The sequence below is a fragment of the Setaria italica genome, chromosome IX (assembly GCF_000263155.2).
Source record: "Setaria italica strain Yugu1 chromosome IX, Setaria_italica_v2.0, whole genome shotgun sequence".
Classification (NCBI taxonomy): domain Eukaryota; kingdom Viridiplantae; phylum Streptophyta; class Magnoliopsida; order Poales; family Poaceae; genus Setaria; species Setaria italica.
In genome coordinates this window covers 1761928-1831408 of record NC_028458.1, presented here as the reverse complement: position 1 = coordinate 1831408, position 69481 = coordinate 1761928, and the positions used below count along the sequence as shown (strand labels likewise).

General features: G+C 47.5%; 7 protein-coding genes across 8 annotated transcripts; 1 reads left to right on the top strand and 6 right to left on the bottom strand.

Moving 5' to 3' along the window:
• Nucleotides 1–4630: 4630 nt before the first annotated feature.
• Nucleotides 4631–8472, bottom strand: LOC101772435. Its single transcript, XM_004986094.1, has 5 exons — nt 8371–8472; nt 7403–7602; nt 7219–7294; nt 6097–6159; nt 4631–4798 (listed from the first exon to the last, which is right to left on the bottom strand). The coding sequence occupies exons 1-5, from the start codon at nt 8470–8472 to the stop codon at nt 4631–4633; spliced, it is 609 nt and encodes a 202-aa protein (XP_004986151.1).
• Nucleotides 8473–10119: 1647 nt separating this feature from the next.
• LOC101763491 (protein phosphatase 2C 35) lies at nt 10120–13578 on the bottom strand. Of its 2 annotated transcripts, none has more exons than XM_004981192.3 (4): nt 12033–13570; nt 11813–11926; nt 10646–10910; nt 10120–10518 (listed from the first exon to the last, which is right to left on the bottom strand). In XM_004981192.3, exons 1-4 carry the CDS (start codon nt 13437–13439, stop codon nt 10403–10405), a joined length of 1902 nt encoding a protein of 633 aa, XP_004981249.1. In that variant the 5' UTR covers nt 13440–13570; the 3' UTR covers nt 10120–10402. The 2 variants fall into 2 exon arrangements, 1 of the variants encoding a protein (XP_004981249.1); XR_002675992.1 differs by lacking the exon at nt 10120–10518 and adding an exon at nt 11640–11734 and having other exon boundaries at nt 10778–10910; nt 12033–13578.
• Nucleotides 13579–38000: 24422 nt separating this feature from the next.
• On the bottom strand, nt 38001–40310 carry LOC101763086 (60S ribosome subunit biogenesis protein NIP7 homolog). The gene is made up of 2 exons (XM_004981191.2): nt 39665–40310; nt 38001–38331 (listed from the first exon to the last, which is right to left on the bottom strand). Exon 1 carries the CDS (start codon nt 40230–40232, stop codon nt 39666–39668), a length of 567 nt encoding a protein of 188 aa, XP_004981248.1. The 5' UTR covers nt 40233–40310; the 3' UTR covers nt 38001–38331; nt 39665.
• Nucleotides 40311–42250: 1940 nt separating this feature from the next.
• Nucleotides 42251–46510, bottom strand: LOC101762421 (pentatricopeptide repeat-containing protein At4g21065). The gene is given in 4 exon segments (XM_004981189.4): nt 42251–42768; nt 43052–43606; nt 44427–46319; nt 46321–46510. Coding segments are annotated over 2 exon segments (1866 nt in total). The 5' UTR covers nt 46422–46510; the 3' UTR covers nt 42251–42768; nt 43052–43606; nt 44427–44554.
• Nucleotides 46511–46686: 176 nt separating this feature from the next.
• LOC101761730 (dolichyl-phosphate beta-glucosyltransferase) lies at nt 46687–49144 on the bottom strand. Its single transcript, XM_004981188.3, has 11 exons — nt 48978–49144; nt 48811–48881; nt 48655–48712; nt 48446–48552; nt 48258–48303; nt 47979–48113; nt 47814–47903; nt 47611–47739; nt 47437–47520; nt 47255–47319; nt 46687–47127 (listed from the first exon to the last, which is right to left on the bottom strand). Exons 1-11 carry the CDS (start codon nt 49059–49061, stop codon nt 46941–46943), a joined length of 1056 nt encoding a protein of 351 aa, XP_004981245.1. The 5' UTR covers nt 49062–49144; the 3' UTR covers nt 46687–46940.
• A 3531-nt stretch (nt 49145–52675) lies between these two features.
• LOC101761344 (receptor-like cytoplasmic kinase 176) lies at nt 52676–59168 on the top strand. The gene is made up of 6 exons (XM_004981186.2): nt 52676–53130; nt 56928–57253; nt 57396–57531; nt 57645–57787; nt 57871–57994; nt 58492–59168. Exons 1-6 carry the CDS (start codon nt 53073–53075, stop codon nt 58953–58955), a joined length of 1251 nt encoding a protein of 416 aa, XP_004981243.1. The 5' UTR covers nt 52676–53072; the 3' UTR covers nt 58956–59168.
• Nucleotides 59169–59893: 725 nt separating this feature from the next.
• Nucleotides 59894–63311, bottom strand: LOC101760941 (expansin-A7). The gene is made up of 3 exons (XM_004981185.3): nt 63022–63311; nt 62580–62904; nt 59894–60724 (listed from the first exon to the last, which is right to left on the bottom strand). The coding sequence occupies exons 1-3, from the start codon at nt 63173–63175 to the stop codon at nt 60415–60417; spliced, it is 789 nt and encodes a 262-aa protein (XP_004981242.1). The 5' UTR covers nt 63176–63311; the 3' UTR covers nt 59894–60414.
• Between the last annotated feature and the right edge of the window lie 6170 nt (nt 63312–69481).

Below are 69481 nucleotides of genomic sequence, written 5' to 3'. Positions count from 1 at the left end.
CCACCGCCGGGAGGGACCCACGGGCACTGGCGTGGGCCTTTCATTACTCAACTTCTCAAGTGTGTTGATATAGTATCAGCCGTCGGAACTTGACAAGCAGCAGCCAAGCACCAGCAGAACACAGCAACATGCCAACATGGCAACATGAACATGAGAGAGAGATGGCAGAGAGAGAGTGTAGAGAGAGTAGAGAAAGAGAGAGTGGGAGATGACAGCCCTGTAGGAGGACAGCAGGTGGTCGGGGGTATCAGATTCCTGTCAGATCGACTGTACTGCAAATCACACGCATAGAGGGGATCACAAAAAATGGCAGCTTTAGCTTTATACACGTACACACCAGCTGCAGGCCCTTCGCCTTTTTCTCCTTGCACCGGGGGTCCTACTCTCTAGTATACGCTAGCTGCTGGTGGCTCCCTTGCCTTCCCTTTCCCTCCTCTGTGTGTGTGTGTCTCGTATTCTCAATTTCTCATGCATGGCTCAGCTCATCTACCTTTTACCCAGCCATATGGGGTGGCTGATGATGAGGCGCGCGGTAACTTTCTTGCTCATCTGGATCCTCATTCTCTTTTCCCTGGCAAAAGTTTACGACGGTAAAAGCAACAACAGTAGTTTTCATAGTTACAGTTGTATATATAATGTGTGCGCCTCTCTTTCTCTGTGTGAGAAAGGGTGATAAAGAGAGAGATCAAGACAGAGATTCTGCGGTTGGCCTCACGTTGCGTCACATGAAAACAATCATGGATTATTGCGTGGACCAGGAGGCCGTGGCCTCTGATCACCCATGCATGCATGCACGATACATGCAATATTACCTTGAGATCGATCGAGCGAGCAACATTCCCTTGTGTATAGTATAGTATAGTATACATCTAGATAATGTACTATACTAGTATATGTGTTTTGATCTGGACAAGACGCCAAGGGATGTATGTTCCAAATCGTATGTTAATATCCATGTATGCAGAGATCCCAATGCAATGCTTGCCCAAGAATCTGATGCTCTTTTGGACTCATTATGTAACGTTTTGCGACGATCGAGTGAGATCGACCCATCGCTGGGAGCACGAGATTGGCAATTGTTTCTGCACCTGCGTACCACCAAAGTCCATCAGGCCTCACGAGATTACCCGTGCATTACCTTCTTGCCCTGACCCCCTATAGGCTAGAGCTTCAGCCTTCAGATTGCTCTTGGCGTGGTGCACTGTCGACGAGTCGACGATCGATCTATCGATCACGCGTACCGTACCAAGCAATGATAAAAATACAATAATGCGAGCTTGCAACAGTTGGTGCATGACAAGATTGGAAGATTTCCAAGCATCACATATCACAACTCACAAGCATGTAGCTGCCAGTTGCTTGCTGCCTGCACAGTAGCATGCTTGCAACGCAACGCACGGCATCTGTCGTCCGTCAGGCCAGAGATCGATCGATCGATCGATCTTGTGCTGTTGTGCACACATATCTACTCTACTGTGTGCCTTGTTTTAACTTGGTGTACGTGTGCATCACGAACCTGCACTGCACGTAGTGTGTTGGCCTACCCAGCAGGTGCATGCGAAGCGACACGAGAGGGATTGCCGGCCGGCCCCACCATATGCGTAGGATCGTGCTGTTGTTGACCAGTAGGGGATCCATACACTGTTGCTTATATATCTACTGCATGGGCCATGCACGTACTGATCGAGCACAGTAACCTGATTGGACGTACCAGTCTCTGTACTGTGCGTGCACTGGTGTCTGGTGATGCGCGCTCTCTCTCTAGAGCGAGAGCGGGAGAGAGAGTCAGATAGTAATATTTGTTTCATGTGCTCCAAATTTACTATTCATTTTTTAATTCTCTAGATACATAGTTTTTGTTATTTACTTAAATATATATTATGTTTAGATACGTAAGTAAAAGTTATGTATATAGAAAAGTCAAAATAAATACTAATTTGGGATGAAGGGACGAATAGTAATTTGGAACAATGTACTCCTTCCATTCCAGATTACTATTCGTTTTAGTTTTTCTACATACATAGTTTTTCTATGTATCTAGACATAATATATATAGCTACGTATCTAGACATAATATATATCTAAATGCATAATAAAAGTTACGTATCTAGAAAACTTAGTAATTTGGGACGGAGGGAGTAATACCGTAGTTAAAGAAATGGAGCAACGCCTTTACCGTATTTGATTAAATTCGACAAAGTTGACGATAGTGTAAAAATCAGCCGTGTCAGGCTGGTCAAGCTCACGCTGATTACGTGGACACACATGTATCACTGTTGCATGCATGGACGACAAATGCACGAGCTATTATATTGCCCGCATGCACCTGTACGTGGTCGTATCCCCAGTGCATGCGTATCGAAATCTGTCCGTGGCGCTACGCATGCATGCGGTCAAAGAGACTGGACGGACGTGCCATTACCACTGTCCCGAGCGAGGACGAAAAGAGAGAGCTGCAGCCTGCAGGCAAGGCAAACACGGTGGCTGGTGCTGGTGCACAGGACTGGTGTGGAAGAACCCTGTCGTCCTCATCTGCCGGGCCCGTGCGTGCGTACGTTGGCCACGTCCCCATCAGTCCATCACCCCAACCGCTCGACGTGCTCATGCATGGACACAAGCAACTGCGTGCACGCACGCAGGCCCCGGCCGGCCTGCACGTACGTGCGCGACGGGGACACAACAGAGCTCAGCTCGGACGGAAGAGTTCGTCTCGTCTCGGTCGCCACGTCAGATCAGAAGGCCAGCACAGGTGGCAGCATGGATCGAGCGCCAAGCAAGCACAAGCACGCATGTGTTTTCGTGTCCATGGTGGCTGACGAAGTACCTGCAGGCAAGGCACGGCCCGCGGCGTGGTCGATCGTTTGTCCGGGCTCTCCGGGACTCTTGCTGCCCAGCGACTAGCTACAAGAGCAAGGATTCTTATTCCCAGCAAGCAGCATCAGGCTATGGCCATCCGTCGCGGCCGGTCAGGTCAGGGCAACACGACACGGCATGTCTGTCGTGCATCAACGAGGGTGCTGCCTGATGATGATGTGCATGCGTCCATCATCTATCAGTCCATGCATGCATGCATGTGTGCACACACGTACGTGCATGGGGGCGCAGGAAGTCCGAGAGCCCCTGACCCCGCGACGCCGTTACGCGCAGCTGCTGTGTCCATGCGGGCCGGCCGGTCCAAGCATGCAGAATCGCAGGGCGCCGACGCGACGGGAGGAGGGGAGTACGCCCCGTGCGGCCGGCCGGGTTTGCTTTGCTCGCACTGTTTTTCCATTCGTCTGTCTGTTTCAGCTTGCATGCTGCAGTCGTTGGTGAGTTGCTGCTTGCGCCTGCAGCAAACAGAACTCATCAATGTCCGGGGATCTGGTTTGAGAATAGGTGATCCAGCATCTTCTAACCTTTTTAATTTTTTGTTTGATTTGACAAATATAATGGGTTGGTGGGACTCCACCGTGTCAATTCGAGAACTCGAATCAGATGTGTTAGTTATATTCAACTCTCTGTGAAAATCTAAATATGTTAGTCATACTTTAAAAGATGAATGATGCTTACACTTCCAAAATTTGCGAATAAGCATATACTTGTCCTTACCCAATTCTAAGACAAACTCTATACTCAAACACACACATGATCTCTACTCAAGCAATTAATATTACTGACACTTGCTAGTACCCTCTAAAATTTGAATATCTGGCAATTTTGCGATGAAAAAAACTAATTAGTTTGTCTTGAATTTAAAAGAAAATTACTAAACGCCATGTATATTTTAGAAAGGGATGAAGTATTTAGTAACCTAGACAAAACCATATGAGTAGTGATGAGATAAAAAGGGAAAGGAGAAGGAAACCCCGTTTTGCATGATCAGAATTCATCCGTGGTTTGTGAAGAAATTAAACCAAGATGCCGCGCACATATGCAAGATACGAGACGGATCTACGGGAATGTACGTATGGGAGGCACTAGGACGCAGCTTTATGCGTTGTTGGCTGTGTGTGGGTGCACGTCGTGGTGCGGTGTGGGATAAGGTCCGCTTTGCTGCCGTCCTGTCCCGGCCCTGCTGTCCCCGGCCGCGATTTGACCGTGGAATCTCTCGGCCGCGCGCGGCACACACACATCGCGCTCCCATCACATGCCTCATGTCATGGGCCGCGCGCTTTGTCGTCGTCGACCCCCCCCAGGAGGCGTCAAGGAGAAGCCTCCGCCGCGCTGCCTTTGGACGCCAGATTCGGATCGCCCCCTGTCTGCCGGCCGGCCAGCCAGCCTCGATCCCCGCCCGCCCCCAGGCGCCCACTGCCCAGTGCCCACGCACCCCCGCACAGACAACGGGAGATCCGTCGACGCAGCTAGCTACACCCCATGTCCGCGTCACCTTTAGTTTGCCCCTCTTTCCGGTGGTGTCATCATGCATATCATCGCCGTCCCGGTCGTGGGGTCGCCGGCCGGGCGATCTAGGCCGCCGGAACGTGCATGTGTGTGGCCCGTCGTCGCGGCGCCCATCATCGTCTATGGATGATCAGCAGGTGGCCTACTGGCCGTGTCGTGCCCGATCGGGACGGCGCGGCGCGCTCCAACATGCGAACAACATGGCTACCAAAGCCACGCCACGTCGCTACCTAGCTAGCGTAGGTTGGTGCTACGCCAGCGAGCGTGACGTCGCGGCCGCCGCCGCCGCGGCGCTGCAGTCGCCGTCGACTTGATCGTCGTAGCCCCATGCAGTGCCCATCACGCCGTTGCGTGTGCCGTGCCGTGCCGTGTCGCGCCATCCAACCCCGCCGCGCGCGCGCGCAATCATTGCCGTCATCTGCAGGGTGGGCAAATAAAAGCAACAGCAACGTGCACTAAACACGCGCCGGCCGGCGTACGTGCATGCACACGTCTACAGCAACGTACGTGCACTACACACGCCTCTGCCTAGTCGCCGGCCGTCCGGCGGCGTACGTGCGTGCGTGCCACGCGCACATGTCCCGTGCCCGCGCCGCTGCTTGCTCCCAGTTTTCTCCGATCCAGGTCGTTACCCGGCCGGTGAGAGCTCGGCCGGGCCGGGGCCGGCTGGTAGGGGAGGCCCCGGCCGCCGCGTGTACCGCGCGGTGTCCAAGCGACGGCCAGCCGGTGCGTGGCGCCGTGCGCGCCTGGGGATAACCTATCCGCGCGGCGCGGCCGCGTACGCTGGAGCCCAGAGAGAGCGAGTCGTTCACGGGCAGGTGTCGCGCGCGCGTACGACGCCGACGGAATGGAAAGCTGCCGTCGTCTGGCCTGAAGCGACGTGCGCGCGGCGCGGTTACGCTGGCCGGGTCACCTGGTCCGGCGGATCGGAGGATGCCTGGTTGATTGGACGGCGGCGCCCTCGGGCGCGGCCAAGCGCGCCGCGACGACGGTGCCGCGGCAGAGGCTCTGGTCGGTTTGCAGCGGGCAGGCGGGGGGACGACGCGACGCAGGACAGAATGGACGTGGCCAGTGTACCGTGTGGGGCTTGCAGCATGGCTCGATCACCAGCAGGGCAGCAGCTGCTGCTGGCGTGGGGAAACCACCAAATACATGTAAGGCGAGCCGGTTCGTTTGGAACTATTTAGGGAAAGCTGGAATCTCTCACGTAGTGCCATCACACCGTGCCACAAAAACAAAAAGTGGCGAGCCTCGCTGGGCGAACAAGAGGCGTGGTTCAGTACTTCAGTGCGAGCGTACCATGCATGCACAAGAGATTGACTGAAACGACTGAAATTGATCTGCGAAAGAATGCTTGATCCGGACACTGCACACACTGTGCTTTCTGAGACTTGCATTGACGCTGCGAATTATAGTTTTCTTTTAATCTCAGAATATTCGGAATCATTTGATGCCGCACGGCAGTGGAAACGTGTAGTATATCTCTGCAAAAGTAGGAACCCCAAGACGCAAAATTTGATCCAACACTGCAAATTTCAGTGTGTATATTCAAGTGATTCGTGAAGCTAGGAAACAACAGAAAACCACACAGAACCTTAAAAGAGGGAATCAACGACCACCAATTATATACTTAATTTCAGCCAAATGAGTATCCATATGGTAAGCTCAGTTTCCTTCACTAGATATACGCCCTGCAAAAATTCTATCTGAACTCACTAGTCTAATTCTCGACACAACTGCAGCACTTCTCAGCAAGTCGCGCCGCTGCACCTTGCAGATCTGCAGACAAGATCAAAAGTAATTAGCTGCACTATTAAGGTTACAAACACGATCCAGTCAAAATCGCAAGACGGTTGCCTATTATCAACACAACAAGAACACTGCATCGAGCAAGATGCTGAATCAAAGTGACTGCAATACTAGTTCAGTTTTTTTAAGTTGCTAACAAGTTTATGAAACTCAATCAAGAGTAGAACTACTGCTGCCAGGACTGGAATAATTCAGCTGTACATCGGTTCCAAAGTAGCTCTAACTTTCAGCTCATCCATATCCTCCAGTATGCAAGCATCTCTCCGGATAATTGTGACAGCCCCCATCAACATCTAGCGCAACAGTGGTTCTTGTGATGGATTGCCAGATCGAGTAGATAACGACAGGAATTGCGTGGATATATTACGTGATGTCATGAACCAATACGTACACAACTCATGACCTAAGCTTCCATTTGCGGTGAAACGTATGACAACAGTTGAGGGTAGCTGGTTAGGGGACCTTTTTTATACTTTAATTATTTGTTCCCAGACTCACTTTTCTTTGTACACAATGATGCATTCAACTGAACGGAAGGTTCAATTACATGTGATCTACTCTGTTATGGTATGGGCTTGGAGTTAGATGCTTGGCTTTGTTCTGCTAATTAGCAGCTAAAATGCAAAATATTCTCAATCTGATGTAACCACAATTAATATGATTGCATTTGGCCCAGGGCAATGATTTTAAGTCATGCAAAGCAGCAACACTTAAACTAAATCAACGAGTGGGAAAGAAATTATAGTACTACAATAGTCTGTGTACTCATGGTATTACCAAACATGAAACTGACCATAAAGCCTTGAAAAAGATTACTTGCAAAAGCTTCTATGGCACAAGTTAAAACAAAACTAGCTAAGTAATCAACTTAAACTGTTGAGCTTCCTGCTAATAACTAATAGGTCACGATTATAGTTCTGCAAAAGAACTATGTTCAGAGCATAATTTCTCCCACACAAATGAGCATTCATCTAAAAGTAAAACGGATAAACGGCGGGCGCATAACTCAATTCAAAGACGGCCCTTAACCTTGTAGCTAAAGGATCCTGTCAAAAGGTGGCTTGCTTTCAACATGGAGCAACTATTAGATGATTGGTTTGGGTCACTACACGATTTGATACACAAAAACTTTGATCTCCATCAACAAAAGCAACTCCTTCGAATTTCGGTAATATTCTCTGTAAGTATACAGGAATGGAAAGTAGAAGCGTACCTCATCCTCCTAAGAACATCGAGCATCCCCTCACGCTTCTTCTTAGATCTCCTGTGCGTCCCGAGCTTTCTTTTTGCCAACTTAAGAGCACGCTTGTCCCTACAATTCCTCAGAAGCCCAATGATGTGTTTCTCATATGGTGCCAATCCAGCAACTTCCCTAATCACGTGCCTTACAAACCAGGTCCTCCTGCCAGATTTCTGAAATAAAAATAAGTAACGTGTTCAAAAAGCTTTTAAAGCACAACATATAGATAGTCTCACTACAAACGAGCATCCCACCAGCATACACTGAAATGAAGGAAGAGGAGACAAGTTGATTACACCAAATTTACATCTATCCTTTCATCTTTTATCTAGTTAATTAATCATAATGGCTAAGTTAACTAGGTAAGTGACTGGTGCAATAGTTTTTTTTCCTGGACCATGACTGGTGCAATAGTTTCACATCGAAAGCTAAGTATGAAGATTGCATATGCAAGAATTGCATGTACACAAAATAGACTCCGAGGAGATTCATCTTTAATGCCTTCAAGGAAGGAACCTCAAGAACAAGTGCCAACCAATTTCCGAGTACATGAACAGACTTCTCAAAATGACATATTCAAAGCTAAGTTCGTGTAAGGCTTAGGTACGGTGCACGCGATGCGCGACATAAGTCATAGATCATGTTCCCACTTGTCAGTACCCAGTAACAGAGCTCCTGAATTCGATTTGCTACATTTACTAGAGCAATTACAGGTCATAGCATACGCTTCAGAAACCGTTCTCCGGGAACAGCAATGTAATACATACACCATTAACTGTCAGGTTAAATAGAACCATATGTCTGAATTTGCTCAATTCGATCCAACGAGTAGAAGCTACAGGGTAACGATCGCACAATGCAACATACAACTATGATGACACGGGAGCGAAACACCAATCTACACAGAAAAACAGATGAATTGATCGAGCATTGCATCATACTCCTTTGCTGGCGGAAGGGCGAGGCGGGAGCTCACGCTTGGTGATAACGTGGCCCTCGTTCACCCCCACGAACAGCACCGTCTTCGCCGGCGGTGGCGGCATCTTAACCCCAACGGCACAACAACCAAACAATAATTCCCATCGCGTAGCGAAAGATACGCTGCTGCGATGGTAGCACGGTGCGATTCGCCTTCACGGGGGTAGCTTTGAGCTCTCGGGGTGGAATGGCGGCACGGCGGCGGTCGGCAGCGGCGGCGGTGGATAAATAATAAATCTTTTCTTTGGTTTAGGAAAAGGTAGACGCCGGGTAGAAGGGTTTTGGGCCCATGGGCTATGCTCAGGTGTGCAGTTGCTTGGGCTACACTGTTAGCATTCAGCCCATATCCTTACTTGGCCCATTGCCTATGGCGTGATCTCCTTTCTTCTGGACGAGCCCATCGTGAAAGCATGATTCTGCAGCCAGTAGTAATAGTTCGGTTCTCTTTTTGCCCAAGCCCTGCTGATTTGGTGAAAGCTATTGCCTATTGGTTTTCTCTGATTTGCACAAAGATTCTTGAATCACATGTGTGTTGTTTCTTTTATACGAGAGAAAATACTCACTCTCATCACAAATACTTGATGTTTTGACTGAAATCTGATCTTAAACTTTGACCATAAGTATTTTTAAAAATATTTAGTTTCAAAATATATAAATCATATGTTTATTTTTGTTTTAAAAAATGCTTTCATAATCTCTTAGTTATTAGAACTATATCATAATAAGAAAAAAATTAGTGATTTCAAAACTAAAACTCGGAGGGGGATGGGTATTACTAGTAGTGAAACAATAATTATGAGCAATTAATAAAACTCTCTCTTCCTTGGAAAAAAGAGGGAGATGTTCCTCGCTTCAACTCTCTGTACCTTAAAAGCAACAGTATAAAAGGGTTTGCTTGGAAACCAATTCACAACCAAGCGACCGGAATGACGCTCAACGTCAGTGCGCGTGGTGGGAGAAATATAACGGGGAAATGACCCGGCACGATGGGCTTTCTTTTCGCACTAGCAACCACTCGCCCGAAAAAGAATGCATTTCTTACAGGAAATCGCCTGCTCCTGCTTTCCCTTGCTTCAGAATAGTGTTATCTATCGCAGGAAACAAACATTTCAAGATAGCTGTGTCTGACTCTCACTACTTGGCACTTGGCAGAAAATAATGTATAGACTAGCAAAGCTATACTCTCTTTTTATCTAAGAAATGCACTATTTATTTACCAACTAGAAACATAAAAGTGTATGCCTCTTGAAATTATGCAGCAAGTGGTGGTAGACTCGAAGGCAACTACAATTATTGGTGAAAGCAGCAGCAATCAAGCCCATCAGATCTTTGAAATTCAGAAAGTGCTGAAACCAAGAGATAAAGCTAGCTCCATAAGGCCTGATTGATTGTGAGTAGGGCATGCTAGATCAGAGGTCAACTTAGGGTCATTCATGGCATGAAGCCATCGATAACCCATGGTTTATCACACAAGATAAGGCCGGCTACCTGGCACCTGGCAGTGCTTGCTGAATTGTTCAACATGGGTTAGCTCTGGAAAGGGCTACCAGTTAAGAGGTCAACACCCTCAAATGATTTCTGACCAAAGAACCCTTCTTCGCATTTTGGCATAAAATTCTAATATTTCAGAATCGCAGAAGTCCAACTCTGAATCAGTCTCCCATACACATGTAATGTTAAGTATGAACACAGAAGGTGCCAAAAAAGGGGGGTCAAAGAAACTTGACCAATTGGTCATGATTTTAGTTATTAATAATTGAACAAATCCTCTTTTACACGAACATCTCATACGGCAACGGCGTCGTCGTGCTCCAGTGGATTTCATCGTCATTCAGCTGGATGCACCGAGATCCCAAGCCCAACCCAGTGCTTCGTTGGTATTGTACAGTGACAGCTGGGGAGGAGTGGAGTAGCCGCAAGAACTGCTCAAAGGTCTGCAAGAACCTCTCTCTTTCTCTATACGTTTCTTTCCCTAATCTAGTATGGCTGACCTATTTACACACATGATCTCCAGATCCTACCCTCCAAAGATATTACGATGACAGATACATCGTCATGGTATCGCCGACGATCGCCCTGCGGTATTTCTATCAATTCGTGGAAGTCCATGCCTGCAACCACAAGCCATGTGAAAAACAAGATCAGTGACCGATCTGAGCTAACTCAGCTTGACCTTCCAGAAGTTCAAAGGTTACTGCACAACGACTACCAAACAAACACGATATGACTTCAGCATACCTGCTTTGTTTGCTGCTCGGAAAAGAACTTCCTCCACCAGATGCTGGGCAGGGTCACCTTCAGGGGTTGTTGCGATGAACATTTCTACCTGAGCAACAGCCTCCTCGTTGGTGAAATATTGGTAAAGGCCGTCTGAAGATAGTATCAAGAATCTGTCCCTTGTGCTGAGTTTATGGTGGAAGAGCGAAGGATTGCACGTGATGTACGGGGACGACCCAACGTAATCTATTCTGAACATCTCCAGCAGTGCATCATTCCACTTGGGCTGTAAAAACATAGCAAAAATTGTGAGTGCAGGAAGGAAAATAAGCATATGGTACCAGCTACAGGGAAGTCAAAACTAACTTGAGCATTAATAGATGCTAAAAGTCAAAATTAAGACATGTTGACTCAATTACTCATCAAATTAGAAAAAAATGGGTTGCTTAACTTCATGGTTATCGTTGCAATATTTTCCCTATAAGTTATATCTCACGTCAGTTGCAAGAAAAAGACCTTCCCCTAGCATGGAGTCGTGATTGATTTGCAAATTGTTCTAATAAAACAGTATTACTAGAACCGACAGTATTTTGGCTTGATAGGAGAAACGTGCCTGCCTTCAAAGCCACTCCACTCGCTAGCTTGCTGGCCACATTTCAGTACTGCACAAGCACATTCTTTGCACTTGGACAGAAGCAAAAGAAACTTCGTTTTCTCTGGGAGCAGCTTCTCCTACACTATTCAGACTAGCTATACACATGGTGACTGTGAAACTGAAGTAATTTATTCAGTACATGCGACCATATGCTTTTAAGTCAAGGTCAAGACAGTCTGTATCAGTGTAAGATGGTCATAATTTCTACTCAAAGGAAATTAGAATTGAGAGTGATTTGATCATTTTTCAAACTTGGACCAATTATACCAAATGCTGCTTTCCTTTTTTGACTTTGATTAATCAAGATCTTGATAATTATTTGCTGACCCAGTATTGCAGCAAAAGTGTCTTACTATGCACCTGATATAATGAGATTAGACTTTATGCTCCCTTGACCATAGAAATTTCCCGCACCAATTTCAGATCTTCTTTCTTAGGGGGGGAAACACTTGTAACTATGCCAATTGCATAATCAAAATCATCAACCAAATCCATTCTTTGCAAAACTGACATATAATCAAGCAAAGGCTAACCTGTTTCAAGAAACCAGCTCCGAACGCTCTTGTCACCTTAAGCGAGCCCTTCACACGGTCCTTGGAGATTGCGGACGGGTCATCAGGATGCTCGTTACGTATTCTGCAAACTTCCTGCGAACAAGAACACCATATATTAGTAACTGTCAGATCTGATCATCGCAGAACAGTCAGTGAATGAGTCAATTAAGCTGATCAAACTGTGAACCAATTCAATTACCTCTCGCACCGTAGTGCTATGTTCGGATGTAAGCTGCACAGCTGACAGGAGAGGGGAGTCCCCAACCAATCCGTCGAATGAACCCTCACTGATCTGCTCGAGATCAACACTGTCCATTGTTCCCAGGACAGCCCGGCTGTCGCCTACATTCATGAGGTACATGTCCTCTCCTTTCATAAGCATCGCTAGAACGCAAGAGCCCATGAGCGCAAGCTCCGGGAACTCGCCGACCATCTTGTCGGCGACGTCCAGGTAGGCCTCTTCAGTCTTGCGAAGCGCGCGTGCAAGCGCCTTGAGCACGGCGAGGTGGTCGTTCTCGCCGTTGCTCCGAGGTGGCCGATGCGTTGGTGGCTTCAGGGTGGAGCAGTCGCGCTCCCACTCGCACTTCCACCGCCGCTGGTCATCGTCGCCGCCGCGCGGGGGTCTTGATCGGCGGGTGCGGCGGCGATGGGCAGGCTGGTCCTGGTGATCTGAGGCCGTGGTGCTGGTCGGTTGGTCGGGATGCTGGTCGTTCTGCTCCTCTTGCTCGCACTGATGCCAGAGCAGGCCGCGGAGCTCGCGGTGCACGGCGGCGTAGAGGTGGGAGACGAGGAAATCCGTTGCGTCGGGACCGTTGAAGCCGTCGTAGATACCGACGAACACCCAGCCCCGCTCCTCGGACACGACGATGTGCACGCGGTCCTCACCGGCCTTCCCCTGCGCCCACTGCAGCCCGGCGGAATCGGCGCCACAGGCGGCCACGGCGGCGGCGGCGTCCGGCGAGCCGAGATCCATCGAATCCTGAAACTTATCCGCCCGCGCGAGGAGCGCGCGCGTGAAATTCCGCAGGCGGCGGCCGCCGTGGGAGAGGCTCCGGCGGAGCGCGGGCACGGCGCCTCCCATGCGGCCGGAGGTGGCGGCGCCCGGGAGGGGACCGGACATGAGCGCGGCGTCAAGGGGCCCGGAGAGGAACCCCCTCTCGATGGGCCCGGATAGGAAGCCGCCCCCTGCGGGCGCGCAGATCGGCCCCGACGGGAACCTCGGGACCGGCTGCAGCGGCACGGCGGCGAAGGACTCGGAGCTCTCGAACCCGGACGAGGCGGCGGCGGCCGACGACGCCGCGGAGTCGTCCGGCAGGAGGAGGAGCACGGAGGTGGAGAGCGGCGTGGAGACGTTGGCGCTGAGCGCGGCCCCCGAGATGGCCCGGAACGTGGTGGCCTCCTCGGCCGCGGCGGCGGCCTTGGCGTCGGCGACGAGGTCGTCCGCGGAGAAGGGCACGAGCACCTTATCCGGGCGGACGTAGCAGAAGGAGTGGCCGAGGCCCTCGTCGTAGGCCGGGTCGGAGGGGAGCCCGGCGGGGGCCACGTGGCGGCGACGGCCGGCTGCGCCGCCGCCGGCGCAGCAGAAGCAGGCGAGCGAGTTGCCCATGGCGGGACGCCGGGAGCGGAGGCGGGGGAGGGGGGAAGGGGGAGGGTGGGAGGCCGGGGAAGGGTTGGGTGGTTATAATGGAGGGAGCATTAGCTAGCTAGAGCGGGGAGAGGAGGCGAGGAGAGTTGACTTGCGGGAGAGATGGGGAGGGGGAGAGTGGGTGGGGTTGAAATGCCCGAATAATTTAAGCTGGTTTCCACCTCTAGGCGTTGACTCGTGTGGGCGTCCGAGCCCGCCAGGCAGCTGCTGGGCCTGGGTGGGGGGTGGGCCCCCTCCCCCCGCGCGCCTCGGTGCGGAAACCTGATGCAACCTTCTGCGTCCGCGTCCGTGTGGCCGCCTGTGTGTGAGCCTGCTGAGTCGCGCGCCTTGTCTTCTTGCCCCCGGTGGTGGTGGGCCCTGGCTTTCGTGTCTAAGTACACTGGACACGGATCAGTTGAAAAGAGGGCGTTTACGACTCGTCAGGTCAACCACCGCTGTTTTCCAGTGTATCTGCGGCCGCTGAGTGCACAGTTTGCGACCAAAATGAACTCACCCAATCTCCTGTCCCGGTCGTTTAAGCACAAAAATAAAACATGCCGTGCTCTGCAAACTGTGTAAGGCATGGTGTGATGATCTTTGAATCATAAAACCAAAGGATGGGGGAGCACGATAGTGAACGAATATGGATCCCAAGCCAAGAGTCAAAGCAGCCCGCGTGTCAAGGCCTCGTACAGGAGGAGGAGGATGGACGCAACGCAACGCTCGCTGTCCAGCGTTGTTCCAGTACGTCCTCCTCGACGCGCTATGGAGACCGCGCTGGGCCGGCGGCCGAGACGGCAGCTTGGAAACGGCGCTCCTCCTCCTCGCTCGGCCGCAGCCAGCCGTGGACGTCGCGCGACGACGCGGACCGCGTGACCCAACCCGAGCCAAGCCAAGCCGCGCGCCGTCCCCAGCGCCGAAACCGCACGGAACGGAACAAGCGTGCGAGCGCGGGCAGGAGTGGGCAAGCCGGCCACGTCCTCTCCTCATCGGGGCTCTGCCGTGCCGAGCGGCCAAGGCCACGCCGTCCCGGTGACCCAATCGGGAGGAGTGGTTGGGGGAGCCCCTTGTTCACGTGGGGGGGCACGGCTCGCGTCCTCTGCTCTGCGGCGCGGTACGCGCTCTGTGTGGCTCGGAAGCGGCTGGCCTTCTCCGCGGCGCAACCAACCAGGCACGCAGAGTCAGCGGGGGCGGGTAGATTTTTTCCGTCACCGGATGGCTAGGCTACAAACTGAAACTGGTGGAGGAGGCCGCCGTCCCGTCTCGTCGTCTCGGCTCTGGAAAAGCGAGAGGCCCACAAGGTGACGACAAGGTCCGGTGTTTGAGTTGGTCGCCGGTCGCGCCGCATGTGCGGCTGCCGTTGCATCGGAGCTTCGGGCCTCGCGGATCACCACCCGGAGAGAGACCCGTCCCTTGCTGACTTTTTCCGGCCGGCATCTGAGCTTCATGACTAGGCAGTAGCTCCTCACTTTTGCGTGTGCTCGCTCCATCTACGCGACGCGCCTTTCTTTCCAGTTTTGGGTGTGCGGAATTCAGCTCTCGGTGTGTGCGAATTCAGCTTTGGCTACTAGCAGAAGCAGCGTAGTAGCATCTAGGAGTAGATTGTTGTGCACTTCACATGGCCATACGACACGCCATGCAGCTACCTCTAATCAGATTCGGCTGCTTTCGTTTAGGGTCCTACGGCAACACAACTTTCCAAAGGGAGGCATCCGATCCAAGTCAGTCGTCTTGGCGGATGCGATTATTGTACGCACACATGCCAAACGCTGGTCCTTCACTTCACTTTCGCGATACGGGCAAGGAAGAGAAGGCGTCGTCGACGCTAGCCAGCTACCGGAGGAAACCCTGAACTGAAGGTCTTATCGTTATCATCGCCATCGACCCCTTGGAGAAAAACGCCGTACTGTACCGGGGTATTCTTGTACGTATCTCTACAGACCTGATCACAAAACCAACGCTACGAGAATCGTCCGGCAGAAGAGACTTCCGAACATCACAACAAAGAACAGTGCCGCGGCTTCCCCGAGTCAGAGGGAAACGCTCAAGAACAAAAAGGCTCAAGATGACGCCTCCGTCGAGAGTCTGATGATCGTGTGGTGCACCCGGCTCGCGCTTGTGGAGAGGCCTCGAGGCCCCAACACATGGCCGGAGCAGCGGCTGTGGCTCGTGCTCGTCGTCAGCGAGCGCCGTACTACGTGTGGTTCTCAAGCTGGGGCCGGCGGCCAAACTGTCGCATTAATCGCCTCGTCGCCGGCCGGTCGTCAGCAGTGATTCACTCGCTTTTACCCCAGCGGTACACATCGCTGCGAGACCGCCGGCAGTAGTAGTTGTTGTTGTCGTACTTCTCTCGTGTATCGATCTTACGTTGTCGATCAATTTGAGGATTGTACGTGCTCGTCATGTTTCACGATATCATTATCCACTTAAAGAACACTGGTAGAGTTTGACACCGCTATGGTCAGAACTTTGACACCAGACTCGCCACTAGAATACTCATCCAAACAAGTTCACGAGAAAGATGGCCGATTTCCATCTCTCTACCAGACGTGTGTGCAGACAAGAACCACGACAAATCCAGTGGTGCAGCAAGCCCGACGGCGAGATCCGCCGAATCTTGGTCGTGTGGGGTGGCACGTCCGGAGGTCCCACGGTTTGAATTATGTGATTAGCAAATTTGTTACTGTAGTTAGTTGCAAGCCGTACGGGAAGAGCACGATGACTTATCTGTGTTCCCTACGTTATAACTCACTCATTAGTGAAGATCGTTAATTGATGCTTGTGGTTTTTTTTATTAGTAAAGATCGTCGGTTGGCGTCCGTAATTTTTTCATGTAAGGGTTTTCCACCTAAAAATCATATCTCGTGTTTGATCGTGTTTTCGCATTATTTAGGTACGTCACGAGATTCGATCGAAAAAATTAGGGTTTCGGTCCCTGTTTTACGCCGCCGCCGGAACTAATCTGCTACGGCGATTCCACATGCTCCGAGCAGGTCTCGTTGTTATCGCCGGCGCGTTGCTTCCTCGGTTTCCGAGGCAAAATCGACGGAATTCGTTTTCCGTCTCCTGATCGAAGCCACACCGGGCTTTCACCGTTCCTGCCGTCGTCGCCACGTCGCCGCCGAGTTCGAGTCGGACCGGCACTTGCATCGGCCGATCCTACACAAGTTCCGTTGCTACCCTGCAATTCTTGTCGTGAGGCAAGAGAGAAGGACCCTGCTGTGCTGCTGGCGATTCCCGAGGCGACAGAGCGAGCAGATTGAGATCAAGCCGGCCGTCTCTGTTCCCTGCTGCTGCAAGGTGCTGTGTCGAACTGTGTGGTGTTTGATATGAGGTGCTAAATTTCAGAGGATCATATCAAATGTCCGGACGCTAATTAGAAAGATTAAATATGAGCTAATTATAAAACTAACTGTAGAACCCCTATACTAATTCGCGAGACGAATCTATTAAACCTAATTAATCCATCATTAGCAAATGGTTACTGTAGCACCACATTGTCAAATCATGAACTAATTAGGTTTAATAGATTCATCTCGCGAATTAGACTCCATCTGTGCAATTAGTTTATAATCTTCTAATTAGTATCGAATATTCGATGGACAAGTAAACTTTTAGGGATGTTTCCAAACACGCCGAAAAGGAGTTCCTGTTGTTGCACATGGATCGAGGGAGGACCAGCACCTCCGCCAATTTTCTTACACGGCAACCAGGTGTTAAAGTTTAACACCCGTCACATCGGATGTTTGGATGCTAATTAGGAGTATTAAATATAGGCTAATTACAAAACTAATTGTACAGATGGAGTGTAATTCGCGAGACGAATCTATTAAGTCTAATTAGTCCATGATTTGACAATGTGGTGCTACAGTAACCATTTGCTAGTGATGGATTAATTAGGCTTAATAGATTCGTCTCGCGAATTAGCACAGGGTTCTGCAATTAGTTTTATAATTAACTCATATTTAGTTCTTCTAATTAGCATCCGAACATCCGATGTGACGCTATTAAAGTTTAACACCTCGTATCCAAACACCCCCTAAATTGAGAAATTTGCTACGTGCCGACGAGGATCTAGGCCTTGTTTAGTTGGCCAAATTGGGAGGTGCCAAATTACTGTGCTGGCACTGTAGCACACTGTAGCGTTTTGTTTGTATTTGTGAATTATTGTGCAAACATTGACTAATTAGGCTCAAAAGATTCGTCTCGCAAAGTACAACAAAACTGTGCAATTAGTTCTTAATTTCATCTACATTTAGTACTCCATGCATGTACCACAAGTTTGATGTGATGGGGAATCTTCTTTTTGCATAGTGCTAAAGTTGGGAGTTGGGAGTGAAGTAAACAAGGGCCTACTAGACGTTTCTATTGCTATTTGCTAACCGTACATGAAAGTGTACCAAGCTACAGGTTATTGCTAGGGTTACACAGTATACCTAGATTATTTAATGCAGATTATTTTCTTCTGGTTATTTCTTTCACATGGCTTCTATGAAGGATCGAGATACAAGGTTTGCATTATGGCAAATCAAGATGCGAGCTGTTTTAGCACAAGCTGATTTAGATGATGCACTTGATAAATTTGGGTATGATGAGAAGAGGAAAGATCGTAAGGTCTTGTCTCATATTCATTTTTATCTTTCAAATAATATTTTGCAAGAAGTTTTGCAGAAGAAAACCGCTGCTGCTTTATGTCTCAAATTGGAGTCAATTTGCATATCTAAAGATTTGACAAGCAAGATGCATATGAAAATGAAGTTGTATATGCACAAGTTGCAAGAAGGTGGTTCTGTGCCTAATCATCTTTCGATCTTTAAGGAGATCGTTGCTGACCTACAGTCTATGGAGGTAAAATATAATAATGAGGACTTGGGTCTTATTCTTTTGTGCTCACTGTCTAGTTCTTTTGCAAACTTCAGAGATACCATATTGTATAGTCGTGATACTCTAACAATGAATGACGTTTATGAGGCATTGCAAGCTAAGGAGAAGATGAAACAAATAGTGTCTACTGAAGGTTCAGCTTCCAACGGAGAAGCTTTGTATGTTCATGGCAGGACACAAAAGAAATCACATAATGGTCATAGAGGCAAGAGTTTGAACGGTTACAGGGCCGTTCAAAGTCTAGAGATAAGGATGAAAAATTCAGCAATTATTGTAAGAAGAAGACTCATTTTATATTTGAGTGTTATAAGTTGAAGAACAAGGAAAATAGAAATGGCACATATAGATCGAATGGTAAATCTAATGAGGGTAATGTTTATGTTGCTGCTACTGATGGTAGTTCAGATGGTTCTAAGGTTCTTGTTGTTTTTGCTGGATGTGCAAATAGTGTTGATGAATGGATTCTTGATTCTGCTGCTTTCTTTCATATATGCATTAATAGAGATTGGTTCATCACTTATGATTCTGTCCAAGGTTGTTCTGTTAGAATGGGTGATGATAGATCACAACATATTATTGGTATTAGATCCGTCCAGATTAAGATGCATGATGGTATTACCAGAACTTTGACAAATGTGAGGCATATTCCAGATATGAGCAAGAATCTTATTTGTTTGAGTACTCTTGATGGCAAAGGGTACAAGTACTCCGGTGGAGATGAAGTTTTGAAAGTGTCAAAAGGTTCTCTTATTATTATGGAAGGTGATTTGAAATATGCCAATTTGTACCATCTTCGTGGTACTACAATTATAGGTGATGCCGCTGTAACTTCTAATTTATTATCTACTTCTGATGCTACTAATTTTTAGCACATGCGTCTTGGGCATATGAGTGAGCTTGGCTTGGCAGTGCTGAGTAAGAGAGGACTTCTCGATAGGCATAGCATTAGCAAGTTGGATTCTGTGAGCATTGTGTGTTTGACAAACACAAGAGGGTAAAATTTAATACCTCAAGTCATACAAGTAAAGGTATTCTTGATTATGTGCATTCTGATTTATGGGGACTATCTCGCAAGCATTCTCTTGGTGGTGCTCATTATATGTTGACCATAATTGATGATTATTCTAGAAAAGGTATGGCCTTATTTCTTGAAAGATAAATTAGAAGCATTGTCAGCATTCAAAGAGTAGAAGACTATGGTTGAAAACCAAACTGAAAAGAAGGTTAAGAGCTTCGTATTGATAAAGAAGGTTAAGAGCTTCGTATTGATAATGGGATGGAATTCTGTTCTGATGAATTTAAATCATATTGCAAATCTGAAGGCATTGTTAGGCACTACACTGTTCCTTATACACCCCAACAGAATGGTGTAGCTGAGCGTATGAACAAGACTATCATTTCTAAGGCCCGTTGCATGTTGTCTAATTCTGATCTGAACAGACGTTTTTAGGTGAAGCTGCTTCCACTGCTTGCTATCTTATTAATCGTTCACCCAGTATTGCCATTGATAAGAAAACTCCAATTGAGGTATGGTCTGGTTCTCCAACTGATTATTCGCAAATGAGAGTTTTTGGTTATACTTCTTATGCTCATGGTTATCAACCTGGTGTTAAAGGCTATAGCTGTGGAATCCACAAACTCGAAAGATTGTTATTAGCAGGAATGTTATCTTGTGTTAAAGGCTATAGCTGTGGAATCCACAAACTCGAAAGATTGTTATTAGCAGGAATGTTATCTTTAATGAATCTGCTATGTTACCTAACAACCTATCTACTAGTGCTCCTGTTTAGCAAAATTCAAGTGTGCAGGTGGGGCATTTTATAGATGTTGAGAATACGCCAGATAATGATAATGTTGCTGTTCAAGATGCACCTATTGTTGATAATTCACCAATTGTTGACGATTCACCTATTGTTGAGCATTCTTCTCTAGTTGTGTAGCCTCCACAACAATCTATTGCTACTGATAGGGTCAGAAGGGCACCTAAGTCAACTAAAAGGTTGATTGAAGAATCCGATATTGCTTATGCTTTGAGTGTTGCAAGAGAGATTGAAGGTGCTGAACCTTCTAATTATTCTGAGGCTATTACTTCTGCTGATGGCAACAATTGGATGACCGCAATGCAAGATGAGATGAAGTCACTTGAAAAGAATGATACTTGGGATTTAATAAAATTGTCCAAGGATAAAAGGCTAGTCCGTTGCAAATGGATTTTCAAAAGAAAAGAAGCTATTTCTCCAAGTGAGCCAGCAAGGTATAAAGTAAGGTTGGTTGCTAAAGGCTATAGCCAGATTCCAGGTATTGATTTTAATGATTTCTTTTCCCTAGTTCTTAAGCATAGTTCTATTCAATCTTTGTTGAGTATTGTTGCTCTGCATGGTTATGAATTGGAGCGATTAGATGTTAAAACTGCATTTTTACATGGGGAGTTAGAATAGGACATTTATATGGACCAACTTGAAGGTTTTGTTGTTCCTGAAAAAGAAACTCTTGTTTGAAGATTAAAGAAATCTCTTTATGGCTTGAAATAATCTCCTAGGCAATGGTATAAGAGATTTGGCTTATTTATACTCTCTCATGGTTTTAAGTGGTCTGATTATGATAGCTGTATCTATTTGAAGACAGTTAAAGATTTAGCTATTTATTTGCTTCTTTATGTTGATGATATCTTGATTGCTGCAAAAGATAAATCAGAAATAGCTAAGTTGAAAGCTCAATTGAGTAAAGAATTTGAGATGAAGGATCTAGGTCCAGCTAAGAATATTCTCGGTATGAAATTATTAGAGATAGAAAATATGGTATGTTATACCTCAGTCAACGAGGTTATATTGAAAAGGTTCTTCGTCGCTTTAATATGCATGATGCAAAACTAGTGAGTACTCCGTTAAGTGCACATTTCAAATTATCTTCAGCTTTATGTCCAGTGTCAAATGATGATATTGAGTCCATATCTAGAGTTCCATATTCTAGTGGAGTTGGTTCACTTATGTATGCCATGGTCTGTTCCCGTCCTAATTTATCTCATGCATTGGGTGTTGTCAGTAGATACATGGCTAATCCTGGCAAAGAGCACTGGAATGCAGTTCAATGAATTTTTAGATATCTGCGTGGTACTTCTAATGCTTGTTTGTAGTTTGGACTTGTTGGCTATGTTCATTCTGATTATGCTGGTGATTTGGATAAGAGGAGGTCTCTCACAGGTTATGTTTTCACCATTGGTGGTTGTGCTGTTAGTTGGAAAGGAAGTTTACATGCTACTGTTGCTTTGTCCACTACTGAATCTGAATATATGGCTATTTTTGAAGCTTGTAAAGAACCTATTTGGTTGAGAGGTTTATACTCTGAGCTTTGTGAGGTTTTTTTCTTACATTACTATACATTGTGATAGTCAAAGTGCTATTTGACTACTAAGGATTGGATGTTTCATGAAAAAACAAAGCACATTGACGTGAGATATTATTTTATTTGAGGCATTATTACTGAAGGTGATGTTAAAGTATGCAAGATAAATACTCGTGACAATCCCGCTGATATGATGACTAAGCCTGTTCCTACAGCTAAGTTTGATTTATGCTCAAACTTGGTTGGTGTTAAAGTTTAAGATCTAGTGATTTTTGGCGTCGGTGATTATTTATTATTGAAGTGAGTTCATCGATGACACTTCATTTGCTATAAGATGGAATTCGTCTCAAGTGGAGTTTGTTGGATATGATCTGAATTATAACATGTATCTTGTGGGGACGCCTGGAGGGCCCACGGTTCGGGTTATGTGATTAGTGGATTTGTTTCCGTATTTGATTGCAGTCACAGTTTAGTCCACCTTATATATACTTCTGGTAAGCCGCACAGGAAGAGCACGGAGACTCATTATATTTCCTACGTTGTAACTCATTATGGTGAAGATCGTCGATTGGTGCTTGTGGTTTTTCCCCGTAAGAATTTTCCACGTAAAAATCATGTTCCATGTTCGTTTTGTTTTCACATTATTTACTAACACGCGTGGAGCACGGCTGCACCTGTGCATCCTTCGCCCCGGATCACGGGAAAGCAAGCGAAAGCGGAGAAGAAGCAACACGCGCCGGCGAGCCTGAAGGTCCCCCAACCGAAACCCGCAGGAATCCCACGCCTCCGCGGAGAGGGCAGGCAGATCGAATCGGATTCGGCGGTATCGCGCGCCTGATCGCCGGGTCATTTCGACAGAGGTTTCGTGGGTGGATGCTTGCCGATGGCGTCGAGCCGCCGGGCGGCATCGACGGGAGGGGCCCGTGCGGACCTTTATGGTTGACTTGCAGATGGCAAACACGCCTTGTTGGATTGGACTATTGGAGTTGCCAGTGGCCAGTGGGGGACTGGAATTGGGTGTGCGTGGATGGACTTTCAGGTCACCTCGCTTTCCGTCGCTATCACCGCTGCGAGTTCAGTGCTATAGCCCAACGATCAACCAACTCCCTGCTCGTGCATGCTCGTGCTGGATCAATGCGATGCAAGGAGGAGAAACAAGGGGCCGGAGGGCTTCGCCATCAGGAAGGAAGTATGGTTTCGTTTGAGTTCTTCCCTGTCCTTTTATTGTTTTTATTTAATTTAATTCAGCTCGACCTGCTGAAAAAGAGATGACTGTGAACACTGCTGATGGCGACAGCAAAGTTGTTTCGGCAGCATGTAGGAAGTTACCCCTTGTTTACTTCCAAGTTGGGAGGTGCCAAATTGGCATTCTGCCATAAATGCGACACTGTAGCGTTTCGTTTGTATTTGTGAATTATTGTCCAAATATTGACTAATTAGGCTTAAAAGATTCGTCTCGCAAAGTACAACAAAACTGTGCAATTAGTTTTTGATTTCGTCTACATTTAGTACTCCATGCATGTACCGCAAGTTTGATGTGATGGGAATCTTCTTTTTGCATAGTATTAAAGTTGGGAGTTTGGAGGGAAGTAAACAAGAGCTTACAGAGGCAGTCCCGGTGAAAGTCGTAGGGCTATTTTTTTTTATTTTCCAGTAGCAGTAGAATATATGTTAGTTCCTTGTCATGTTACTGGCAAGTACTGATGGATGGAATAAAACCGAGGGCACTTTACAGTGCAGCAGACTCAACCTAACATGTGCTAGATTGGATTTGAGATGCATCGCCGAGTTAAGTGCCATGTGATTTAAGCAGAAGGTTACATACTTCTTGAACCTTTTTTGATGCTCCGTGGAGTGGAGTGTGCTTTGCTTTGCTCTGTTCATAGTCAAAGCCCAGATGTTGGGAGCCAACCAAGCAGTGCACCAGATCTTGGCATTATGCACCTACCCAGTTCTCCAATCTCCCTTGACATCAGTACAAACTGGTTTTCACAATTTCTTTCGGTCCCCATTTGTACTCCCTCCGTCCCAAATTACTATTCGTTTGTTATGAATTTAGAAAAGTCAAAACGAATAGTAATTTGGGACGGAGGGAGTACTGCACAATTATTTAATACAGCCTATTGATTTTAAGGTATTTCTTTGTAAGGTTCTTGTAAAATCTATACCACGTTCAAAACAAGACCTCGTATTCGTATGCAGTGGAGAACAATATGAGACGGCGCGTCACTCTCTTAGCTTGAGGTGGTGTGTGCAGTGTGCATATTCAATGTAGAGTGGATGCACCTGCATTTGGTTTGAACTTTAATGGAAATGGTAGGGTATATATTGATGCATTAAACATTATCGTGACATCGTTTTGACTTTTTGTCGCATGCAGGATACTGTACAATACAACGTCGTCAGCGTGCAATTAATTTGGATCTGCTCACCAACTCGTGAATTTATGTCTCACCTCCCTTTTTCAAAATAACCGTACTAAATCAAAAAATTTAAAATAACTGGAGTACCGATAAATCAAACCCATGCAGGGGGCAGGAGGAGCACAAGTCAAGGCCCTAGTGTGCTGCCCTCCTAAATTATGGCTAGTTGACGCCACACTAGTTCAAAATAATGGAGGCAGAAAATGCAATGGTCTTTGGTCTGATGATGATTAAACAAGAATTAAGTGAATGCTGGTACGCACCCACTATGCATCATGCTAACATGGATTAGGTTGATCCTCACGTAGGCATGCAAATCAATTCCTGACGAAATTAGTTTAAAATAGGATATGTTTTTTAGTATAAATGCAAAAGTCTTGCATAGGCATGCACCCTACCGACCCAATTTTAAAATGTACTCTGTATTGCAGTTTTATAGTGAGGTTCTAGTCAGAGGCTTATGGGCAGGAAAATGATTTTAAAACTTTGTAATTGTACGTTGAACTAGCTACTGAACAACCCGTTCCTACTTAAGTACTACTACTAAATTTTAGTAGACACGAGTGTAACATGTGCAACTAGTTATTAAATTTTAGAAACCAAGACACGCCTAAAGATATTTGGATTTGCCTAAATATTTTTATAATTCAACACTTCTTTATGCGACAATTTAAAAGCCTATGATCGACTGAAAATACGGGATAGGCGAATGGAGGTTAGCAGCCAGCTATTCAGATTTCACAGACATCTTACACACACAGGAAGGGCGTGGATTGTTTTTTTTTTGTTGCAGAGGATTAATAGTTTTTTTTGAGGGGAAGAAAGGGTGAGTCGTTTGACAAAACTCTGTTCAAAGATGATGAGTCGATGTAGGACCGAAGGAGGTTGAACCATACACCACGTAATTCGAGGCGGCCACAAAGTACATTTTGACTTTACCACCAGTTCCTTGAAGCATCGACCGACCACTCACAAGATCTCCTCACCCAAAATGTCAACCGGTACCTTCCGTTCCAGAACAAGCAAAGCTGCTGCTCCACAAAGCCGGGCATCATCACGGCTGGAAATTCATTGGCCATGACAGTCGTCAGTATGTGTGTGTGTCCATCAAAAGCTTCATGTCAGCACAGCTGTTGGCATAGCAGCGAGCTGAATTTTTAGAGCGCTCGCGCTCCGGAAGTCAGCCGCGGGAAGCTTTCAAACGCCGCCGCCGCCCCCCAATCCTCGCCATGCGAAATCCGGCCGTTTTTCATCGGATTTGAGTTGACCCGGCGGCGGATCCGTCGATTTTTTTGCTTGCCGATTAAGGTTTCCAGAACCAAAACCATCCACCCCCCCCCCCCCCCCCCCACCGGGAAGTGATGACAACACCAGGCGTGCCTTCTTTGACTTGTGCCCTGTTTTCTCCTGCTAAACAAAGAAGGGAGAAATCGTCTTGCAGGAGCATGTATTTCTTGTGCCACTTGACCTCGACACGCGTGAGTGGGGGTTTTGAATATGCAGGGGACTGACTGGCAGCGTTGTTCGCGTCCCCATTTCGGCTCCAGCAACAGCAAGTGGAGGCGGAGCTCGGCGGGGCACTGTTCCCACCCGGATTTGGGTGGATCCCCGCGACGAAATGGTCGCGGCGCCCGTCCGAAACGGCAGGGGGGCGTCGGGGTCTCGGCGCCTCGTCGTCGCCCGGAGCGAGTCCCGTCGCTCTCGGCGCTGCTCGTGCGTCGTCCGCGCCTGCCCGCGTGTCGTGTGTGGTTTTCGCCGGGTACAGACTCGCTCCGTTTGACAAATCCGGGTGGCCGGTTGGACGATCGCCGGCGCTCCGGCTACCGACGGGATGGGGTCGGGTCAGACGTTCAACCTGCGTGACTTTTTCGCGATCGCCGACGCTGTGCTGGTGTGGTGTGCCCTTTGACGCGCGCGCGCGCGCGCGCAGATCGGATCGGGTCGTCTTGCCGACGGGTTTGAGAGGGTGCTACTAGTATTCGGACATGATTCCCACGTTCCTGAATTCCTGTCTCGTTCGCTGTTGGTGACGTCAGTTGGCCGCCGTGCGGGCCTGTACGCAATGGCAATGCTCGTGGATACGGGTACGCCGGCGCGGGCCACGGCAGACGGCGGGGTGTGACCGCCGGGCAGGGGGCGTACGGGCGCGAGCCGACGGCTGCCGCCGTTGGTGTTTGCCGGCGCGAGTTGTGATGCGGCGATGTGGCGTGGATGCGCGTGGACCACTGGGCCACGGCCCTGGTGTCTGCTTACTCATATGGGCTGGGGTTGCTTGGGCTTTTCGGCCTTGTTCACAGCGGCCGCCAAGATTATTAATCCAAACTTCAACACACACAGAAATCAGCTCTGAAAAATCTTAAATCTAAAGGACGAACTAAAGTTTCACAACGCGGATATGCCCAACAGGGTATCATTTTCTTATTTATTAGAATGGTGCATAATAATTTACAGATTCAGGTGACCAAAATCAGTGCAACATCTTGCTTACAGCTCAACAGTATAAGAAAAACAAAATGGCGTAACGAACTACATACGCAACGTGATACCGCTGATATTCTCTTTTGGCATTACTCGATGTAAACTAAGCAGAGGCTGCAGAGCAGCCTAGTTCCTCTCAAGAAGGGCTCTATGATGAGTGGATGGGAAAAACTATGTACGTCCGACTTCTCCCAATCACATAATCTTCGTACTTCGTAATTCTCAGTTTCCTCACTTGGGACCTCTTTTTCTCCATCCGTTTAAGACCGTTTTGATTGTCCTTTTCCTGCTACAACTCAGTTAAATCCCTCAGATGGTAATGCAGAAAAACACCTGATCGCTATAAGTCCAATTCCTCACCTTCCTGCTGCTCAAGGCGCTTCATCAATGGCAGGAGTGATTTGTTCTGCAGTGGTCACTGACATCACGAGCAGGGTCATCTCCAAGGTGACTGAAAGGTGCAGCTGCAACAAGAAGGCGGCTGTCAATGATAAGCTGTGGAAGCTAAATATGCTGTGTACAAGGATCCACAGCTCGATTGAGGCATCTGAAAAGCACCAGATCACCAACGACCATCTGCTCATGTGGCAGGAGACGCTGAAAGAAGCCGCTGTGGATGGCGATGAGGTACTCTTTACCTTCCGTTGGAGAGCCTTGAACGAAGCCAGCAGGAACAACGACAATCGTCAGGTTGGGACATCTGGGCCTCTGGCTTACACAAAGATTGCTATGTCCAGTATGGTAGAGTACTTTCACAATGCTGCCAAGATACTGTTCTCATTAGATGAGGACGTGGAGAAGCTCAACAGCACAGTGGATAAGTTAGAGAAGTTATCGGCAGATATTGAAGAGTTCTTAAAATTGGTTGAGCTTGAGGTCCTCATAGAAGAGGAGAACATACCTACAAAGGGGAAGAATCAAGTTATTTGCAACAGTTTAGCATTGCATTTGCATCAAGACGAGCATCAACCTTTGAATAGGAAGAGGCCATTTGACTCTATACTTGATTCCACTAAGATGGTAGAGAGCGTGAAAAGGGTAATGCGTATCAGATTCTTTTCATTTTGGATCGTGTAACTCTGTATCATTTTCATGGATAACTTTGAGTTTTCAATCTTTCACAAATCATAATGGCAGCTGAAGAAGCTTACAAATTTCATATAGAGGCTATTTATATTTACAAATCCTTTCTGCATGCTGGATCACACTTCTTTACAGAATAAATATAAAATTCCAGATCCAGGCATGTTCTTCATGGCATGAAAGGTAATGCAAGCAGAAATTGGATGGCTTATAATAAAAGGGCTAGGTGGACGTCTCTCCCCAGTCGAGTTTTTTTTTTCAAAAAATATAATAAATGAAATAGTCGAGAGCTTCTAGTAACACATAAGCAAAGATATCTAAATAAAGATCTCTATGATCCTCCTTGGAAATATCTAAAGATACCTTTCAAGTCTAATCAAGATACCAACCATGCCGTACCTGTCTGTTTCCCAACTACTTTGCCTTCATGCCGGCCTTCAGGGTGATTAAACCTATGCCGGCAGCAATTAGATTGTCTTTTCTTGCAATTTATCTTTCCATGATTTCTTATTTCAGTCTCTCGGTGTCCTTTCTTCTTGGTTCATTTACCTGCCCTTTTCATTTCCATTTTCATTACCTTAACTCTTTCACGAGTTCACCATTCAAATAGCCACTGGGAAGAGATGGCAAGACACACCTCCAACACAAAACTTCTTTCTTGGTGCTGACAGAGGCCCATGTGAACTATCTTCAGTAAAGTTCAGGTCACTTCTTGAGACAGTTGTAGAATCAGCTATGATGAGAAATGCAGCTGCAGACACACGAGAAGTTATCGGCAGATTGTGGGAGATTCATAGGTAAAAGCAGAACCTCCTAGCATCTGCCGATGACTTCTCGTAGGTCTTCAGCTGGATCAAAGAGTTTATCTATAGCATATATGACAGCATGTCCTTGACAAATAGTAGGATATATGCGTTTCACAGGTAAGCTTTTTAAGAAGACTCTAAAAAGAAAATTCTTTTGTTTAACTTGCTGCAGGAATTTTGCACCAAGAAATCAAAGAGGTAGTTACAATTATGCAAACCCAACAAGCAGTCTGCTATAAGTAAGTAACCGCTAAACTATGATTTTCTTGTTTATACAAAGTTACAAATTTCTTTTTAGCTTAGAACTTCATAGATACTGGTAACTTTGGTCAATCAACAATAACGGATGAAGTCATCTCAAGTTATATCTGACTAAGGTTCATGTGTTGCCCTTCCTAAGCAGAGTTCAACAGGAAGCTATTAAGCAATTATGGAAGCTAGAGTTGAGGGGGAAGTTCTAGTCCAATGAGCTCACGAGCTGTGTTGGCACTTATTAACAGCCTACGACCTTTGCCCTTTCGCAGGGCGGTACCAAATCAATGTTCTGAACGCTACTTGGATGCCACAATCAAAATGTATGCTTTTTTTAGAATACGCAGTAGAGCTGCGTATCTTTTCATTAAGAAGAGAAATGAACAAGTTCTTACAATGCGGACCTTCCCGGACGCACGCACACGGATATTTTACATATTGGATGCTACATTGCGCAAACCAAACACAACTAAGGCTAGGGCAGGGGTACTAGCATGGAGCTAAGGTGGTCGCACTCCGTCGGCTGCAGCCGGCCATCCTAGGACTGCCATCAGTGTAGCACCGGCTTCAATTCAGAGCTGTGCTTGCCGGATGATGGCCGTGGCGATCTGAGCAGCGGACCGTGGTGCCGATCGTCCAAAGACTCTGTCGTTTCTCTCCCGCCAAATGCTCCAAGAGATCAACATGAAGGAGGAATCAGGGCCCTTTCGTTTGTGCTTGTTGAAACCCGAGCGTAACTGCATCCACCAATCAACCAAGGATCCAGCCGGAATGGGAGTCTGAATGTTCAGCAGTCTACTGACTGCATACCAGACCTCCTTGGTGAAGCAGCAGTTCATGAAGAGGTGGTCTTTAGTTTCCACTCCTTGGTCACAAAGTGCACAATTTGGATTATCTTGCAGTCGTCGCTTGTGCCTCCTTGCTGCAGTCCATAATCGATTTTTGACAGCTAACCACATGAAGAACTTGATCTTCAACGGTGCCCACGTCTTCCAAATTGCATCGGCTGCAGGGAAAACCGTAGCTCCGAGGAAATAAGAACCTGTATGCTGATTTGGCCGAGTAAGTGCCTGTTGCTTCCCATTTCCAAGACACGGTGTCTTCAACCCCCGGCTGAAGGGCGATTGAATCGACAGAATGCCATAACTGAAGATACTGAAGCAAGGCTTCTACTGTTGGCTGTTCGACAATATCAGAGACCCAACATCTGTCCAGAAGTGCTTCAGCAACCGTTCATGTCTTGGCAATCCTTGGTCTTACCAACCTGCAGAGATCAGGTGCAATGTCGCATGGGGAAACATCCCCGTTCCATCTATCCTTCCAAAACAGCGCAAGATTACCATCCCCTAAACGCACATTGATCGACGCGTGAAACATCTGGCGAAGGAGGGGATCATCTGCAAACTGCACCTGTAGGTATTTCCATGGCCTGTTGGCGTCGGTTCGTTGCAGCCAGAGCCAGCGCAGGCGTAGTGCATAGGAAGCCAGCTTGAGGTCTTGGATCCCAAACCGCCAAACCTCGTTGGCCTGCAGGTCCCTGTCCAGGCCACCATGCAATGTCCTCCATGACAAGTTTGTTTCCCCGCTCATAGGAAACCCCACCGGCGCTTGTCTATTTCGTGAATTACCCATTCTGGCAGCTTCAGGGAGATGATGGTGTGTATCGGAATTGAAGTCATAACAGTATTAACAGCGGTGAGCCCCCTTGCCTTGTTCATATGAGGTTCTCTCCAGGCCGGCATGCTGTGTGAAATCTTGTCCACGAGAGGCTGAAAATGCACCTTTCACAGCCACCCTGTCGACAATGGCAAATCAAGGTACTGAATTGGAAATTCTGATAGCCGAGCCGACAGGATGTTAGTGATCCTTTCAATCTGCAGTTGAGAGCAAGCAATCGGAGCAATGAGACTCTTATGCAAGTTTGTGCGCAAGCCTGAAGTGTTGGCAAAGAAGATTTTACGGTGTCACCCCTAATCTCATAAATTTGTACGAGTGACAGCCTGTAATTGGATAATGCATTCATTTGGTGAAACGGCTGTAAAAAAGTTGCTCAATGCCATACGGGCAAGATGGAAGAAATGATCCCTTGACCAAGTGGACTTGTGGATATAGACTCTGGGTTTGGTCAGTTCTCAACTAGTAGAACAATTCATGCATTGAGCAACACCACTTCTCTAATTCTTACATTCCATGTGGTTTTTTTTTATACTCAGAATTTATTGCAAATCATAAGCAGTTTACAGAGATGAGGCTGAAATCGCCCCAACAGACATTGACAAGCGCCAGACGCACTGGGCAATGTAGAACATGGTTTGCGTTCAGACAAGTGAACTGACAAGAATTTGAAGTCAGGTTCCTCCAAGCTTCCTTAGCAATTCTATGAGCAGTCATGTTTTGCTGCCTTGGAATTTTGTTGCAGCTGTGTTGAATGTTTGTGTTATTGTCGATGAAGGCTGATATGCTTGGCCTAATTCGCCAATCTGCTGCCTGTATTATGGGATCTTGTGCCTGAATGTTGTTAGCGAGGATCTGACAGTCTGTGTTGTACATGACTTGGGGTCAGATTAAGCTGCTGAACCACCTTGGAGGCCAGTTGTATGGCTAATGCTTCTGCTTGTAATAGGTCCTCCGCTTGATGATGAATCGCCTGAATGAGAATTTCCTTTCTCATTGTGTCTCTGTTGTCCTGCTGGAAAATTCCAATACCTGTTTTCCTAGCTTGATACCTCTGTGCGTCATGTGCAATGGCTGCATCTGAGTAAACCTGTACGCCTGGTATTTGTTGGCGGGTTAGAGTGGATGTGGTACCTTGCATGCCTGGAGTCATGACAGCTTCCTCCCTGTCCTTAGAAGTGAGGTATGCATTAGTCCTTTTATTTGACCATGTGTAAGGAGGACCACAGAAACCCAAATCAAACAAGCCACATTGTTTCACCATATAGCAGAATTCATTAATACGAGATTGATTAGCAGGTTTGGGGCCACATTTCTCAGATGCATGCATAATATCATTAAGGTCACCCATACAAATGGCAGGAGTGTTAGGTGAGGCTAAAACAAAAGTGGACACATCCTGCCATATGAGACTGGTTTGCTTATGTTGCGGATCACCATATACACAGACTGGATTAAAGTTCATGCTAGTTGGCTTATGCACACATTTAGCTAAGATAGTACTTGCTAGAGTGAACTACATGCAGGTCTACGTCATCTTTCCACAAAAGCCAAAGGCCACCCGAGAGCCCATCTGCCGGAACTATATAACAGTCATTCATAGAGAAACGATTGATTAGTTGAGAGCAAGTAAATTTGGAATTCCTTGTTTCTGAAATGAAAGATGCCTGAGCTTTGGTGTCAGTGATGAGGCGGGAGAGGTGATTAAGCGTCGGACTGCAGAGGCTCCCGCCCGAGCCGCTGCAGTTCCAGCTGATGAGACTCATTAGGCCCTTGGCGCCCTTGAGGCTGGCGCCTGAGCCTGTGAGTCAGCAGGTTGATGCAGGTCTGTACTGTGGAGATGAGCTTGAACCTCAGTTGCAGCGTCGGGTGAATAGCCGGGAAACAGACTAGGAGGGTGAGGAACCACACCCAACTGCCTGATTGGACTGTCTTGATGGCCCAGAAGCTGAAGGTGAATACCCATGTCTTGTATTGCTGGAGGCGTCGTTGCAGCAAGGTGAGCTGGTCAGGAAATGTTGTCGCCGCCGGAGAGGAGAGCGTGGCCGAGATCTTGACCTCGAGCTAGGCCTAGCGAGTGGGACTCAAATGATACAGGACGATAAACTCAAATGATGCTGAAAGTTTAGACCCAAACAACATGATACACTATGACAAACTCAAATATTGCTCAAAGTTTAGATAGAAATATATAAATTTAAATGTTGCTCATACTTGCAAATAACTAAACTAGAAACGAATTATATATTTTCCCCACAATTTACTTAGCTCGAACATAACATACAAATGAAAAATTTCTCCATTGTAGCTTATTCTAAAAATGACTAATTACGTACCTCTATTTCATCTTATTATCTCTATGTACCATAATTTATCTCGCTCACATTTGTCATAATTTATTTAGCTCATATTTGGAAAATACTAAACTATTAAATTTTTTCTCTAACCTCATATCAATATCTTTGACTAATACAAAATATAGCATCAAAAAATTGTAGCTTATTCTAAAAATTACAAATACAAGCTCTAAATAACACATGCATATAAATGAAAATTTTCTCCATTGTACCTTATTCTAAAAATCACAAATTACTCTAACTCTAAAGTGTAAAACTTAGTATACTAACCATGTATCAAGGGAGGATGAAGTTTCTAACCTTTAGAATACTTGAATGAGTGAAATCCCCAAGAAATGATCTTCAATCCGGCAGCACCTCCCCTATGACGCCATGAATAGGGTGAAGCTCGAGCTGTGGTGAATGGCTTGGGCGGGAGGAATATATAGGAAGAAATTTAGTACCGGTTGGTTCCCTCACTCGGTACCAAAAGCCCGTTGGCACATTAGTACCAGTTGGTGTCCTCACCTGGTACTAAAGGTCCGGTGGCACACTAGTACTGGGTTGGAGCACTGATTGGTACTAATGTGCACCCTTTAGTACCGGTTGGTGCTACCAACCGGTACTAAAGTGGCTCACAGGCCCGCCCGGAGGAAGTAGCCGTTAGGCTCGGTACTAATCCTTACATTAATACCGAACCTAATTCCAACCGGTACTAAGGTGTTGTACGAAAGACACAACTTCAGCGGCTTATTGTGCATGTGTCCGTCGTACTAGTTTTCCTCTCTCTTCTTTTTGCCGTCGAAGCCGCCGTACCAAATTACTCAACACGACACTTTGTTCCGGTTAAAAAAATGTTGGCAGATTTCACGAGTGAAATAGTCACTTTTCTAACCGTTGAATTAAATCAAACGGTTTGGATTCATCCCTGATGTATGATAAAAAAAATATAATAAAACAGGATCATTTTCAAAGTTGAACATATTTTTTCTTAGAACAGGTTTTTTAAAATTCATTTCACTGCCTAAACATGTTTTTTTCCTTAAGCTGGAACATTGTAAATCTGATAGATATTTGCCTAGAAATGCATATATAGATAAATAGCGTTTCTCTAAAAAAATAGTAGGAAGATTGATGCTAATGATAGAAACCTAAGCATGTATATACAAAGTAAAATATTGTTATAGAGAAGTATAAATATGATTACAAAAATATTGTTAGTGACTATTGGAAAAAGATTGTTTAAAGGAAGAAAGGTCAAAAAAGATCTATTAAATGAATATAAAAGGAGCTAGGTGCTAAGGCATAGCACCGCACCATATTTCTACATTTGAATACATAGCCATGTTTATCCTATCTTATGGCATGATTTTAGCAGTGACACCAACTATGCAAACAACTGACTTATCACCAGGGATGTACTAATTATATCATTCTATTTGAGCACAATATTTATTCTCGGCATGGTAAAAGAAGTGATTTATTCCATTAAATCTGCAGTGGCTGACAGAACAATGTCCAAGCTCATGGATAACCTCAGCAACCAGACTCCGGTCACCAATAAAGCTGGAGCAGCTGCTCATAAGGATCCTCTACTCTAATGGTGAGACTGTCACCCTCAGCGATGAGGTGCTCCTCAGCTTCAAGCAGCGGGCATGCCGCCAGCCGTGATGATAAGGCATGTCATGTTGCTTTGTTTATTGAGAATTAAAATAGTATTTTTCTATTTATATGTTGGTGTACTTATCTTTTGATTCAATACAGCAATCTATTGCAACCAGATTGGTTGATTATTTACCTAGTGTTAGAACACTAGCTCTTTGTCAAGTTGGAAGGCATACACAAAGTGGGTGGATGATGCGTGGAACCTATGCTCCTATTTAGATAAAATACCAATGAAGAAGTTCTTCCTACTCTGACCTCCTATATCAATTATTTCTCTATATTATTGTCGTATTGCTCACGTATCAGGATTGGATCTCATCGGATGCTGCTAGCAGTTACAGTCTTAAAATGCTGGAGAGATGTACATGGTGTGGGGCATATCGTGGATTTTCTACACTACTTTCCATATCTTGAGATTATCTTCAAATATCATTATTTAACTAATGGTTGCGACCTTTTAATTTGTTTACTACATAATCAATTATTGCTACCCACAGGGAAGGAGTGAGGGCAATGCAAGCATATATGATTCTTATGGATTAATTGATTTTCTTAAATCAAATTTGAAGAAGGTTGCCTTGTGCAAGTACCTTAGCAAGAGTTGTCTGCATCTACATGATGTCTCTTTAGATATTAACAACTATTTCATTGCAAATAATATTGTTCTGGAGAGTCTCGTGTTTGGTGTCCGCATGAAGTTTAACACGCAATGCAAGAACATCTATCCTATTAAGAGGCAATGCAGGGACAATTATCCTCAAAGGAGTACAGTATCATGTTTGATGCTGAAGCTTAACACTAAGTCTATTGAGGAGCGATGAAGGGACAATTATCATCAAAGGAGGACAATACCTTTTAAGGTTTATCTTGCTATTCTATGTGAAGTTGATGATATTGATGGAAAACATCATGAAGTTGATGGTGCAACAGGTCGAATGCTCAGTCAATCGGGGTCCGTTCAGTTGGATTCTAATACAAGTAATGACGAGGAATATGATTTATCTGAGTCTTTGTAAGCTATAAAAACGAATGGGGCTTTGCTCTGGTATAAGTTGGATAGATCTCCTTGGGAACAATGAAAAAGAACTCTAAGAGATCTGAAAAATGTTGATGAGTGTTATTTTTTGGGGGAAGTGTTTGATGTAAACATGCAAAGTTGACTTTAGCGGTTGATAGAATTGTAACTCATACACTGTTTTGTTTGTTTTTATGTAATTAACAAGAAAACTTTACTAATGGTTGTTTTGGCTTGTGGGAGAAATATACGAGTGAATTAGAGAAAAATCCTCCTCATTGTTTCATCTAGCACAATGCATGCAAATGGAACTGAGTTCTACCTACCAACCTATCTGAGTAAATCTATAGGCAATTCCAAAATATCTGTAAACCGTATAGATTTAATGACATATTACCTCTAGATATTTAAATCATAAATAGAAAAAATATTAGGAATATCTTCATATTAGATCTAACTCACATGCATGATTGTAACATGTCTAATGTTTATGATTTCTTTGAGCTGATTCCATTTGTGATTTTATTTCTTCTATGCATGTTATGGGAAAAAATCACAAACGTTTTTGTTTTGCATAGCTTTTATCGGTTTGAGCTTGTTGGATTTTTCAGCAATAGGTGATAGGTTTTGTTAGCTAACATTCTCAAAATTTGCTTCCTCTAGAAGCAACATTGTTAGACATGTGTGGAACGCAGGAATGAAAAACACATGAATTGGATAAAATGTAGGAATATGAAAGGAATGAATTGGATAAAATGTAGGAATATGAAAGGAATGAATCTGCAAAACAGAGCAAAAGGAAAACGGAGGTTACTTAGAGATATAACTGTTTGGAACGCAGAAATTTAGAAGACAGGAATCCTAAAACCACATATATTTATAAAAGAAGCTTGGTACTTAATGGCCCTTATTACGCTTGTTAATTGATATCCTTTAACTCTCTTACATGCGGGGCCGGTCCATGAACGAAGACCATCCACCATTGAAAGCAAAAGCATCATGCCGTTATCCACTACCACCAGTCCACTACCACTTTCCGTCGTTCTTGTCCATTCATCTTAAGGGGTGTTTGGAAAGGGGTGCTAAATTTTAGCACCCCACTTTTAGCACTTGAACTCCCAAACAGGGGTGCTAAAAGGTGAGTGCTAAAGTTTAGCACCCTTGTTTTCTTTAGCACACCCAAGGGGTGCTAAAAGGTGCTAATGGGTGCTAAAAGTGGTCCCCAAGCTCACTTTTTCCCTAGTTGCCCCCCCTCTCTCCTCTCCACTTTTCCTCAAGCCAGTCATAAATGAGGGCAATGTAGTCATTTCTCACCCAAGGTGCTAAACTTTAGCACTGTATCCAAACAACCCCAGTGCTAAACTTTAGCACTCTATTTCAGGGTGCTAAACTTTAGCACAAGGTTCCCAAACAGGACCTTAATGTCACCCCTCTTCAGCTACATGAACTCAACTACTCAAGAACTCGCTCTCCCCTTCCCAGTCCCAGCAACAGAAAAGCAACCATCTCGCGAATCCTCAACAACGCTGCGACAACAACCTCGCCGGAAGTCGGAGATGAACTCCACGAAAGACCCTATGGGCATCTCTCTCCCTCTTCCGACAAGCAATTACAGGTACAACAAGAACTGCTTCGAGACACGCTAAGAGAGCATCGATCTCATTAATGGTGAGTGCAAGCTCTTAAGCAAACCAGAGAATAAGCTAATCGGGGTTGTTGAGTAGGAGACGTGCGAGCGCGGCGCGAGCGATTTCTTCGGATCCGACCACATTTTTTGTTTCCTGTGAAAGTACAGGCGATCTTGCTGTTTCCTGCGTTCCAAACACACGGTGATGTCAGCAAAATGGAGGATTGCCATTCATTTGAAAAAAAACTCCATTCCAAATAGTGCCTAATTAGGCGAACGTGAGAGCAGCAAGGTGTTGGGGTTCTGAATGGAGGTGTCCTCCAGGCTGGAATGAAACAACTGTTGTCCCAAAGGTTAAAAGTTCATAACCATAACGCATTAAAGATCTTTGGCCCGTTAGCATTCTCCTTGCAGATGACTCGCCCATTCTTGTGAAGGGTGATGCGGCCAATGCTTCTCAACTGAATGATATACTTGAGCTATACGACAAGTGCTCTAGACAAATGATAAACACAGAGAAATCTTCAGCCATGTTTAGCGAGAACACGACGGCCTCAACAAAGCAAAGTTGCATGGTTGTGCTTCATCTGCAGTTATGCACTGTGAAGCAAAGAATGAGAACTATTTAGGCCTGCCAGCTGCAAAGCAGCCAGTCGAACGAGCTGAAATCTCTAAGGAGCGTTCTTTTTCGAAAAAATAAAATCCGGAATCGTGGTTTGGAAGGAGAAAATACTCTCGATGGCAGGGAAGGAAATCCTAATCAAAGAATGTGATGATCTACTAATCGCATTGCCAGTTATTCTTACACGGAAATGGCGGTAATCCACGCTAATCTCTGCAAGCAAACAGGGCAATGCTCTGCAGTAACACTTCTCGTCAGGTTCAATGCATTCGGTAACTCTACTGAACAGCCATATAGCATATCTTAAATTCAAAATCATCATGACCGATTTCACTATGTAAAAGCAGGCTCTTTGAAAAACTAAGTTGCACTGAACCATTGAAGCAGTTGCTTGCGATATTTCAACAGCTTGATTCATGCATTCAGTACAACTGCAAGTGGTCCATTGACCATATCATTGATCATCTAATCTAGAAGTTCTACAGGAAAAATTCCATAATCATACTGATAGATTACATGATGAAAAAAATTACGAGCCCAGGTTTGCCTCAGGACTAGACTTGAGCACCTGTAATATTCATCTCCACTGTTCCATGCACTAGTTGAAAAGCTCCAAAACTAATGGGATATTTGAATATTGATTGTAAGTGTAAACGAAACATATCACCTGCAAGCATGATGAAAGCTGTCAAAACTTAGAACAGGATCGCAAAGCTCAAACCAGATGTATACAAGTTTCATGTTCAGGAAATGCCAAATGGATCTATACAGTACATGAAGATGTTATGAAAACCAACATAATATAGTAGCCTACTGCATAATCAGTTATGCAGACCTCTGCTTCATCTTAATAAGAGGATGCCAAGCCTCGAATCGGCTCAGGGAGACCATGCTCCAAGGGAAAACCAGTGCTAGTAAGGTTGTAAAAGCAGACTTCTATGGTAGGTACTAGATTGCAGCCCGATGACAAGTGATTATAACAGCTCAGGGCAACCAATCAGCCATGACATGCTAAAATCACAACAACATGCTGGACTGAAGTTAAGAAAGAAAAAAAGGAAAAAAAAATACATCCAACTAAACATCCTAGCCTGGTACCTCATCCACCGGGACCAGGTCACCAGACAAATAAAAAATTGATGAAGAAGAATGAAATCCCTTTGCAACTTGCAAGAACAGCAACCATTCTACCGTGTTTTCCAATTCATAGCTGTAAAAACATTCAGGGGAGATATCCTATAGGTCTGTTGTCATCTAACACAGCAGATTTCTTTGATTAAGCATGCTTTCTCAATGCAACTAAGTTATAAGTTTTACTCACATACATATCCTGAGAACTGCTAGCAGATTAAGCACTCTAAAAAAATTCAACAATGAAGCGCACAAAGTAGAACTCCTTATTAGAAACTTACTTTGCTTGATTAATTATGTAGAATTTAGGAAATAATGTGGTCCGAATACTCATTTGATTAATTCAAAAGACAAAACATTGAGCAGTAGCATCAACAATTAATAAAACTGACACCATAATCACATCATAGCATAGACGGCATTCAAATGCATATGCTTGGAGGCTTGACCAAAAAAATAAAACAGAATGGTCTTATATCCATTCACATGCTCCATCACACTGCCCTATTGACGCATATAGGACATGACATATTCCATCAATTAGCTTGATTATCTCTGATGTCCAAGTTCTTCACTACATATAACACAGAATACTGTCCAATTAGACTACTTTTTCTCAGACTACCTTGCCTGATAATTCAGTTTGATCCTAATCCCAAAAAAGCACAAAAACTCTAAATTCGCATTGAACCATTGACAGACATTAACATTGGCAGCCGCAATCATCATATCTCAAAACCAATTAATCATTTGGTACATCTAAATTGCAAAGGTTGAAATGTTGAAGCCTTGGAACACTACAATAAGGTATACATCTTTCCAATTTCACTCAATATTATCCAACCAAGGTTGTGGCATTGTGCCCTCACCTCACATGAGCTCCTCCTCCTTGCGGAGGTACTCCCCGGCGTCAGACTGGTGCAGCACGACGACTGCGTTGGTGTCGGCTTTCCTGCAGTCCTGCGCCGACCTCGCGGCGACGCCGAAGCCGAGCGGCACGTCGGCCATGGACATGACGACGACGCCGTCGCCGGCCTTGGTGTTCTCGGTGATGCGGGCGAGGGAGGACTTGGGCACGGAGTTGCCGAAGAGGAAGGAGCGCTCCGTGTCGGGCTTGAGCCAGACGCGGCGGCGCGCGTGCGCCGCCAGGAGGTCGAGCGCGTGGACGGTGAGGTGGAACGAGCCGTGGTGGGTGAACTTACCGATGGGGGTGCCCACGGCGGCGAGGCGCGGGCGGGCGACGGCGGTGGCGCGGCGGACGAGGGACTCGGAGGCGTAGTAGACGCGGTTCTTGTGGAGGCGGAGGCAGTAGCGGCCCGGCTCCGGGTCGGGGCCCTCCACGGCGGGACGCTCCAGGAGGTGCTTCAGGTTGGGGCCCGTGAACTTGAACAGCTTCTCGAAGACCTGCGTCGTCTCCTTCTCGTCGAGCGGCCTCATGGCGGCGGCGAGCTCGGGGGCGGAGGGTTTGGCGGCGGCGGTAGGGGTTGAGGTTGGGGACAGGGGCGCGGGCCTTGGGGAGTCGGGGTGACTTGTGGGGTTAAGCACGTTGTTGTCGTTGTGCTTAACTGGGCCGACTAGCTAGCACGGCCCAGTTCGGCCCAACGACACGTCCGGCGAATAGCGAGGCCTCGCCATCGTGTCCGTTCGCCGCGATCGCGACGTCCCTGCTCGCCGCCGCTCCACCTTCACTCGTACGCCTCGCCGGCGGCTGGCCGGAGCTGTCGGCGATCGCAGCGGTGGCTGGGTCTGCTGCTCATCAGGATCCACTGCACGATCGAGAGGTGTTTGAGACGCACGCGGCACGCCATTGAGAGCACCACGCTGCTCCAGCGGCGGCGAAGCCCCTAGTGGGACTGTGACGAGGTGCTTCTCAGCTTTCAGGCTCCGGAAGCAGAGACTGAAAGTCCACGAGGCCACGAAGGCACGAAACCTGAAGCCAACTCAATGCAACTGCGAGGACCAGCGATACTGCATCCTGTAATGCTATATTGCTGTGTCTTTCACAAGGAACGCCCCGTCGACCATGGCACGATGCATCCACACCGCTGCCATGTCTCAAGCGATGCAGACATGAATATGCAGAGCGGCGCATCCAGCTATAGCGCTTGCCGAAACTTGAACAGGCACGTACCTAGTAAGGACAAATTATAAGGTACTACCTCCGTCCTTAAATATATGACGTTTAGGATAAGCTAGTTAGTTCAAAAAAGAACTAATTTCTGAAACATCATATATTTAAGAATGGAAGGAGTGCTATAGGGCGATCAAAACCATGTCTATTGCAAATTTGCAGTGCAGCTACACTGCAGAGGAGAGGACTTCGCTGATTCCCAAGTTCCTCGACAACAACGCGATGCCGGGTTCTTTTTCCCTATGCGCAGGCGGCAGGCCGGCCTTAGGGTGACACCAACAATGCAAATACCACCACGGGCACCCTGATAAATTCGTTCGTGCCAGACATGACAACTCTGCAAGCAATTGTAAGGTTCCTAATCTAATCGTTCATGCAACAACTCTATACCGGGAGAGGGTATAGCCAGTGACACAGCTTTATCCCTGCTAGGCTGCTACTGCTAGTCGCCATGGCAAAAGAAGTGGTTGGTTCCATAAGACCATAACACCGGTGGTAACCAGTGCGGTCGCGGACAAGGCGGTGTCCAAGTTCGTCGGCAACCTCGGCAAGCAGACGCCCGTCGCCGACAAGCTGCAGCGCCTGGAGCGTCTGCACATGAGGGTCCGCAGCGCGGTCGAGGTGTCCGAGAAGTACGCCATCGAGAGCACCTCGCTGCTCCGGTGGCGGGAGGATCTCAAGGAGGCTGCCGCCCACGGCGGCAAGGTGCTCCTCAGCTTCCAGCAGCGAGACGGCAATCACCAGCAGGCAAGCAGCAGCAGTGCCGGTACTGGCACCGCTATGTCTTTCACAAGGAAAGCCCTGTCGAGCATGTCGCGACGCATCGGCACCGCTGCCTCGGTGCTCTTCTCGAGCGATGAGGACGTGAAGAAACTGGACAGCGCAGTGGAAGCGTTGGAAAAGGCGTCAGAGAACATCGGGGACTTCATAACATTGTTCCAGGCCTCGCCAAAGCTGAAGCGGATGCGTAAGAATAGAGAAGTACAATGCGTGTGCTGCCCTGGCTGGAGCAGCAGAGCTGAAGCGGACACTTGAGAATGGAGGTGGTCGTGCCCTTCAACAGAAGGCATCCGAGCGAGCAGTGGACATGGACCAGACGGATGCTTCCCCGGCTGAAACAGCAGATGATCGGGAGATCGAGGAATTAACGATGCTCACGGGAAGGCTACAGAAAGCCTTGGTTCAAATCATCACGGCAGTTGAGATTTCAGAAATCCAAGACATGCAAGGCCTGGAGTGGCTAGCACAGTGGACTGAAGTCCTCCGGCAAGCAAGGCAACAAGGAGTCCTCCTCCTCAAAGTTGTCACAGCCAAAGCCAGGAAGGAAACCACAGGATATGACCTTGATGATGATGACATTCACAGTTTCGTTCATATCATTGAGAGCTTAGCTGAAGACTTCGAATGTTTCATGCAGCTGACTTGTTCTGGCCACCTATCTAATGTCCTTTCCAATGCTTAGCCAGGTGAATGGAAGAAGTGCGAATTTGTTTGGCATCAAGTTAGTCACTCTTCTGAAGTGAGCACCTATCTGCCACTATAGTTGAACCAACAGCAGTGTGATCCCCCCACTTCTCTAAATGCTTCCTCCTTCCATAGTTCCATCTCATTTCTAACCAGTGACCATGAATTTTTTTTTTCTTTTCTGCAAGCACATGTCATGTAAGCACAGGGAATCCAGACTTTGCCATTGATGTAGTCCAGTCCAGGAAAGGCGTGATTGTCTGTCCAAATGGATTTCTGGTACTTTGTGGCGTTGTAGAAAGATGAGATGATGCGTCAGAATAATTTGATACCCATGTAGCACAGGGAAGTCTGACCGTGACTAGTTATTGGCATATCCTGCAAAATCAAGATAGAAGTGTCAATACATAAAAGAGCTATAAGAATTCCATGGTCTAAAACCCCAAGTGTGCAAAAGAATTCCACAAAGAAACTCAAGTATCAATACATGGAACTAAAGAGTTTACACCACTGCAATTCAAGATAAAAACGCTTGAAGTAACAAGTCATTAAAACACAACAAAGAAATAGCATGCAAACTATAAGACAATAAACATCCACTTTAGATGTTCCTTTCATGTAGGCCAATATACAATACAGATGACAAAATAGTACATCGTACCGGCTTCCTAGTCCCATTTCATTGTCCAGTTCATCTTACAGCTGGTACCCCCTCTTGTTCAGTAGGGTCATGCTGTCAGGAATGCTGGGATACACCTGCAATGTCATGAAGGTGTTGTTCTCAAACAACGTCGATTTGGAGAAACTGAACTGTACACTGGAGATGTTAGAGGACCTTGCAGCAGATACAGCAAGATTCATAAGATTGGTTGAGCGGGAGGTTTGGGCAGAGATAGAGAAGAGATCAGCAAAAAGACAGAAGCGGGTTGAAAATTATGTTCCATACAGTGCACAATTTATTTTGGAAGAGCAGGCTGCTAAACAGTGAAGAAATCATCTATGTTTGACGCATACTGGGGAGGCCCTGAAAAGGAGAGTGCAGAGAGATACTCATGAATGAGGATGTAATGACAAGTCACAAGGGTGAGACATTACCAGCACGCAACAAGAATGAGGCAATGATAGAGAGTAGGCCATGCGGAAGTTTCAAGGCATCGACAGAGACGGCAATGATGGAGATATGGTGGGTAGTTCAGAGGCAGACATCCATAGCTCACTGCACAAATGAAAAGGAAATGGAGAACAAGATGCTTGAGGAAAGGATAAGAGCGGTGCCGGTGAAAATCAGAGAGGGCATTGAGACGACAATATCTTCAAAAAAGCATTTATCAGCACACTCCATGAATGAAGACGAGAGCATGAACAAGGAGATGCTTGAGAAAAAGGCTTGACATAGCATTGCATAAAACCAGCAAAACCATTGAGATGGCTGATAGTCATGACATCAAAGACCTGGTATCGCTTGCATAGTGGACTGGCAATCGGGCATCCTCAAGGACGCTATGCAAGAAGGTTTTGCAGTCCTCAGCACCATCAAGAACAATACTGGCGCAGAGATGGCAGATTTTGGTCAAGATGCAGCGAACACTTCTTTTTTTTTCTTTTTCTTTTTTGCATTGCATTGCATTAAGAGGTTGGCTGACAATGTCATATATGCCGGAAGCTTGATTATGCTTGCTATGCAAATTTCAAGTCTACAGGCTAGCAGAAGTATTAAAGAGTGATACCGTATAAATCTTGCACGGTAGATGTAATATTGTATCATGTTAAGCATTTATTCAAATGGTCTATTGAAAATCTAGTGTTTGTCTAGTTTGTTTACAAATATCCTTAGATTAAATTTCATGTTTTTAAATATAGGATGTGAAAAATGAGGTTGTGCATACTCCATGGTCTGATCCATTCTTTATGGTTGCCCGAAAAATGTGTACAAGTTAAGACTTTCAGTGGACAAAGTGAACTATAGAAAAATTATAGGCTTCAATGCAACGCGTAGTATCCTTGAAAGCTTTTGCGTTGGAAAACAATGGACAAACCTTTATAGATTTGCAGAAGCTCCGCAGAGATAAATTATCACCGCCAGCATCTTCTATGGAATTTCAACGCACTCTTCAGTGGACCATGAGAACTGAGGAACAGGATAACCTGGTGAAAAGCAATTCCATCACCAGAAATCATTGCATGAGCAGGAGCCATTCTTGAAGCGATGGAACCGGCTGCGATCACGCACTATGATCTCCCGGTTATAAACCTGTGAAATGCATTTTATTGCTGCATGACAATCCAAGCATACTCGGAGATTCTTAACCACCCGGACCTGTGTACCAGGAGGAGTCCTCAGCAACACAAATGCAATCGCCAGCTTTTCGCTGTGCCACTGAAGCGCACCCTCCTTATCCTCCTCATCAAGATCAAGGAGAACCTCTGATGTAGCTGGGATGTGCCCAATGCGCCTCAGCTCTCTTGCCATCTCCTCGACCATCCTGTATATCTCCTTCCACTGCGGGTGCGACTCATCTCCAGCTATGAATTCATGAACCTCCCCATCAAGCTCAACAACGCTGCAACCTGGCACCTTCTTGAATCCTCTCTTGCTCATCTCTCTCCTAATCTCTGATTTCTCCTTCCACCTCTGTGTCAGTGCGTAGACATTGGAGAGCATAACATAGGTGGCCTCATGAGCCGGGTACTCATTTAGAAGGTTCCTGGTGATGCTTTCACCGAGTTCAAGCCTGCCATGAGCACGGCAGGCAGCAACAAGTGTCCGCCATATTATTTGGTTTGGTTTCATGGGCATCGTACGAACAAACTCCATTGCCCGCTCAACCATGCCAGCACGACCAAACATGTCAACCATGCAACCATAATGCTCGATCTTAGGCTCAATGCCATACTGCATCTTCATCGAATCAAAGTAGCCATGGCCTTCATCAACCATTCCAGCATGGCTACATGCAGTGAGCACACCGATGAACGCAACATCATCAGGTGGCACTCCAGTAGTCTTCATCTCCTCGAACACTCCCACAGCCTCCTTCCCACGACCCTCCATTGCAAGAGCATCAATCACTGAGGTCCAAGACACAACAGTCCGTTCCTCCATCCCCTGGAACACTGCCACAGCCCCATCCACATCACCACACTTGGCGAGCGTGTCAATCAACGCATTGCACAGCGTCACAGATTTCCCAAAACCCTCCCTCTCCACAAACCGCCCAACCCACCGAGCAAGCTCGAGTGCACCCAAATCTGCAGCTGCAGCCAGAACGCCAAGCACTGTGACCTCATCCGGACGCACCCCACTGGCCTGCATCTCCCTAAACAACTCAACTGCATCACTTGACAGCCCCCCACGCACATACCCGCCAATCATCGCGCTCCAAGTAACCGCACTCGACTTCGTCATTCTGTCGAACACATTCCGCGCGTCCCCGAGGAACCCGCCGTCGAAGCACGAGTACATGTGTATGAGAGTATTGGAGACGTACTGGTCGGTGGCGAACCCGAACTTGAGAACGGCGGCGTGGGCCTGGAGCCCAACGCCTGGGGAGCCCGGGAGCGCCGCGCACGCCTTGAGGAGGAAGGGGAAGGTGAATTTGTTCGGCAACACAGCGCTGCGGAGCATGAGCGGGAAGAAGGCGGCGGCGCGGAGGCGGGCGGAAGGGAGCGGGGAGGTGGCGTGCGCGCGGATGAGAGTGTTGACGAGGAAGGCATCGATCGGGACGGAAGGGCCGAGGAGCGCGGAGACGAGGGGCTCGAGCAGCGCGGGCGCCGCGGAGGCGGTGGACGCGAAGAGCCTGGTGAGGACGAGCGGGTTGGAGTGCAGGCCGGACTTGACGAGGAATGCGAGGGACTGGAGGACGGCGGCCGGCGTTGAGGAGCGCTCTAGAAGGCGGAGGCAGTGCTGTTCCGCCGCCCGTGCCGCGGATGGTGGGTGGTGCGAGGCAGGCGCGGTGGAGAAACGGCGGCGGCGCAGATGCGGCGCAAGAGAAGGTGGAAGCGGCGGCGGCATTTGGTCGAGCGCACGGCATGGCGCCCGGGCGCGCGGCTGTGCGGTTTTGATCATTCGCATCGCGCCATTTCAGACGCGCCAGTGCGCAATGGCAGGTAAATTCTTTCGAGGAAGTCGAGAACCCCTTTGGAACACATGAAGTTCATGAATTCTGGTGACAAATGCTTTAGTACTTGTGAAATTCAGCAGATTTGTTTTGTTCAAAAAAATCTTGAATGCTTGTTCGTCATATCTCGTATGCAAATTAGCATAGCAGATTCGGTTCAGCACTGCATCCTGTCAAAGACTCAGAAGCAGATAAGTTTTTCTTTTCCATTGATTGAATTTTGATGTCCTGTATAACAAATCAGTAGGAGAATTTATCAGTGGGGACAAGTTCGGCGTATATTTGTCACTCTCTATGATTCAGACACTAAAGTACAGGAGGCATGGATTCTCTCCAGGTGAAAATATCCGAAAAATTTTACAGTGATCCTTCAAATGGACTTGCATGGTGACGATGAACTAAGCTGCAGTTGTCAACAACAGATGTCAGGGTTTATGTGTATATTTTCCATATGCCCAGTCCATAGCCTACTCTGATCAGCAGGAGCTCAAATACCATGTGCATGATGCTTGTCATGCGCACTTTGGATCCAGGTATCTCAGTCCAATTAACAGATACTTCTACCATTGGGATCCTGAGGTGCTTGCACAGGTATACAAGCTCAACATCAAAACACCACCTGCCCAAGCAACAAAAGGAAAACTGTAACAATCATCCATAGCATGAATCTACAAGCCTAGAAAGAGGAATTGGTATATAGAAGCATCACTGGAACCTCAAAGGAAAAGAAGAAAAGGAAACCATACCTCTTCAATCTGATATTTGTGAAAAGTTTCCTTGCAGCAGCTCGTGTGAACATCTTAAACCCACACTGGAATTTGTAAAAGAATGCACATATGGTGGATAGTGAACAGTGTAGTCATGAAGAAAGTACATGTAAAATCAACTGCACTCGTTTATTAGAGGATATTAAGCAAATAAAACATACCTGTGTGTCTCTGATCCCAGGACCAGCAGTCAACAAAACTACCAAGTGGAAACCTTTCATAAGAAAGTTTCGATACCACTTCCTCTGCGATAAGTCATAAATGAATACAAAAAGGTAAGGTGAAAAAGAAAGAAAATCATGCAATTGAGGGTAACCGGGAGTCAAGAGATTTACTGTTGCAAGAGCCTGCTTCTCCAAATGAGCACGTGAGCCAAAGACAGCAATTTCAACATCTGATACTTTCTGAGGTGAACCAGTAGATGTTCCAGGGCTGGAATTAACTTTCTGAGCCAATGCATGAACCTAAGAGCAGAAAAGTAAATTCCAGGAGTTGTAAACAACTAATTAAATTCTTAAAGATCGAGCTTATGACAGACCTGAGCTTCGAGCTTTTCCAAATCAGTCACTTTTGTTGCCCCATCAGCATCAAGCATGAGTAATAGTTCACCACGAGAATGGAGCATCCCCTATTAGACCATGCTTTCCACACTAATTAGTTATTATTTGAAAACAAAAGGATATGCAGGAAGTTTAACACTCACCTTTCGGACTGCTTCACCCTTCCCATGATTTCTCCCAAGTAGAAGAACTCTAACATTGTCAATCTTGTGTTCCTTTACAAACTTGAAGCCAACTTTAGAGGTTCGGTCAGTGCTCCCATCATCAACAATCAAAACCTTTGACAGAATAGATTGAACACCAACATTGTTTAAGTTAATAATGCATGTTTCAATAAATAAAATGTTTGGCACTAAACTGCTCAAAATTTGCAAATGTTAAGGTGAACACAAATGCCAACAACATGCTAGATTTTCGCATACCTCGTAAGAAAACGACTTGTCCGCAGCTGCACGACGTTTCAGGTAGCTATTAAAGAGAGAGAACAACAAAGCAATTAACACAACCAAGCAAGCAAACAATTAACACTAGAAGTACAACTACCAGTATAAATTGCAATAATAGAGTATTGAGCAAACAAGAGCAGGAAATGTTCATATCAAAGCCTTACTTGAGTGTTTCTGTAAGAGCCTCGGGGAGTCGATGCTCCTCGTTGTAGGCAGGAACTATCAACGAAATGTACTTCTCAGGAGGATCAAAAATCGACGGGCAGGGAACCTGTAACAGTTTACACAGGCAAATGAGCAAACACCTAGCGGGCACACCGTGCCGCAGCCCGAGATGAACCCAACACGAGCAGGGAGCAGCAATCGGTACTACCTTGTTGAGCGAATTGGGGTCCTCGAAGAAGGCGTCTGAGACGGCCGATCTTTCCAGCCTGCGGCCGAGATCCAAAACGACGACGTACCAGTCAACTCGACGCGCAGATCGCGCGAGAAACGAAGAGTACGAGACGGGAAGGAAGAAGCGACTTACGAGTGCATGCATCCGATCCTGCGGATGTGCTCGAAGAAGAAGGCGGCGGCGCCCAGCACCAGGATGGACACCTGCGCACGAGAGGGAGACATGGCGTGAGCGTCGCGGCGAGGGGGAGGAAGAAGGGGCGGAGGAGCAGGGTTTGGGGGGGAAGGGGAGGGAAGTACGAGGGTGGCGATGAGGAGGGTCAGCGTGAGGGAGGCCGGGATGAGGCCGGCGACGGCGGAGAGGGGCCAGGCGACGGCCACCATCGCGTCCCCGGCGGCCGGTGCTGAGTCCACCCGCTGCTATGCTGTTCGCGTGCGTTTTCTGGTCCGGGAGTTGGGGAGATCTGCAGCAGGCGTAGGGTTAGAGCAACTCCAAGAGTTCCCCAAAAAATTCTTCCCCAAAATGAGGTATTGGGGGAATGCTAAAATTTTTTTCCCCTAAAAACATATCAGCCCACAGCAGAACGTTAAAAACTATACCCCAATAATTCAAAACAAGCCACATCATCATAATTGGATCCATTTCTTATCCACCATGTGGTTCCGTCGTTATTGCTCCGCCGGAGCTTTCCACTCGATCTCTCCCTCTGTTCTCCGAGCTGCTCCTTTCTCTCCGCTCGATCTCTCCCTCTTCTTTTCCAATCGGCAAAGCATCAACTTAAGAAGGAAAAATACAAACGCCAATCTAAGAACGACGCTTAAGGATCTCACTTGTATCGATAATTTGGCAACCAGTATCCTATTGTTCACCAAATATTTCATTCTACTGTGGAATAACAATGTCCCATATTTCATTCTACTAACGGTACCACTATCCTAACTGAACATCTAAAGGCTCAAAACTACAATTCTCTACAACGGTTGGCACATACGCAAAGCTCATCTAATCGCTAGTCAGAGCCGCAGCAATCTCAAACGCAGAATCACAAGTCCCTTCCAGGTTTCTCCACTTCGTCTCCAGGCTCAGCGGGACTATAGATCTCTGATGTTCTTGGGTCTTGATGTCTCTTTTCTACTGCATCATCATCCTTTGCAGTAGTGGTGGCCTCCACTGCTTCTGTATGTTTATTCTCATCTGCAGTTTCAGAATGTTGACGGCGGAGACTCAGGTGCTTGTCCTTGGAGACCCCAGCACGCTATAGTCGAGAGCACTCGAGCAGGCCCGCCAGGCGCCCGGCCATCCCCGCGGATGGGGAATCACAGCGACGACGCCATGCGCGCGCCTGCCTGAAATCGGGACCTCGCCATCGCTTATTTGCTAGTGCCTGACCCGTCGCCGCGCGCGCATAGCGTGAATCAACTAGCACTCGGTCTCTCCCCTCGTCCAAGGCCTGGCACCACCACGGACGGCCCCCGGACAAGAGCAGGTGCCAGAGGCCTTCTCCTCCGCTGATTCGCTTTCTCGTTTGCGGCTGCGTGAGGACCCCAGTTCGAGCGCAACCATCGCGCGCTCTCTAGCTCGGCCCGGCTACCCATTGCGTGGCGAAGGAGAAGGAGCTCCCGGATGTGGCGGCGATGCCGCAGTCCTCAAGCTCGCACGCTCGGCGGGCAGGGCGGCATCTCCCGCTCCTCCAGCTCTAGCGCCGCCTCCGCGGCCAACATCCCGAGCCCGCCGCCGTCGAGACCCAACCCCGCGCCGAACCCCGAGGCGGAGCCCTCCTCGTCCTCGGTGCCGCCGGTGGCTGTTGCCGAGCCGCTGTGTCGTCGCCGAGCGCGCGCCCGGGAAAAAAACGCCCGCGGGAAAGAGGTCGGGGGCGGATTGGGGGAACACGGGAGTCGCGAATATTTGCGGGAAGAGAGGTGTTTTTTTCGCGTCCCCAATTTTTTAGGGAGTTTTAGGTGGACTGTTGGAGTTCTTTTTTTCTCTTTTTTCCCCTAAAGAAGGTATTAGGGGGAAGATTAGCGGTCTCTTGGAGTTGCTCTTAGACGCTGCCGGACAGGTTTGCAGGGTTTTTAGTGATTTTACACTTCGTTGCCAAAAAAAAAAGCTCTGAGGTTTAGTACTGGCTTACTGCTAGACAGCGTTATAACAAAAATCTCCAAAGTTCGAAAAAAACACAATGTGCCAATTTTATAATTTAGTTGAGAAAATTCTGAAAAAACCTATACATATAACATATTTGCATTGTTGGATAAGAAACTCCCAATAACTACACTTCTAGCATAAATGCATAATAAAAAAGTTACATTATCCTTGATGTCTAACTTTACTTTACATTCTCCTTGCGTCACTAGATTTCTATACAAAATAGCTAAACTGTTCATTCAATGACGTGTGTAACCTAAACGAGAAGGCAGAGAATCTACCATTTGCACTTAAAAAAATTATCATTGTTGTGTAGTTAAAATTTGATATTCCATTGGTGCTTATATAAAAGGGTTTGCACACAAGAAAAGAGTTGATGTGATGTGTTTTATCTCTATAATTAATATAGCTTGTATTCTTGCAAACTACAATTGTAATGTCTCGTTCAAAAAACTTACCTCCATCCTAAATTATTATTTAATTTTGGTTCGTCCTAAGTAAAATTTACTCAATTTTGATCAAATTTGCTAAAATATATAGTGACAATATGATACCAAATTGTTTAAGGAGTCCACCGTATGATATAGTTTAACGGTGAATTTATTTGGTATAGTTTTGAAGATACTATTGTATTTCTTCTATAAGCTTGGCAAAACAACTCCTTCGTGCAACTAAATCCCTTAGCTTATCTTAAGCAAATAGCTTTGCTTACAAGTTCTCCAACAATGTTGCTACCTCTTTTTAAGTCACCGGGCTTGATTTTATTTATATCCAGACCCATCATCCAAAGGAGCCCCTGAAAATGATTTTTTTATTTTTTATTTATTCTTTTATGATTTTGCAGAAATAAACAGCGGATTCAAAAATTTACAGAAATAGACCCCTACCGTCGGATTAAACGCCGGAAGCAACCTACCGCCAGCTGAACCGGCGGTAACTTCCCTCTTTTAAATAGTACACTTTCAAAAAGTTATAAATAATTCATATGAACTCGGATGGAGATAAACTTTATAATTATAGATCTCGAAGAGATCTACAACTTTAAATTTTTTTTATTTGATGTGATCTTGGATTTTAGATCTGAAATTTGTGTCGATTATGTGAGCACAAAGATGGCACCAAATGAAAATAGTTTGAACTACAAATTTGTAAATCTCATCGAGAGCTACAATTTTTATATACAACTTATCTCTATCCGAATTCATATGAATTAGTTATGATTTTCTGAATGTGTGATGCCCAGTTTCAGATCTAAAATTGGAATTTTAGATCTGAAACTTGTGTCGATTATTTAAGCGTCAAGATGATATCGAATGAAAAAGTTTGAACTGCAAAGTTGTAGATCTCATCGAAACTTAAAATTTGCATATAAAGTTTATCTTCATCCAAGTTTATATGAATTAGTTATTATTTTTTGAAAGTGTACTGAGGAGGGAAGTTACCGTCGGTTCAACTGGCGGTAGCTTGCTTCCGCATTTGATCCGGTAGAGGTTTATTTCTGCAAATTTTTGGATCGACTATTTATTTCTGCAAAATCGTAAAAGAAAAATAAAAAAATAAAAAAATTCTCTGAAAATGATGAAAGGGAAAGGTGAAATGAAGCCCGACAGTCGACCAGGCCGGACTACGACACCATCCAATTTCCTGGGCCGTAGCTCGTATACTAGCCCGAACCCATTCAGCTTCTTGCTCGGGCGTCAATCGTGATGCGTGGTCAGTTACCCCCCGGTGTGAAACGGTAAAAACACCGGCCCCAACAGGGGCCCACGCGGCAGCGTCTCGCCCGGCTCCGTACCTCTACGGCCACGCACCAACTTCCCAGGCTTTTTTTCCCAGGAGGGGCAGCAAGGACCGGAAGCGGCGGAACCCGCGGTGCCTTGCCCCAGTAACACACGCATCCCTTGCCCGCCATTAACTCCTCTGCTCCTCTCGCTCGGCTCACTCCTCTCCCCACCTCCCTCCTCCCTCCCCAAAGCCTCACGCACTCCACCACGCCACCTTCCATCCCTCGCTGTAGGCTCCTGTCTCTACCTATCCGCCCTCCGCGGCTCGTGCCTTCGCTCCCCAAAACCCTAGCCCCGGCGGGGGATCGCGCGGCGCCTCCGGTGACGGCGACGCGGCCCGCCGCGTGGTCGAGTCGTGGCGAGCAGGGTGGCGCTCGGCTCGTTTGATCCGATTGGTTGATTGGGCCCCCGCGCCCTCGCTGTTGCGCTTCGGTTCGGCGGCCGTGGCGCGGGCAACGCGCGGGAATGGGGAACTGCTGGGGCGCGCGGATCAAGGATGGGAGCCCTCACCCTGGCGCCTCAGGTTCGTCCTTCTCGCTGTTGTCGGTGATGTTGGTTCATGGGGGTGGTAAGAGGCGGAGTTTGGATGGTCCGTGCTTGCTACTTGCGCGCTCCGATCAGGCGGGAGGTTATGAGATGGCTTGATTCGTTGCGCTGGAAGCTTATTGCTATATGATGAACTTACTTGCATGATAGTAATACGGTTTTGGGAGGTTTAATTAGATAAGTTGCTTTGCAATAGAGGGAATGATCACCAGGATATTTATGTAATGGTATGCTACCGTGTTTATGCAAGTTAGTTAGGCTTTTGGGTTGTTCCAGTGGTTCGATGTGTTCAAGGTGCTAACTCTGATGATCATCAGAACATTTATGTAATGGTATAGTCTTTGGTCTGTTAGATGATCCCAACGTTTCAGCTGTCCTGCCAACTTTGATGTGTTCTGACTGTAAGGCATCGCAATCACTTGACAGTCGTTTTTCTAAAGCAAGCTTGGAACCTTGAGGTTTGGTACTTTGAGGTAGTTCTGTACTTGTGCAAAAAGAGCTTAAGCTTTATTAGATGATAGGTATTAGTATCACCGTATTTCATATGGTAATGGATGGTACATATTCACATAGATGCTCCATTCGTTACATGATGTCTCACCGGAACCTCATGAGTAGTGGTTCTTTCGTTATCTGCTTGGTAGCATTTGTCCTCTTGAGATGACATTAGTAATCGACATGAGGTTGACTTTATTGCAAAAGGTTGCATTAATATCTTAAATAGTACTTTGCGTTGACTACTTGCATGTCTAATTCCAATCACCCTGGATTATGTTGTTGACCAAGGTAATATATGACTGAAGTGGGACTAATACTGTGGTAAAGCACTTAGTATGCTTGGCCACTATTTGACAGTTTATGCCGTTGACCTTCGCTATTCACATTTCCCCATTTGCAGAATAATCACATGGACCGAGGAAAATAATATTTTAGGGGTTGACTAGTTGTTTCTCTATTGCTACTATGTTTTTATTTATCTTCTTAGTTTACATCGTTGATACGAGCTTAGGGAAGACACCCAAGTTCTACCTTAATTTACTTTGACAAGTGTTATAACAGTGCTAGCAGTATCAACCAGTGCACATGAGATAGTTAGTTCTTGTAAACTGTTGATTACATATTTTGAACAGTTAGTGACAGTTGTATTAATGATTACTTTTATCATCTTTCGTGATGAAAGTTATGTATGTTTATTGTGTTACCATACGTACCGTTCATAAGTTAATAGTTCATGATGTACTGGTCAAATTCAATTGAGAGGTATAAGAAGTTTTAGTCTACAAAGATCCTGATTTATGTTCTGTTAGAAAGTTTATGTAGTAGCCGGGGTAACCCCAGCCAGGTAACTGACGACAGAGGGAGAGGATCAAGTCCTCAGCGCTTGGTTGGAGAAGATAGAATTGGAGGAAAGATTAATCTATTGCTTGACGTTCCGGTTACAAGGCCTTCATATTTATACGCCGATTCTTGCCCCTCGTTCAAGCTCTCAACAACTTAAGATAAACCAGACTCCTAATCCAAATCTAAACAAACTCCTCCATCACGAGCTAACCAAATCTCTAAGTAAACCGAACTAACCAACTAATCCTAACTGACTACGAAGCCTCTGCTGCGTCCTGCTTCCTCTGGCCTTTCTTGCGCCTTGAATACTTCCGGCCCCACATAACAGTTTATTGCTGTACAACTACGGTTCTGTGCTCTGCAGCTGGAACATGTTCTCTACATATCATCTTATCAAATGACAGCCTCATTTATTGCTATTGCTAATAGATAGTTTTATATCTTCTTAGGTATTAGCTGATAAGGTTACAACTTTTAGATCATTGGTTAGGTTATTTATGCATGCCTGTAACCGCTTTATGTAGGAAAACTGCTTGTGTTTCCACCCTTCCTGCTCATTTTGAACACTTGCTCTACCCCAGTCATCACTTTGACTCCTGCAGACAAAGTTGGGCCCTGTTACTGTACTCCGATTACCTCCTAGGAGGTAAGAGGTCAAATAGTAAGTCTTAAGCCATTAAATTTTAGGACAAATAAAAAATATTAAAAGGTTCTGGCTATTCCGGTTACCTGTCCCCAAATCATGCATGCTGTTAGTTCATTCCCTGAGCATGTCTATGGTTTTTACATGGCCGCATGCATGTATGCATGATCTTCTGCATCTCTTATTTCTTTGGCCTTTTGCTTTATCTCAGTTAACTGCAAGAGTGCATGCAGATAACTAGATAAGAATTGGGACTTAACTACATTTATTTGCCGCCATAATTTAGAAACTCGTACAATTTGTCGAGGCCGCCAAAGGAATGGCTCTGGAATCGGATTGTAATCACGCAATGATGATTCTATTGGTCGGATTGGGAATACATGGTGTACATGAGTTACAACCAGAAGGAAATAGACAAAGTTACAAAGGTTTGGAAAATGTCCCGTTGTTGCCATTATAGGAGATAGCCAATCTGAACGTGCAGCTGATGTGCACTATTGTCGGGATGTGTCATTGCAGATCCTGTACGCATGATGCTGCATGCACACAAGGAGAGGACAGAGGAGTGACGCTGAAAAGGGAAAGGCCCAGTATCTCGCTAACAGCTCATGAACTCACGATAGGTTACATGTTGCAATGCACCGAGCCCAAAGCAGTAGCAGTCATGCTGCAAGTGAGGGACGGTGTTAGGGTTTTAGAGGAGGGGGTGCAGCAGGGGCAGCGCAGGGGGGGAAAGGACAGCGCAGGGAGGGGGAGGCGGCAGGCGCAGGGAGGCTGGAGGGTTGAGAGAATTCTCTTCCTTCTTGATTTTCAAATAGTACAACTCCCTCAATTATATAGGGACTTATGACTTGACTCCTAAGATAACTAGGATTGGATTCCTTATAGATTGGATCCATCCTTTCCTAAACAAACTCTCCAATTATCTCTAGACTCTCTAACCTGACTATTATTCAAAGACTCTAAAAAGGATATCCGCCCATGGGGCCGGTGGGGCCATGTGCGGCGTCTCCTCCTCTCGCTCGCCCACGAGGGCATTTCTGGGCCGCCCCTAAGGGCCCAGCTGGGTCCTCTAGGTCCATAACAGACAGCCTGCTTGCTTAGCCCCTAGCTGACAGCAAACATGTCGGGCCTTCACGCGAAGACGTGTATGCGGTGGTGACCATGGCCAGGAAGGTCACGTAGAGCATGGCCAGCAACACTATCATAAATGATCCATGACGTACTTTGGTACTTGCTATCAAAATAGTTGGATGTCACATTAGGAAAGTTAGATCTCCCAAATTGGTCGGACATTATGTTATGAAGTTAGATTTGATCGGTTGATTTTTCCCATTTATTCCATTTTTAAAATAAAAATATAAAATCAAACTATAATAATTGTATTCATCATATGGATGGACTGCAGTTATTTGGGAGTGCCATAGTGGGAGCCAGCAATGTTTTATGCTCCTGTAGGCAAATGGTTGCTGGAGCAGATTCTTGGACACTAATTAATCTATTATTAGTGCTACAATTTGTGCCAAAGATGGCAACTGCTATTGGCTATCGTCTAACTCTAGGTTCTCGTGTCAATCTTTAGTGATGACCAAGTAATGATTGCAATATCCAGTTCCTTGTCTAGTGCCTAGTTTCCTGTTTAAGTGGTTGTTCTTTCTGGATCATACCTGGGATATATCACTGCAAACTTTATTCATCACAGCACACTTTTGTGGATAATATGAGGCTTTGGTTTGATCTTTTCTTGTACATTTGTTTCTGTATAATATTTACAAATACATGATCTGCAGGGATGTTCTCAAAGAGTGGTGGCAAGGATGGGAGTAGGCTTAGTGGCTGTAGTAGTCGAGCCTCTTCAGCTTCCATGCCTCCAAATGCGAAGACCGAATGCGAGATCCTGCAATCTGCCAATGTTAAGGTCTTCAGCTTCAGTAATCTCAAATCAGCCACAAGGAACTTCCGTCCTGATAGTGTGCTAGGTGAAGGAGGGTTTGGATCTGTCTATAAGGGATGGATCGATGAAAATACATTAGCACCCTGCAGGCCTGGCACTGGAATTGCTGTTGCTGTGAAAAGACTCAACCAGGAGGGTTTGCAAGGACACCGAGAGTGGTTGGTGAGTATAATGCTACTCAACTTTATGCTACTGTCCTGTAAATTCATTATAGTTTCACATTCGTTTGAAGTTTCATCTTGTACCCTACCTTTCTGTGCTGACTTGATTACTATACTAACATGGATAAATATTCCGTTCGTAGGCGGAAGTTAATTACCTAGGTCAGTTCTGTCATCCCAACCTTGTCAAGCTAATTGGGTACTGCTTAGAGGATGAACACCGACTGCTAGTGTACGAGTTCATGCCTCGCGGGAGCTTGGAAAATCATCTCTTTAGGAGTAAGTTACTCAGGATCTAGTGTTACTGTTCTCTTGTTTTTCATTCATATTACAATGTTACTGTGGTAATATGTCTTCTGATTTGTAAATTGTTGTATGAATCCTTGTTGTAGGAGGCTCGTACTTTCAACCTCTTTCATGGAACCTTAGAATGAAGGTTGCACTTGGAGCTGCGAAAGGACTAGCTTACCTTCACAGTGCAGAGGCAAAAGTCATTTACCGAGATTTTAAGACTTCCAATATTCTCCTTGACACGGTAAGTGATAGTAAATCTTCATTGCTGTGTACCTTCAACTTTTGTATGCTCTACTGAAAGGGGTGCATCGTGTTAATGTGTAGGACTATTCTGCGAAACTTTCTGATTTTGGATTGGCAAAGGATGGTCCTGTTGGTGAGAAGAGCCACGTTTCCACAAGAGTAATGGGAACATATGGTTATGCAGCTCCTGAATACCTTTCAACAGGTAATCTTAGTGCAGGTCTTGGTAGTTCCATCCAAATTTCTCTAGATTTGGATGCCCTGATTTAGAAACTGCATTATGTGACAAAAACAAATTAGCTAGCGTCGTGCATTAAATACTGCCTATCAAAGTCCAAAAGGTATAATTTGGTACCATACATCCCCTGCATGGAAATTGCAATTTTGGCACATTATCTACTTTATTGAGTTGGTTAGGCTGCATAATTTGGAGAAGTTTTTGGTGCTATGGCTTACGTGAGCAGTGGAATGAGAACATAACGTAAGGTCATGGATGCTGGATCTTATGTTTGTGGCATTCTTGTATATCATAAACAGTTTCATGCCATCGCATTAGATGTTTTCTGAATTCATCTCATTGCACATTATGTTGCGATGCTGTCTTGTAGGCAAAGAGCATCATTTTACTTTGATAAACTTGTATCAACATCTCATTCAGTATCTGATATGGATCTCTTTCTTTGAACAATGCTGCACTTTCAGGTCACCTAACTGCAAAGAGTGACATCTATAGCTTTGGAGTAGTGCTTCTGGAGATGTTGTCAGGCCGCCGCGCCATCGACAAAAACCGGCCACAAGGGGAGCACAATCTCGTCGAATGGGCTCGACCTTACCTGACACATAAGCGCAAGATATTCCGGGTCCTGGATACCAGGCTCGAAGGTCAATACTCTCTCAGTGGTGCACAAACAATTGCCACCCTTGCCCTTGAATGCCTGTCCTACGAAGCTAAAATGAGGCCATCTATGGATGCTGTGGTCACTATCCTAGAAGAGCTTCAGGACTCCTGTGAAGCAGAGAAGCATCAAGAACCCAAGGCTGCAACCAAACAGATGTCTGCTCCTGTTAGCGGCAGCAAGAGCAGCCGCAAGCCTCGCCGGAGAAGCCTGGGAGGGACGAAGGAGACCGTTGGCACAAACCCAAAATCATTGGCTCATTCTCGTTAGCAAAGGCGTAGCTTGATCGAGTTGTTAGCTAGATTGTAGCTTGTGAATATGATGTGTATATTGAGGGTAATCAGGCTTTTGGCTACAAGTCGTTTCTTCGTTCACATGAGCTATTGAGCTGTTCGGTTTCAGCTGACCGTGAATAGATTTGTATGTCGAAACTCATGGCATCAGTGAGAAGCTCATGTTTTGCAAGCTGTTAATGATTCCTGAGCCTTTGTTCCTAGTTATAGCCTGCAATGCTCATCAATCTGCCAGATCTCAGTGGTGTTGACTGTTGTGCAGCCGGGATACATGCATGATACTCCGGCGTGAATGGATTTGTATGATGTTGACGGCCGCTTTGCCGATCGAAATTCCGGCGTGAGGATCGTTGAGATGGCACTGGTACCCACCAGCGGGTCGGCCATTGCGATCCCCGTTTCCGCCCTCCATGCCGGAAGCAATTCCTCTGCAGCAAACCATGCCACTGTTTTCGGCAACACCACAGCGCCTGACGACAGCAACCTCACCTGTCACGGAAGTCGTAGCATTTTGGATCACTCCACGAATGACGTCGACACGTAACTCCCATCTCTCCAGGTCCAGGGAACTCACTCGCCAAGTCAGGCACCGGTAGCATCATGCCGCGAGGCCATGCCATGCCCCGAAACGGCATGGTCGGTGGCGCCGTCGCCGTCACGAGCTCGACCCTGGCATCCGAACTCGAGCAAGCAAACAAAAACCATCCCCAAAGCCGAGGCCTGCCCGCGGCGCGCTTTCGCTTTCATCTTTATCCCTTTCACGCATTTTCATTTCAGCACAAGGGGATATCATACCAGCATTCACGCAAAGGAGCCGGCAACGAATCGTCGCCGTCGTCATCGTCATCATGCGAAAATCACATCAGTTTCCTAAGCAAGTAGTCTATCACAAAGAAGGAAAAAAGAACAACGACAAACAGTAGTAGTAGCCTTCTTACAATTCCAATCACCTTACTGGTACTTAAAATCAGGTCCATGATGGAGACAGATGACAGGGGACAAGGACAAGCAGCTGCGGGCTACACTCACCGCGACCAGTTTTTTAAGCTGCAGCTTGGCAGCCACTTCAGCCACTCTGCGAACAGAAATCACCCCCACAAACCGAGGCTTAACCACAAACAAGATCCATAACCACACAGTCGGGTAGCCATAAGCACGCTAATGGAGCAGAGTACTAGGGACTAGTTGTGACTGACAAATATACCCTAACCAACTCTAGACTTTACCCTTTTTGATTGACCCCCTCGTTCAGAAGAAAAAGCTTCCTTTCAGAGAGGACTTGGACCCGGATTACGGCGAGAATGCGTGAGCTTGGACGCACATTCCCACCCCGACACATGCTTAATGACTATACTAATTACGTATAAGAGGCATCGGCTTCTTTTCCGAATCACAACGCCGGCGGCGTAGGCGATGATGCTCGGGAGCATCATCGATCAGACCCTGAAGTTCTTGCCCTCGAAGGTCTGGCCGAACTGCCAGTTGCGCGGGGCGGCGTTCCAGGAGGTGGAGGTGCGGCGGTCGCTGCCGGTGACGCGGAAGGAGAGCGCGTCGCCGACGAGGATGGCGTTGGACTGCCAGTTCTGGCCCCAGTTCCGCGACATGGGCAGCCACCCGGTGCCGGAGCCCTTCACGCTCGCGCGCACGATGTCGCCGGCCCCGGCCACGTTCGTGATGAGCACCAGGTTGAAGTAGCGGAAGCCGTTGATGGTGAACCGAATCCCGCCGGACTTGCGGCACGGCACCCTGCAAAACATCATCACCACATTTCTTCTTCAGTAAAAAAAATGCTAGTGGTTTTTTACAGCATCATCAGATAACCAATCAATCTGGTAATCAGCAGGTAGTAATCAGCAAGAGTATTAACGGAGCAACATTAATTTTTCCCAGGGGCAAAACTGTAAAAACTACAGAACTTGCTGCTGTAGAAAAAAAAAAGAAAGGATGGGACAACCACCACGGTCAGGAGGTGCAGCGCAGGCGGCAGAGCCGCAGGACCACTCGGCTAGGCTTCACGCGTAATGGTGGAGCTGCAGGACGGAAGGACGAGACGGCCCCTGGTCTTTACAGGTCACGCGGGGACCGGAGGCCGGAGGAGCGAGGGGCAAAACTGGCCATTTCAGGGGGTAGGCCGGTAGGGCATGGGATGTGAGGCGTGGACGGGAGAACCGGAAAAGCCGCGACGCCGGGCGGAGGCCCGTACGGCCGGAATCACGGGTGTGTCCCCCCGTCGGCCCAAAGTGAAAAAGGTCAAAGCCTGTGCCGTGCCCTACCAGAGTGTTTCTACTTTCTATACTGTTCCTACTACAGGCCCCATGTTGTTTTGGAGGCTTCTCTGCTCTGGGCCTCTCTGTAGCCGACTCTGGTGGTCTTCCCTGCTCAAAACAGTGTTCCATTATGCAGATCACAACGCACGCAACTACGCAAATGGCTGATTAGAGCCGAACAGAATGTTACTTGCTACTAAAATGGCTGTTCGTCGGAATGTGAACAAGAAAGGTTGCTTGCTACTAGTAGCACTGGGACATGTGACATGCCGGAATGGGCTTACTACTACTACTACTACTACTGAAGTGTGTGCATATGGTTTGCGCAGAATTCACACGGGCAATGGCCAAATCTTCAGATCTACTCCTACCAAATTCAGAGAAATGGACCATAGCATGAACTAGGAAGGGGCTCTCCAATGCTTCAATCACAGAAAGAGGCGCACTAGCCCACACCAGGACAGGATGAAGTGATCCCTGCCCTCCATTTCCAGCTCCGTACCAAATCACCTTTACCACGTACAGTACAGGATTTCGCATTGCGTTTGCTCTCCCAGCAAGGAGTACCCGCCCCCGCCTTTACACCCCGGATCCGGTGCATATTCCCATGACCCGCGCCGGGGTAGTAATTGCAGGCGCCGTGATCACGGCGGCGCGCCGGCCGCCGGGCAGGGAATCAAATCGGCCATGCCGTGCAACCGAACCGGCGACGAAATCGACCGACGGGGCAGATGAAACGGCACAGGAAAGGCGACGGACGCGGGTGGGCGTTACTACTGGACGCCTGTGACGGAACGGAACGCGTCACGGAGGCTTTCTTTTCCCCACCAACAGTGCAGGCCGAGGCGCCGCCTCAAAAGGCGTGTGGGGGAGAGTGGAGGAATCTTGAATGCAGACGAGCAGAGGCCATGGAGCTCTGTCCGGCTCTGCTCTTGCCCCTACCAAGGTGAGGCCGTGTTTAGTTGGGGAATTTGGAAGGTGCCAAATTACTGTTACAGCACTGTAGCACACTGTAACGTTTCGTTTGTATTTGTGAATTATTGTCCAAATATTGACTAATTAGGCTTAAAAGATTCGTCTCGCAAAGTACAACAAAACTGTGCAATTAGTTTTTAATTTCATCTACATTTAGTACTCCATGCATGTACCGCAAGTTTGATGTGATAGGGAATCTTCTTTTTGCATAGTGTCAAAGTTGGGAGTTGGGAGTAACTAAACATGGCCTGAATGTCTTTTACTACGTGCACCGTCCCCAACGACCAAACCCAAGAGGCGTCGCTAGTGTTCGTCTCAGCACTTAAAAACTCGAGATTTTAGCAACCGAGGAGCAGTACCGGCGGTAGGAGACGGGGACGATGCCGGCGCGGTACTCGGCGATGTGGAGGAACATGGGCATGGCGAGGTCGAAGTGGGGGCGGGGAGGGTTGCACCACCCGCCGTCGTCGGAGGGGAGCGCGTAGTTTGGCGGGCAGAAGTTGGTGGCCGTGACCAGGATGGAGGGGCTCCCGGGGTGGCACCACCGCCACCCGGGCTGGTTCTCGCACTTGATCTCGAAGCAGGCGCCGCAGCTCTGCCCCTCGTTGAACAGCGCCGTGCTCAGCGCCGCGTTGTTCACGCCGTAACCCTGGCTGTACAGGTTGCCGTAACCGCACGCGCCGCCTGCAACGCAAGAGACCCATTTCGGATCCTCGATGAGATGGCACGACACGACGAACGCAAGAACTCGTCCAAGAAAGAATGGAAGACCCGCGGCCGAACCAAAGGAACGGAACGTACCCATGGTGCCCGAGGCGTCGCTGCCGCCGTAGAACGTGGCGTGCGCGCTCTGCCAGGCGCCGCCGCCGTACACGCCGGGAATGCGGGCGGCGGCGGGGAGGACCAGCGCGGCGGCCGCGGCCACCAGGAGAAGCAGCGCCGGCATTGCCGCCATCCCCTCCTCTTTCCTCGCTCGCTTGCCTAGTTGCCTTGGCTTGCTTCCTCGCGACTCGCCGCGGTTGCACTCGCTGCGGGACGGGCGGTGTCAGTTCGCGGCGGCACAGGAAGACTGGGCGGGGGCGGAGAGTGGTGGGGAGGCCAAGGAAGAAGGGCCAAGGCTGGGTGGTATTTATGGCGCTCTCCTGGGACTCCGAGGGTAATCTACCTACACGTCTGCGTCTACTAGGAGGCGGCGAGCCCACCGCTCAGTGAAAAAGAGAAACGAGCGCGGAGGCTCCGCGCGATGGTGAACTGCCTGATGGCGTGGTACGAGCTGGTACAGCACTGAGGCAGGGGCAGTCGTGACATTTCCTTTTATCTTTTTTTCAGCTTTGTTTCCTTCTTTTTTTCTCTGCTACTATCTGGCACTGTTTGGATCATGGACGGCCGGAGCAGCAGCGGCACACTACTGACTACTCGATGGCGTTTGCCGCGGCCCTGTCGAGTGGAAAACGTCACGCCGACAATATAGCTTCGTGACCGTGGTTACGAAAGTTAACCGAACATTTACGTGCCTGATTGCTCAAATCCAACATATGGTGCACACCTGTGTAAATTGGCAGATCCTTTGCATTTCACGAGTCAAAATCCGCTGGCCGTACAGTCAGTAATTGTGCTGGCGTCACGCTCATTTATCCACGTGGGCCCGCGGATAATCATGGTTAGCTGACGGAGAAATTTTTTTTAATAAAAAAAGGGAAAAGAAAAACGCGATATTCAGGAGTCGTTTCGGTTAAAGACATCTCATTTCCCTTGCGGGTATTCATCCCATGATGAAACTGTTGCCAGTTGACCTCCTCTCACTGCGGTGTTGCCCTTGCCTCCGAGGCTCCGACTGGAGAGCAATGATCTGGTGAATCATTTGGTCGTGCCCTTTTCCCCTCGCCGCCGTGCTCCGGACTCCATGATCCCACCGGTGGTGTCGCCATGATTCGGGGCTCCGGCCGAGGAGGCAGGCGGACGGCCCTGAGAGATAACGCGGTCGCCGAGCACGCCCGCCCACGGCTCAATCACCCGCACGCCGTCACGCTCGCTCGCTCGCTCGCTCAGGGCCACCGGGACGGGAGGGGGAGACCAAAAGCGCTGGGCCATCGGAGCCCGTACCCATGGACGGTCGGGCCGCGCTTTGCGTCCATCGCAAGTTGTGCGCCGCTCGCTCCATCTCTCTTTCTCTCTCCTCTCCTGGCCGGTGGCCGCTGTTCCGGCCGGCCGGCCGGCCGGTGGCCTGCACTGCACCGCCTCTGACGGCGCGAGTGAATTCGATCGAAGGATGGATCAGCTTTTGGTACGTTCGTGCTTCTTTCCCTTTTTCCACATTGTTCTTGGGGGTCCCCTGTTTTTGTGTGTTTCTGCAGTCTGCCGACGGCCGGAGGAGGAGGTCTCTTTTTGTTGCCGCCACCCCGTCCTCTCCTTTTGCTCTCGGCCCGGCCGCGCTTCTGTGCTTCGCGCGCTAGCCGCGGCTACGGTGTTAAAGTTCCCAAGCCATGAAGCCAACGCCATGCAAAGCAAAGTTTTGAATAAAAGGCGCCGGAAAATGTGGAGGGAACCAGGTTAAGGCGCGCCCTTTCGCCGGCCGGCTCGCCGCGGCGTCGCGAACCGCCCCGAGCCGCCACTGGTTTTCATCGTATGCTGTTTACCAAAACCGTCAGCGAATCACGTCAACGATCAAACAGCAGATGATGCATAGGGTTAAAAAAAAACACACAGGCTGCTGCAATCATACTGTCACTGCTTTGCTGGGGCTGAATCGAAGCATCGCTACGCTACGCTACTAGTATGTCGTGTACACGCATCGCCATCGACAATGATTGGGAATGGGAACCGGTGTCCCAGCAAAATTGCAAGGGTAATATAAGTTGCAATTGCAATTGCCACACATGCCTGCTGCGACTGAGCCAACATAGAGTAGAGTGGACCTGGGGGTTACCCGGCCGGATGTAGGGGGTTGGTGCATGAACTAAATCTGACCATGCAGCCGGTTGATGCAGAGAGTAACAACGCCAGCGGCAGCTGCTGGCTGCGATCCGCATCCATCCATCCCGGATCAGATCATGGTAGTTGCATGCGCTCACGCGCAGCGCGGATGTGCAAAGTTTAGGCAGGGCTCTCCCGGGTTGTTCAGCTTCAGCTTCATCTGCTCAGCTTGGTACATGCTAACAGCGCGACATGTCACGTGCTTATCGGTCGTACGCACACGATCGACGACCAACCGTCTAGCAATAGCATAGCTTGGTTTTCCACGGTGGCTTTAACGTGCATCGATCGGTACTGCCAGTTTTACACCGTGGACCGTGCTAGCTAGTAGTACGACCGGAACGGAGCACGGTCTTGTAGTGTGTTCTCTACTGCAATTCAATTTCACAAGAGTTTTCTCACACTCGCAACGAGAGCAATCAAGAGCACGCACGGATTTTCTCCAGCCGGAGAAAATGCTCGGTGCCTCGGTGGGTGGCCTTGGATCCCTCTGCGTGTTGGAACAACGAGGCAGCGCGAATAATTGCAGTTCAAATTTTTTTCACTTGAAGTCATCTTAGTGATCAAATAATTGATAAAAATTTCAAATCTAAAGTAGAATTTTAGATCTGAAACTTAGGTCAGTTATTTGGGTACCAAGATGGCTTCAAATGGAAAAAGTTCTAACTACAAAGTAATATATCTCGTCGATAGCTACAATTCTCACATAAAAAGTGTATCTCCATCCGAGTTCATATAAATTAGTTATGATTTTTTTAAAGTATAATGTCTAGTTTTATATTAAAATTTGAATTTTAGATCTGAAACCTGTGTCGATTATTTGAGCACCAAGATCTACAATTTTCATATAAATTTATTTTCATTCGAGTTCATATGAATTAGATTTGATTTTTTAAAAATATGCTGGGAAATTCATTTGGCTATAGTGCACCTTTCCTGTGTCATTTGGCTATAGCCGTTTCAAACGGTGTTATAGGAACGACATATTTTTGCAAAATAATAAATATAAAAAATAAAAAAATTCGGCCTGCAGCGACATCACACCGCCCCGAGGCCCAATCATCCGAGCGCGAGCCCCATTCTGCCCTTCCGCTCCGCTCGCTTGCTGCGGCGGTGCCAGCGCACCACGTGTCCGGCGTCCTCCGAAGTCCAACCTGACGCGGGGCCGCGGGGTGGAGTCGGACACCGATGCGTTGCGACGTGTGCGGCAGGCAGGGCGGCGCTTGCGCTTGTCCGGGCCGACCCCGCCACCCGCGCACCGTCGTCACAGGCTAGCGGACTGGCTCGAGCCGCGTGCTCTGGAGGTCCGGCGATGGCCGGCTGGCCGCGCCTGCTCATCGGGTCAATGCAAACACTCCATGCGATATCTGGGTGAGGTCACGGCGGCGATCCGATCATCATCATTGGCCGCCGGTCAATTCCTACCTCCCGTGAGTCCATGACACGCGACGCAACGCAAGGTGATGCTCCTCCATCCATGGGCACCATGGCAGGTCCCCCTGCTCGGCCAAGTTCCAATTCCAACCGAACAAGGAGGTGGCGCCAAATGCTGCCCTATCAGTCCATCCAGCGATTCTAGGTGTAGGACTCGCCACTGCATGCGTACACCAACTTGCAAGCAGCCAGGTGATCGACGACTACCGAGAAGAGCTTGCCTGCTGGACGGGCTGGGACTCACGGAGGAAAACTTGCAACTTGGAACTGCAAGCCTACCCATTTCTTTTTTGAAAAATAACAAGCCTACCCATTTCACGTCTGCTGTCTGTCTGCAAGCATGTGCTGGGCTACAAAGCATAAACCTAGTTCTCAGGGGGGAAAAAAAGAAAAGGGCGTAAACATCTGCTGCTGGGAAAGAGTGAGGGCGATCTCAGGTCAAACCCTTATCAATTTGTGTCCAGACTCTGGTCAGTGGAACAACACCAACGGTGACCGAACGCAATCTTAATGGATCCAAAAACGACAGCAGCTGAGCTGACGCGCAACCAACCCAGCGCACCCGAACACGAAAGAGAAAAGGAGGAGGAGGGGCCGGGCACATGGCCTCCTGCGCGAAAATTTCAAAGAGAGACAACGCCTCATGCTCCAGCACACGACACTACCGGCGGCAGATCTCGGTGACTGAAGCATTATCCGATCCATTCGGGTTCCAGTGTTCCACTTCCGCATACACTAGAACTAGCAAAGTTAGATTTTTATTCAGGCCATTCAACGAAATTATCATGAACCATATACATACAGCAACGAAAAGATCCGTAAATGCGACGCGTAACTGAACGATGGATTCTGCGTTCAGATGCTCATGCAGATTCTGGATGGACTGAACCGACAGCAAACGAGACCAAGACACAACAGCGCGTGTGAAACGTCTGCGACTCGATCTGGGGGTGCAACCAAACCAATCCATGTGCCACTGTACCCGTAGTAGTATGTGCTGGCAACGTTTGTAGCACAGATGTGTAACGGATCGGCGTCGTCGGTGCAGACGCAGTTGTCAACTTCACCTCGCATTTTTTTTTTCGAACGAACACTTCACCTCACATAGGACTAGTGCAAAAGCGTGCTAGAACTCTCCACTAGCTACGGGGTACGAGCAGGTAGCTTTTCAGACCCGCCGTGACTGGGGATTAGTATTTGGCGCCATCGCGGATCGCCAGAAAGCACAAACGAGAGGCGCCGGAACGAGACGGGAAAAAGGCTAGAGCAGCGCGTACGCTCTTGTGCGGCTCTTCTCCTTGTCCGAAGAAGATCTGGTCGCCCTTCTGCTTGTGTTCTTCTCGAGCGGCCAGGGTGCGATTGGTTGCCTGCACCACCCTGGATACGAGCTTCCCAAGATTCACTGTTTGTTTGGTTTATGTATCTGCTCGGTCAGGCTCTGCGCGTGTAAGATTTCTTCCGCAGCTAGGCTTTACCGGTGCAAGCAAATCGACCGTATCTGCCGGGCTAAGCTCGTGTGGTGCAGGTAATTAGCCATCTAATGATATTATTAATACATTATTAGCACATATTAAATGATATGAACATATTTCGATTAAAATTAAGGAGTAATAAGATAAACTAAGAACTATACGTAATAGTTTCCCGTAATAAATATCACTATGATGATTATTTAAATATTTTCATCTCATGCAACCTGTTCTCGTACGAGCAACCAAACAGTTTCTTGGGAGAGCTAGCTCGTGCGAGCAGACAACCAAACACCATACTCCTGCATGCAATGAGTTGGCTCTGGGGAGCCAGGCTGGCGGGCTAGACTCCTCCGTGGAACCAATCGCACCCAAGTTGGCACACACATTTGGCTCGGATTCCGAGATGCCAAACCCCTCCACCCCGGTCTGCCTGTCCAACGGGAAGAGATATGATCCATCCATAATTATTTACCTCCACTGAGAAAAGATCCGCTGCCCAGCGGCTGCCGCGTACGGTATGGGATCGTGGCCGCAGCACTAGTAGCTCCGTAGCCCGTAGTAGTTGAGAAGTACTCCGTACGGCTACGAACCTAGTAGCTACGACGCCGGCCGGGCGTCAGGTCAAATCGTACAGCTGCCTGCGCTGCAGGGAAGCTCCAAGGGCAGCAAGCTGGCCCATGGCGCGGCACAAGTCACAAGTGCTGCGGCGAGCCGTGCGACTCTTGCTTGGCCTCTGTGCTACTGCCCTTGGCCGGCTGCTACTGCTACGCCATGCAACGCCGAAATCTCACGTGGCTATCGCTAGTTTTAGGCTTGGAGGATATGGCCTACTCCGTTTACCTTTACGAGGCGGCAACAACCCTGGTATCCTAGAGCTAACCAACCACCCCAATGATTGGGATCCATCAGTAGCGAGGCGAGTGACAGTGGCAAGCAGAGTGCAAACTCTACAGAGTTGACTTGTACCGGTGCCGCCGGCATGTGTCATGCGTGACGTGTTTGTGTGGACGGAGCAGTGCCGAGTTTGACCTCGCGCCCAAGCCGGAGACGTGGAACCCAAGTCTCGCGCCGCTGGAGACTGGAGTTAACGCGCGCGCGCGTGTGGCCAAGGAAACCGTTACGCGATGGCGTGCGGCCGAGACGATCGGGACAGCGACGGGCGAGGGTCACCCACCCACCGCCACCGCCACCACATGGCCTCCCGGCAAGCGTACCGTTGGCGACCACCCCCCGGCCGTCGCCATCGCATTCACGCCGGGGCACGGCCGCATCCACCAAACTCCACCAAGGAAAACCAAGCCGCGCCCGGCGTTTTCTCCTCCGGGAATGCCGGAGGCCCGGGCGGGTCCGTTTGGGCGGGCCTGTCGCGTCGCCCCGCCCGT

Coding starts and splice junctions, on each gene's coding strand:
- LOC101772435 (XM_004986094.1), bottom strand. CDS start 8,472: ATGCCGCCACCGCCGGCGAAGACGGTGCTGTTCGTGGGGGTGAACGAG. Junction 7,295..7,402: donor GATGTTCTTAGGAGGATGAG/GTACGCTTCTAC, acceptor CAAATCGTGTAG/TGACCCAAACCAATCATCTA. Junction 4,799..6,096: donor TTGTGTCGAGAATTAGACTA/GTGAGTTCAGAT, acceptor CCCACCCTGCAG/ATGACGGCAATGATTGCGCG.
- LOC101763491 (XM_004981192.3), bottom strand. CDS start 13,439: ATGGGCAACTCGCTCGCCTGCTTCTGCTGCGCCGGCGGCGGCGCAGCC. Junction 11,927..12,032: donor ATAGCACTACGGTGCGAGAG/GTAATTGAATTG, acceptor TCTTGTTCGCAG/GAAGTTTGCAGAATACGTAA. Junction 10,911..11,812: donor GAGCTGGTTTCTTGAAACAG/GTTAGCCTTTGC, acceptor ATGTTTTTACAG/CCCAAGTGGAATGATGCACT.
- LOC101763086 (XM_004981191.2), bottom strand. CDS start 40,232: ATGAGGCCGCTCGACGAGAAGGAGACGACGCAGGTCTTCGAGAAGCTG.
- LOC101761730 (XM_004981188.3), bottom strand. CDS start 49,061: ATGGTGGCCGTCGCCTGGCCCCTCTCCGCCGTCGCCGGCCTCATCCCG. Junction 48,713..48,810: donor AGGATCGGATGCATGCACTC/GTAAGTCGCTTC, acceptor TCTCGGCCGCAG/GCTGGAAAGATCGGCCGTCT. Junction 47,320..47,436: donor CTGGGATCAGAGACACACAG/GTATGTTTTATT, acceptor TACAAATTCCAG/TGTGGGTTTAAGATGTTCAC.
- LOC101761344 (XM_004981186.2), top strand. CDS start 53,073: ATGGGGAACTGCTGGGGCGCGCGGATCAAGGATGGGAGCCCTCACCCT. Junction 53,131..56,927: donor CCCTCACCCTGGCGCCTCAG/GTTCGTCCTTCT, acceptor CATGATCTGCAG/GGATGTTCTCAAAGAGTGGT. Junction 57,995..58,491: donor TCCTGAATACCTTTCAACAG/GTAATCTTAGTG, acceptor CTGCACTTTCAG/GTCACCTAACTGCAAAGAGT.
- LOC101760941 (XM_004981185.3), bottom strand. CDS start 63,175: ATGGCGGCAATGCCGGCGCTGCTTCTCCTGGTGGCCGCGGCCGCCGCG. Junction 62,905..63,021: donor CGACGCCTCGGGCACCATGG/GTACGTTCCGTT, acceptor CTTGCGTTGCAG/GCGGCGCGTGCGGTTACGGC. Junction 60,725..62,579: donor GTCCCCGTCTCCTACCGCCG/GTACTGCTCCTC, acceptor GATGTTTTGCAG/GGTGCCGTGCCGCAAGTCCG.